Source organism: Ammodytes marinus (genome assembly GCF_949987685.1).
Source record: "Ammodytes marinus genome assembly, chromosome: 8".
NCBI lineage: Eukaryota > Metazoa > Chordata > Actinopteri > Uranoscopiformes > Ammodytidae > Ammodytes > Ammodytes marinus.
The window spans coordinates 23761865-23833953 of NC_137212.1; the positions used below are offsets into that span (position 1 = coordinate 23761865).

General features: G+C 41.8%; 2 protein-coding genes across 2 annotated transcripts; both read right to left on the reverse strand.

Moving 5' to 3' along the window:
• Positions 1 to 681: 681 nt before the first annotated feature.
• pdgfra (platelet-derived growth factor receptor, alpha polypeptide) lies at positions 682 to 21783 on the reverse strand. Its single transcript, XM_080032950.1, has 29 exons — positions 21632 to 21783; positions 19345 to 19420; positions 18853 to 19143; positions 18102 to 18362; positions 17429 to 17571; positions 16370 to 16532; positions 15599 to 15791; positions 15015 to 15130; positions 13837 to 14133; positions 13478 to 13744; positions 13215 to 13345; positions 12894 to 13062; positions 12593 to 12782; positions 12324 to 12439; positions 12061 to 12187; positions 11489 to 11685; positions 10795 to 10889; positions 10281 to 10413; positions 10055 to 10159; positions 9337 to 9447; positions 8753 to 8906; positions 6867 to 7027; positions 6449 to 6564; positions 5488 to 5610; positions 5258 to 5369; positions 5063 to 5162; positions 4709 to 4814; positions 3454 to 3689; positions 682 to 2607 (listed from the first exon to the last, which is right to left on the reverse strand). The coding sequence occupies exons 2-29, from the start codon at positions 19400 to 19402 to the stop codon at positions 2460 to 2462; spliced, it is 4419 nt and encodes a 1472-aa protein (XP_079889076.1). The 5' UTR covers positions 19403 to 19420; positions 21632 to 21783; the 3' UTR covers positions 682 to 2459.
• Positions 21784 to 28038: 6255 nt separating this feature from the next.
• Positions 28039 to 29007, reverse strand: gsx2 (GS homeobox 2; the record flags this gene model as incomplete). The annotated part of the gene is made up of 2 exons (XM_080032801.1): positions 28039 to 28379; positions 28632 to 29007. 2 exons carry the CDS (start codon positions 29005 to 29007, stop codon positions 28039 to 28041), a joined length of 717 nt encoding a protein of 238 aa, XP_079888927.1.
• Positions 29008 to 72089: the final 43082 nt, after the last annotated feature.

The following is a 72089-nucleotide window of genomic DNA, read 5'->3' on the forward strand; positions in this document are numbered from 1 at the left end:
AGGCCGAAGAGGTCAAACCTATTTTTCCACTTAAAACATCAGAGAAAAACTCTTACAAATAAAACCTTTTACTGCACAACCATTCATTTTACTGCTATGCTTTAAAGGTGCACTAACTTTGGGTGTGTCGCCGGATAAGTGAATATTTTAATATAGTATATTCTAATGACTGAATACACAAACTTTCCTCATAGGGAAATTGGATTCCTGGAACAATGTTTGAAGTTAAAAAGCTACCTCAAAAGTTACTGTTAATGTTGTTATTTACAACAGCAGGGCTCACATTTTTCATTACAAATATATTCCACTTTTACGCTTGGTTCCAGGTGCCTCAAAATCATTTTGTTTTGATTTATGATATTATAACTATTCAATTCTAAGAATTACATGAAGAGTACATGTGTAAACTAACATCAGGATCTGCAGATGCAAAATAAATCCCCCTTCCCTGAAACTGCGTAGCGCACCTTTTACTACATGAAGCTGAGAGCACTGTTATAATCATGCATTCTCATTATTATTTGTCTATCATGTGTTTTTTGTATTTCTTTTTTGTTCAACTCTGTTCCATATAGAAATGCAACTCATAAAACTTCTTCTATTAAACATATTGAATTTGTCTGCTGGTGTATGACTTATGCTGCATCATAGTGAGTGAGAGGACAAAAACATTGTTTTACATTATAAATCATTTATTGTAATAGAAATCATCTGAATGTACACAATGTAAAATAATGAAACATGGTACTAAATCATCATATTGGGTGTGATTACAGATACTGTACCGTCGACAACACACACACACACACACACACACACACACACACACACACAACAGCCGCATTAAGCATTCACATTCACACAGCTTTACACATCCAAAGCCCAAGCAAGTCATTCTTTTTTTCTCTACTCTTCTACATCCAAAAAAACATCCAAAACAACATGTAAAAAAGTGCAACAACTGATTGCAGATTATATCACAGTCAACAGAGAGAGGCAGAGGCAGTGGCACAGCTGGTACAGTAGCTGGAGGATACGGAGGATTACAAAGAGTCTACACATACCTGATGTATAACATCAGATCAAGACGAATATCTAGTCCATCGAGTGTCTTAGTATAACTAGAACCTGCTAATAGACTTCAGGACAATAGATAAAATATGAGACTTGAGGACACAACCTGCCTGTAAAGCATTGCTATTGGATATAGTTCTCTTTTTTTTCTTTTTTCCATACTGATGTTTGCTGATATGATAACTGGGTTTCTCTTTTATCCTTTTTTTTTTTTTAACATTTCCCATTTTTGCAGTGGCTAAAATGATTAATATTACCCATGTTATACAATAAAAAATGACAGAATATGAATGTTTCTCATGCATCTTTCATACCCAAACATATAGTCTACAGGACTATATGCTGTTCACTATGATGGCAAATGTTTTTATTTTATTCCTGTTTAGCAGAATTTGCTATATTTTGAGCATTGGCCTCACTGGGGCGAATGAGGATGCAGAAGCTTAACATGTGCTTACATAAAATACTGTTAACTCTCTCTTATAAAACAACTCTGGAGCTATTTACAATACAATCACGCTTCGTTTTTCATGTGACAGATATGACTAAAGTCTCTGGGACATGTGAGAACATTATATTGTATTTGGGCAAAAGGGGAGACGCTGCAAAGATGCATGCAACTCAAAGGCTCTATTCTCATAACTAGTCAACTAACAGCTATATGGTCAACATCTACTCGGTATTCACAAAATAATACATGTTTACATGAGAATGAAGTAAAAAAATAAATTTGAATCACTACACTACATTGAAAACAATAAATGGTCCTTTACAAAGAATATGCACAAAGTCCAGATTTTGTGCTTTTTAAATCCAAATATTGCTACTGATTGTGCCAGCATCAGGTGATTTTCTTGCAGCAGGTGAGTGTGTAAGTGAGTAAACCTGCCAATGCTGTTGCTAGTATTGGACTCATTTAGTTTAGTGCATTTGTAGTGGTTAAATGTTTGTTGTCATATGCATGATGTCCTGCGGTGTTCATTTAGAGTTGCCTGTCCAACACGTTGAATTCGTCCCTTCTTGCTTGTGTTGCTGTGAAAAGAATGCCCGATACAATAAAGCTCTGCACATTTAAAAGACAGTCTTTTTTTTATCCGTCTGCTCTCGATAGGTCCGACACACACAGGCTCGGTGGTTCTCTGAGTCCTTGGTGTCAAGATTTCCACAATGCTCAATCACTCCCTCACTCACTAACTCCTCCAGGCCAACAGGGGGCAGTGTCCATGGAGTGTAGTGAAGGGGCGTACCGTATACTGTCAAGCACCGTCTCATCCAGACAGTGAAGTGGTTTGGTTCTGTCCTCAATGTGGGTATAAGGAATGGAGGGGCCAGAGGGTCTTTGGTTGATTCTACAAGTCTTTCTCTAGTTTCTCCCCCTACAGCGGTCACAGGAAGCTGTCCTCCACCAGGTCACTACAGTCCAGACACATCTCGTCCAGCAGCGTGATGTCCTCCAGAGTCTCTCCCTCGCGCTTGTTAAATGTGGAGGTGCTGGAGCCAGTCTCGATGGCGCTCTCCTCGGACGTCTCAGAGCTGCAAGGGGGGGGGGGCACAGAATAACAAGGGTTAGGCCAGGCACACACTACTACACAACATTCAATGGTGTAGGAGGTAGGATCGCTGTACAATTCACACTACCCAACTTTTGTACTTTGGAATTGGGTGTCTTGTGGTTTCCACACTACATGCATCTCCCAATAGTCTGCCTAGTCTCCAAACTATATTTTGTCACGAAAACTCACTGTGATATTTGTTTATTCTTGACATGGATGAAACAAGTGCTTAGCAGTGATTTGCAGTGAACAAAAAAGGGGTTTTGATAAAATAATGGATTTGGAGACACAGGCAGCAATAATTCTCATTATTTAATGACCTCCAACTCTCTCTGCAGAACAGACAAGTTCTGCAGAGAGAGTTGGAGGTCATTAAATAATGAGAATGTTTTTGCTTTGTTACAAAAACTGAGAAATGTGCGTGCATGCCAATGCATTATTAGGCTATAGAAATCATAGTGTATCACTGTGTCCCCCAGCTATTCCCTCATCCCGTGTCCTGTGCTCTCATAGGCTGCGGTGCATTGCTGCTCTTATTGCCACACACAATCCTTTTCATACGACATGATGATTTGGACAGTTCCACATATTGATCAAGCTAGATATCTGTTGGGCGTATGCAACACGTCTATAAGTGTCTGGGTTGTGCTTGGATTTTGTCTCTGAACAGTTCACACTTAGCGATCAAAATTCACAGGAGCGTGCAACAGTTTATATATGAAAAACTGGCAGTGAGTGGAAACGTCTTGTAGTCTGAACTAGGCTTTGGTGCCAATTTTTGCAGTGAGACAAAGAGATTGTAGAGATAGCGCTTGCTGTAATTTACCCGTGTCTGTTCCTCTTTCCATATTCGTCGTCCGACACGGGGTCCAGGTCTGGCAGGGGGATGATGTAACCGCTGTCGGAGCTCAGCCGCTGCTCGTCGAAGCCGCTCTCCCTGTCCTTCAGCTTGCCCTGGTTCTTGTGGGTGATGCCGATGTAGGCGTCGTCGTTTTCCACGCAAACGCGAGTCACGGCCGGGTGGTCGCTCTTCAGGAAATCGTGGTTAACCTTCTCGTAATGCTGCACAAGAGACATGGGTACATTCCAATTGTTAGACCCAAGCAGATAGTATGAAAAAAAAAGAAACAACATGTGGGCAGGTGTGCTGTAATGGCGTCACAGTGCAGTGTACAGGTGTAAGTGCAGGATGAATAAGGCTTTTTTTTTGGAGCGGCAGGAAGTGTGTGATTACTAGTTGTGTTGCCAGCTGAGAGGGTGTGATCCAAACTGAATGTCACACAAACAAGCCCCATGTGCTAAAAACAAGAGTGGGTTCCTCCTCTGCCTCCCCCCGGCCATTAAAGCTCTGTGAAGGAGCCAGAGGTAGAGGCGTTTTGATGTGCCATGTGTGTGGAGTTTTAATGGGGTAATTAAGGTAGGATTGGTGGAGGCGAGAACTGGGACTGCGTCATTAGCCAGGCTGAGCCCAGTCGCTCTGACAGCCAGCTGCTGCTGCTGTATTTGCACTCTAATCACTTGGTAGGTTGGTGTTTTTACAGAAACACACACATAGCCCACAGAAACTCTGCTAAAGCACTCTCAGGTGGAAGCAGAAGTTTTTTTTCTTAAATGCACAGCCTGCTACTTTAGAGGTGGAATAAGTGATTCCTGAGAAAACTTGTTGTCGAAATCCACATGATCCACTACCTCTCCATACTGTGTTCCAAATCCAGTGTTAATATACAACCCCTAGCTAGCTAGCCACATCCCTTTTCACAGAACCTAACATGTGTATGAACACTGGATAAGTACAGGTAGTTGATCATGAGGAGATACGTATTCACTGAACAAGTGTTCTCCATAATCGATGCACCTTTAAGAGTGAACTCAAACAATTTTCAACCTGTGTTTTCTCTTGGCAAAAACAGTAGAGGTTGAGGAGCAAGGCAAGTCAATCATCAGAACAGAAAATGCAACAAGAAAGAGAAGAACAGAAGGTGCAGGTCCGACCATTGGGTCAGGAATGAGAGGCGGTAAAGTAGAAAGCAGGTGTTAAGAAGAGGTCCAGGTACGTGAGAGGTCACACAGAGCAGACTCACCCTCCTGTAGCTGGAGGGCAGCAACGACGCCACGGTGTCACTCAGACCCAGGAAAGTAGGCCTCTTCTCGGGCTCGCTGTTCCAGCACTTCATCATCATCTCATACCTGAAAGAGCAACAAAAACAAACAGCCATTGTTATCACACAGAACAGTACGACCCGTCCCTTGTAACTACGCAATTTGAGCTGTGACGCTTCAGCCGCTGTATATCACAGGTCAGAAAACAAACTGTTCCCAGTTCACAGCGCATTCCTCGTCTGACGGGGAAAGCTCTATGTGACGCACGGCAACAGTGTGGTTTTATCACTGGCCAGACATTTGAGCATTAAGCTGTCTTGTGAACGATTACGTACACGTCAGGAGGTGCGTTCTCCGGTTTGGACATCCTGTATCCGCTCTTAATCTTGTTGTAGAAGCTGGAATCCACCACCATGCCTGGGTATGGGGTGCCACCTTCAGAACACAAAACAAATTCACATGAGTTTAGCAACAAACTCTGGTCTCTAGTATCTATTTGATCCAAAAGGTGTTCGTTGCAAAGGCCTTACCTAAGGAGAATATCTCCCAGAGCAGAATGCCATAGGACCAAACATCACTAAGAGAGGTGTACATGTTGTCAAAGATGCTCTCCGGTGCCATCCACTTCACTGGCAGGAAAGTCTGTGAGATAGACAGACAGAGGAAATATTCAATCATACTTGCAAAAACCACAATGGAAAATATTTATTAAGCCATGTTTTAGGCACAAGGTGGTAGTCATGTGTGAGCGAAGACTTACACTCCCTTTGGAGACATAGTTGTTGTCATGCATGATGTCCCGGGCCAGTCCGAAGTCGCAGATCTTCACTATCTTGCCCTGAGAGAGGAGGACGTTCCTGGCTGCAAGGTCACGATGCACGCACTGCAATGAGAGAGAGAGCGAGAGAGAGAGAGAGAGAGAGAGAGTAAGCTGAGATGAATAGAAGCCCATTGCAACACTGAATCCATAACCCAGTTCAAATCCAAACTCAAAACCCACCTTTTTAAATCTGCATACCCCACCTGAACCTACCTTCCTCATCACCTCACCGCCCATTGTGTACTTATTTTAAACAGTTTTTAATTATATTTGTGTACCTGCCTTGCTTTTAAACTGTATGTGTTTTTGAATTGTACGGCGACCTTGAGAGCTTTGAAAGGTGCCTCCAAATAAAATGCATTATTATTATTATTATTATTATTAATAATGTACTCAGTAATTTTAAATGTTCGGTTCCGTCCATTCCAAAACCAACACATTTTCGCTCCCACTGCTACCGGCTGCATCTATTTCTGTAAGTTCTGTATTTCATTTATGCCAAGGTCATTTTTAATGCCGTTTCATATTGCCTTATAAAGCGCAGTCTTTGTGTAAACATGCCAGTTGGAGGGATGGCTAGCCCGTGACCACTGGATATTTAGGGATAATAACTATGAAGCTGAATGAACAGCCTCTGGTTTGCATCGTGTCCCTGCCCGGTAATTCTAGCCCTTTGCTGTGCTGCTACTATATTCAGCCCCTGGCCTCTTTTCCTGAGTGGGCTCAGCAGGAGCCTTTATGGGACTGCTTATCATACAACCACGGATTTCCTTACCCTCCCCCCTTTTGGCCAGAAACCTTAACATCATACAGGACAAAGGGCAAAACCCTAAATCGTTGGGAAGCGAGGCTGCAGGAGATATGTTTTATATTCTTTGCCGGTCTCTGGGCTAAAACTTACATTTTTGGAAGCCAGAAACTCCATGCCTTTGGCCACCTGGTATGTAAAGCTGAGCAGATCAGTGGTGCTGAGGCCCTCGTTCATGTCTTCTGACAGCAGGTCATCCATCTCTCCATCTGTTTGAGAAAAACACCATGAGTAATATGTATGTAGATCACAAATCGTAAATATAGAACTGGCTGCTCCAACCTGGCTTCTATTTTTTTTTAAACTAATGGCAGGGGAGAAAGTGGGCATCATTACGCGTGTGCTACAATTACATACTCTCCATATAATTACAGGGCTGCACCAGTCCTAAATTCTGACAAGGGTGGACCCCGCTACCAACACCGACGCAAAAAATGTACACTCAAAGACTCAGGGTAAAAAGGAGAGTGAAAAGAGGACAGGGAGATGTGGTGGAATATTGTTTGCGTACCACTGGATCCTTTCTGAGAGGGCGGGTGGTCATACTCAGACCGCTGGATGTCTGAGTACTTGGAGCCGTTGCTCATCTCCAGCATGGGCACATACTGAGTGTTGTCCACCTGCTTCATATCCATGTAGTCCTGTTTGCCCTCGAAGGACAGGATCACGTAACTGTGTGCAAAGACGAGAGAGACACAAAGAGGGAATGCTGTTAGTGATGAAGCGAGGACATGTTGGGGCTTCCAGGATCACAATGGGCCACTTAACCCTCTGAGCGTGCGTGCGTATCTTTATTAATATCTCCCTGAAGATATGGCTGAAAAATAAAATGAAAACATCATCTCAAACTAGAGGTCCTCCTGTTTCCGGGGAATGTTCTCGTGATACTGTCAGTCCCTTACAGGCTTAGAAAACACCGTGAGAAGCAAGACCCAGAAGCTCCCCAGCTACCACTTAGCTTGTAAATAGTGCATAGAGTGTATACATTGTGTGAAAGTAGTTTGTTATTATTGTTTTTATATTTACTTAATGGTTTGTTTGAAAAATGTTTTGTGATGCTTCCTCTTTTATTAGTATACAGTACATCCCATGAATCATTGTATGTGGTTCAAAGTCTTCATTCAGTCTAATTTTCTAATGTTTTTTGAAAGTAGAGACAACATTTCTACCAAAAAGCGTCTGGACCAAATTTCATATTAGTCATGTTTTGTGCACTTCCCTACTGTGTTTTGGAGAATTTCTGAACATTTTTGAAGCTAAGGCTTAGGAGAAGCAATTTCAAGAGCCAAAACAATTCAACAGGATGACTAAAGGTTCTTCTTTCACACACATTTCCAGGTTTTTAAAAAATCGCAATTAATTTTTCAGCATTTAAGCCAATTATTTATATACACAATGGTATACGACATAAGTAGACCTCAAAAAACAAAGGCCTAATGTGTTCTGAACATTTCCATATAAAACACTTTGGTATAATTTATCTTCTTGCACATTTAAAATAGGTATTTATAGAAGTATGTAAAATCAGAGAAAATACCCCTAGACCTCAGAGGGTTAATACTGTTGTTCCTGATTGGCAACATCTTTATTTTCAATTTAAAGAAATTAGACATAAACAAACGTGCAAACGTGATAACAAAGATAGGATACTGAGTTGTGACTTTTTGAAGCTGTTTTTTTTCTTATACTGACTATTTCTTATGTTTTTTTAAATATTTTGTACATTTAAGTATGTATGTTTGTATGCATGACCTATAATATAACACTCATGTACTACTATAATACAACAAAATCTAAAATTGTACAACTGTTATTCAGGCCCCTATCCTGTTTCCTTAAATGCTCTCCCTCCCTCTAGCCGGGGTTAGAGGAAGATGTGGTTGTAGCCTGGCATGGTAGCCAGGATTAAATCATGTTATGGTCATTTCGAGGTGTGGTCGCTGTGAGTCATCCATCAACACAGACAAGCCGCAGAGGGAGAGAGAGAGAGAGACAGACAGACAGAGAGAGAGCGAGAGAGAGGGCTACCGTCTCACCACAAATGTCTGGGCGGACAGAATTAACAGGTACCTCCAATAAAATGAAATTAGGCTGAAAGCTGAGACCACTTCAGATTGCAATTTGATTAAGGCCAAAGACGCCAGACGATCTCCTTGGCCGTGGAGAAAATGTGGATAGATAGAGTTACCGATTAGGGGGTATGGAGGAGAATGTGAGCGTGTGTGAGACGATTGTGCAAATTGATGGGAGTGTAGTGAAGAGAGGTAAAAGGTGCATTTAAATGTATGTGTGTGTGTGTGTGTGTCTTTGTCCTTTCATTTCCCAAACAATGCATTTAAAGGAAGTATAAAAGGATAAAAAGCTGAAGACATACAGTATAATGCATGCTTAGTGTACCTCCTGCTGCTCTCATCCGCAGGGTTGATTCCGAAGATGTCCTTCTCTTTTTTGCTTTTCTCTGGGGTCAGGCTGAGGAAGTTCTCCCTGTTCTTGTGCAGGTAGTTGACCAGGTCCCCGTAGAAGCAGTACTCAGTGATAATGTAAATGGGGCCTGGGAAACGACACACGGCAACAGCAAATGAAGTCGTGCATCGGCGTCTGTCTGCAAGGCTAATCTTATCAGAGGCTCGTAAAGGGGCTAAAAGCACAGTCAAGAGGGCAAGCCTCCACGCTCCCATTAAAAAAGCCTGTTAAAATACCACACCCACCCAAGAGCGGAGACAGGCCTGTCAATCTTTTTTTTTCGACTGTGAAGAGTGGAAATGTGTACAAATGCCAGATCTGAGTGAGTGTGTGTATTGTGTGTGCATATGTTTGGCAGCATGGTCGTGGGGCGGTGTTGTGTGTCTTTGTAAAGAGGTGACTGAATTGCAAAGGGAGAGGCTAACAACAATTGCCTATGAATGAGTGTGTCTCCATATCTCCAATCTGTGTGTGTGTGTGTGTGTGTGTGTGTGTGTGTGTGTGTGTGTTCTATTCACCTGACTTGGTGCAGGCTCCCAGGAGGTTAACAATGTTGAGATGTGGTCCAAGATGAGTCATGATCTTCAGTTCAGACATCAGGGCCTGTTTCTCACTGGAGCGTGCTGTGGCTGAATGGAGGAAAGGTAAACCGTGACTTTCATTACATACTTAAATCAAACCACAAGCCTTTCTGTCAATACCCTGTCCATCTAGAATATGCAGTCACTCATCTCATCATGTTGTGAAACAGTGTCTTTATTGTTCCAAAGAAATTTTTTTTTTTAAACTTCCATACTTTGCCCTGACATTGCCCTGACACGTACTGAGTTCAGCACCAATAGATAAAAATCAGCTGTCAGTAACGTTCTAGTATTAAATAGTTTGGCAACTTTAAATTGTTGTGCAACTTGATTTACTTTTGCAGTCTTTTATAGGCTAGTAAATTTATAGTCAGGAGTTTTCACAGCCCACTTACCCCCCCCAACCCCCACCTTTCCCAGCCCCCCATTTGAAAATTAAGCACCAGTAAAGCATCCTGAATTAGCTTTAAACAAATGTACAACAAATAACTCCCCGTTGTTTTTTAAACACTTACATGAGCCTGCCTGTTGTAGCAATTCTTGTTATTCCCTAACCAGTCCCTATAACCAGTGAGCTTCACAGGTACAAATAAACACATCAGATGATGCCTAGCTATAATGGCTTAAAAGTCCAACTGTGATCTGTTCAACTCACGTTTGAGCATCTTCACGGCCACTTTCATGACAGGTTGGGAGCGGCTGAGTCCATAGGCGGTGCCCTCCACCACCTTCCCAAAGGCTCCAGATCCCAGGATACGACCTGAGAAAAACACACCATAGAATTCATAGGATTAATCATCAACAAAAGAACCTGCACCCATACATCCATACAGCTATGCACTGTGGAGGCCACTGCTTTCTCATCTGTGTTTTTAGCTTACCGAGCACAAGTCTGTCGCGTGGGAACTCCCATCTGGAGTCGTAGGGAAGTTGCATGGGATCCACATAGATGTACTCATGACCATCGGGGCTCACAGACTCGATGACCCTCCAACGGATCTCGTAGCGTGGTTTCTGGGAGACAAAACACACAAAAGAGCTGATTAATTTACCCTGTCAAGTGAAGGATTGGGGATTGTTGGACTTGCTACTGGGTATTTTAGGACTTTTAGGAAGTTTAAAATGATAACGTCTGCCCACAGTTTTTTTTTTTTTTTCATTTAATATCTCAGCAGGATTATACCAGAAATAGCATTGTAAGAGACAAGACCCACCTTTAACTGGTCGGAGCCTAAATACATTTCTGCTTTTATTAATCACTACTATTGTCAACCTTAAAACCATATTACTAATCTGAACACATTTCACAAGGTTTTACCAACAAGTGAGAAAGTAAAGGAAAAAAAGATGAGACAGCAAGTGTGTGAGTGAGTGAATGAATGATGATTCATGTACCTGTTTCCAGACAACAACCAAGACAATGAGTGAGATGATGACAATGACCAGGAGCACCAGCACAGCAGCAGCTACAGTCAGCTCTGGGTGAGGGCCTGTTCAGGAGAAGAGCCAGTGGTTCACACACGTTAGATGGAGAGCACACACACCGATCACACGTGTCGCAGTGACAAATGAAAAGCTTGCAATGAAATACGTTCTACGTGTTAAGTATGAAATGTCTACTGTCTGGCCTTAGAGAAATCCATAGGAGTGTAGAGATTACTAGGACTCAAATGTAACCTAGGAAGATAACATGGAAGTGGGGATTGGGGGAGTAATAGTCCAGACACCAGCTCAGGAAGGGTGGGCATAGAGGTGGGGGGGTGTAAAGCTCAAAGTGAAGTGACCAAATGTCCTAACAATCTCTTTGCTTGGCTAAGATATCTGCCAGTACAAGGGCCCCCCTCCTAATGGCTAAAGCCCAGCCCCCCTATCAGCTGTCTCACTCAAAACCCATCATTGGACAGCTGTTGTAACACTGACAGCACTTTCCAACGGACTCAACAAAGCCCTATCTCACCCGTAGTGTCCCAAATGGAAGGAACTTAAGAGGAAACAAGGCGTTAAACAACAACATTGAATGTCAAATTTAAGGCTGGGTAAAGAGGACAGTTACCTCTTTACAAGGCTGAAATGTGGGTGTTGTTCTTACCGTTGGACACCAGCTTGACCTCCCTGCTGACGGCGGCCATTTCGTTCCTTGCCAGGCAACGCACCGCCAGTGTGTTCTCCAGATGACCGAACATGACCTGGGTCTCCAGGTTGTTGTACTCGTCCATGTGCGAGTCCACTGAGATCTCAGAGGAGTTGGTGAGGAGGGGCACCCAGGAGGAAGAGTCATTGGCACAACTAAATGGGCACAAAGGAAAATAAATATACAATTAAAGTGTTTAGCTGCTGAGAAGTTCAAGGGCATTCACTGTGAGCTGTTAAACATTACATACATTTGATCTATAAAGGTGGAGTCAGTGATTCTGGAGAACGCTTGTTGTCAAAATCACTTTTAGTCAAAATCAGTTAATATCTCCTCAAGCAAAGAGGCCCACCATAGCTAGCAACATGACCGTTAACAGAGCCTAGGCTGTGTATTAACACAGGATGTGTTTTAAGCTCACACACGGATAGCTGATCGTGAGGAGAAACTCGCTGATTTTGCAAAAGTTATTTTGACAACAAGCAGTCTCCAGAATCACTGACTCCACCCTTTATGTGGACACAACTTACTGTTTGATGTCCTTGCAGACGAACCACTCCACCACAGGAGTTGGCTGCCCTCTGGTGATACAGACCACAGACTGGCCCTGGGCCGAGCCATGGTGGATGTCCATCATGTCCACAATAGCTGCAGGCACTGTAAGGTATTGCAGCAGACAAAGAAGTGGTTTAGCAATGCAAAGACTGTGTATATACAGTATGTGAGAAGTAAAAAAAAAAAAACAGACTAACTGGCGGAAGATTGAATGTCTTGGTGCATTCCTCTCACTGACCTTTGACCTCCAGGATTAATCCGACGGTGCGACTTTGACCTCCGTTCTCCACGCGCATGGTGTAGTTCCCGCTGTCCTCCTCTTTGGCCCGGATCAGTGTGAGAACGCTCATGTAGCTACACACAGACACAGCGACAAAAACAGAAACTAAAATAAACCCACACAGCCACTCACAGAAGTTAACAATCACACTATAACTTAAATGACAGGCCGCTGATGTGGGGGAATGTTGGCTCTCGGAGCTCGGCTGTCATTAGTGAGAGTCTCACCTGGTCTCGCTGAGCTGCCTGAGGCTAGTGGAGATCTCTGCTGTCACGTCACTGAGTGGGACGCCGTCTTTGAGCCAAGTCACACCAGCGCTGGGGAAGGAGCTGATCTCAGCCCTGAACTCTCGCACCTCGTCCAGCTCTGCCGATTCAAACTCTCCGAACTCCGGCGAGATGGACAAAAACTCGCTTCCTGTCAGGAGAGAGTAGAAGCAGACAGTCAGCGATTATTCCACATCACAGGAATAATAAGACTTTGTAAAATAATGGTACATGCTATGTTAACATAAAACAGCTTCCTTACCAAACACACGGATAGCTAGTTGCTTTGTCTGGCTCTTATTGGTAATGATATCAGTGATGGAGCAAGAGTAGATGCCGCTGTCTTTGGTTGAGGCCTGCTGGATCGTCAGGGTGTACAGGATCTCCTGATCCCTCTTGTTCTCATGCACAGTTTTAATGGCTCGGTTAGCCTGTCAAATAAAATAGGAACATTGGGTATTTTGAGTTTCGAAGCGCCCTTGCAATAGGACTTAGTGAACAACAGTTCATTTTGGTGAGACTGACGTCAAATCACATAACTTGAACTGTTTTCTATACCACGTAAGACGCTTTATGCCCTCACCACTTTGCCAGGGTATTTCCAGTGGTCTTCCAGAATCTCAGATCCACGAGCCAGACATGTGACTGTGAGGGTGTCTCCCACCAGCAAGGCAGTGTGTTTGGCCGTCAGCTCAACATGCAGCGCAGCACCGCCTTAGACACAACAATTGACAAGGTTGAAATAAATAACCTGTGTGAGACCGGAGATCCACCCAAGAAAAACATGGATCTTGACGGATCTGATTTGAAACCTTGAAATGTTTTTAAGACTATGTGGACACACACCTGTCCAGCCGTGGACGATGTACTCCTCGCTGTAGTGTACCTCTCCGTTTATGAGGGCCTTGCACTGGTACGTTCCAGCGGTGAATACCCCCAGAGCGCCTCTCGTGCTGTCATAGTTGCTAGGCACAGGCTGCTGGGTGTCAACGTTCACCAGGGTCACGTTGGCACTGGGATCGGACACGCGACACTGGATCTCCATCTCCTCGTGGTCAGAAAGGTAGTGGTTGCCAAAGGGCACCGGTGATGGAACAAAGGGGACATCTGGATCTGTGGTCAAGTAAAAATAAGTCTCTCAGACCGGATAATACAATCATATAAGTAAAATTCCACATATCTGAAAACTGCTTTGTACCCCGTACCTGGCACATAGATGTAGATGCTGCTCTCTTCTGTATCCTCAGTGCTGTTTCCACTGTAGAAGCACCTGTAGTAGCCGGTGTGCATTGCAGTGGCTTTGTCCACGGTGATGGTGGTGACAAACAGGCCACTGTTGTCCTCTTGTGTTTTCTCTGGCACGTCCAGAGGTGTCTCCCAGGCTAGCGTAGCCTCCCCCCGACACGTCAACGTGAAAGGAGTGTGGAGGGGCACCACCATCTCATCCTTCTGGGGCAGCAGCACAGGGGCTGAGGAAGGTGGGAACATCATGGAGGTGGGCGCTGAAAGAGACATGAATGTGTTGTTTTTGTAAGTAAAGTTGTTTTTCCCCATGTATGTGAAATACTACTGCAACATCTATCTATCTATCTATCTATCTATCTATCTATCTATCTATCTATCTATCTATCTATCTATCTATCTATCTATCTATCTATCTATCTATCTATCTATCTATCTATCTATCTATCTATCTATCTATCTATCTATCTATCTATCTATCTATCTATCTATCTATCTATCTATCTATCTATCTATCTATCTATCTATCTATCTATCCATCCATCCATCCATCCATCCATCCATCCATCCATCCATCCATCCATCCATCCATCCATCCATCCATCCATCCATCCATCCATCCATCCATCCATCCATCCATCCATCCATCCATCCATCCATCCATCTATCTATCTATCTATCTATCTATCTATCTATCTATCTATCTATCTATCTATCTATCTATCTATCTATCTATCTATCTATCTATCTATCTATCTATCTATCTATCTATCTATCTATCCATCCATCCATCCATCCATCCATCCATCCATCCATCCATCCATCCATCCATCCATCTATCCATCTATCCATCTATCCATCTATCCATCTATCCATCTATCCATCTATCCATCTATCCATCTATCCATCTATCCATCTATCCATCTATCTATCTATCTATCTATCTATCTATCTATCTATCTATCTATCTATCTATCTATCTATCTATCTATCTATCTATCTATCTATCTATCTATCTATCTATCTATCTATCTATCTATCTATCTATCTATCTATCTATCTATCTATCTATCTATCTATCTATCCATCCATCTATCCATCTATCCATTTATCTATTTATCTATCTATCTATCCATCTTACCTTTCACTTTGAGGTTAAAGGAGAAGTGAACAGTGCGAGAGCCACTGAGGGCTGTGATGGTGTAATTCCCACTGTCTTTTACCAGAGGCTGCCGTAGTGTCAGGATGCTTTGATACCTGTGGAAACAAGTAGAAAATAAAGGAATACCTGAAGATTTGGGGAACACACTGTTCTGCTTTCCTGCCAAGTCTTAGGGGAGAGGATATGTGCAGTAAATAAGGTCACAAAATACACATCTTACTAAGCACACTGGTGCCGTTAAATTGGTTGGGAAGTTTTATAGCAACACATTGTGGTTATGTGGTGGACTATTCCTCCAGGAAGTAAGTACTCCCACACAAGAAATTGCCGGGCACATAATTGTTGTTTTACAATCTAAGCTAACCTAAACATCTCCTTGCCTAAACTTCATATAAACCACACATACGTTAGAGTGGTAACAACCTTCTCGTCTGACTCTTGGAAAGAATGCAATTGAGCTTGTTTCCCAAAATATCAAACTACTGCTTTAAACATATTAACTGCTGTCAAACTAAAATACTTTGTGTATTCATGTATTAATGGGTCATAATCTGTGTTCTCACCGATTCCCTTCAAGGTGGCTAGTTTTGGTGTGCAGGTAGTAGTTCTCTGGTATGGCTTTGCCGTCTTTCAGCCACAGCACTTTGGGGGCAGGGTAGCCATCAATGAGGATGGTGAACTCTGTCTCCTCTAAAAGGCTGACAAACTCCGTAGCTTGAATCCCGCTGTGGTCGATTGCCACGAAGGAATCCTCCTCTGGATTGAGAAACACAAAAGAAGAAACGATAAGGCGGGGGATTGAGGATTAATAATGGGTTAAAGTTGCACTATGTCAATTTGGGTGTGTCCTTCAAACTTTCCTCGCAGGACAATTGGATCCCTGGAACACTGTTTGAAGATAGAAAGCTCCCTGAAAGGTGCCTCACAGTAAATGTGTTTGGATTTATGATGATAGAATTATTCAATGCTAAGAATAACATGTAGAAAAATATATGTTTATGTAAACTAACTGCAGGCTCCGCAAATGTAAACAAATCCCCCTCCCCTGAAACTGCATAGTGGGTGCACCTTAAAACGCATGTAGGTTGAGGTTAAAGAAAGGCCCGACAAACATCTGCTGGAGCCATCCCATAAAACACAGTGGCTGATGTTGAAAGCAGAGGTGAAGCTCTACAGTCGGATGGCAAACAAACTGATAACAGCAGCTATAATTCAAATACTGCAATTAAGATACTGAATGCACCTTAATGACAAAAGTATTACATATGCGCAATTGTTCACAGTTGCGCTGAAAACTCCTTAAAGGATAAATTTACGACCAAGCAAAGACTTACCAAAGACGGTCACGGTCACGCTGTTGACTCTGACCTCTCTGCTGGTTTGGTGGGTGATGGAGCACTCGTAGGTGCCGCTGTCGTCAGAGGTGGATTGTGGGAAACTGAGGGTGTAGATGACCTGGTCAGGAAAAGTCTCTTTCATCTGAACTGCTCCCACAGCCTAAAAAAGAAGAAGAAGGAGAACAATATGGGGTTGAGATCCTTCTATTGGTAATAAGATATTTATATAATCTTTAACTCTCAGTATTCCCACTTTAACAGGTACACGGCATTATAATTGGTGTTTCGCGCTGCTGAACGCTAATGGTTAAAACACTTGCTAGGCCACCGGAGATAAATCAGGATCACAGAGCTTTTTTAAAAGCCTGTAATTGCAACTGAGCCCAAAAGCAGGAGTTAAGACTCCTGCGTTCCTACCCTCACCGTCTCTGGAAAAGGGCTCAGAAGAAGGAATCCCAGGCAGAAAAAAAACAGACAACGTGCTGTATAGATTAAGTATCTGAAAATACATACAAACAAACATAAATTGCACATGATGAAACTCTTCCTGGTCCTTGCAGCTAAACGCTTCATAAAGCCAAGAAATGTTTAGCTGGCTGTCATGTGCAGAAAGCATCTGTCCTACATGTCTCAAAGTCACTGGGGTCAAAAGATTTACTATCCTGCTTTTGAACTGCCTGCTCCCCTCAAGCCATTTGTCCTTCAACTTCTCCGTCAGTCTCTTTTTCACATTGGGGTTAACTGCGGCAAGAGCTGTTTGGCTTTGGTGCTCATAAAGAAGACACAGCTTCCAGTCGTTGCTCTCCAAACACATACTTTGTAACCACTAAGGGCCGTCCTCGGAGCTATATTCCGCTGCTAGGTCGAGGTCCAAAAACCATTACTCGCTTATTTAAGGCTCATTGCCGCTGGGTAAGAAACGACATGGAAATATGACAAGGGCTCAAAGGAAAAATGGCAAGAGGACTGAGAAGCTGAATATGGATGAGGCCATAGAGAGTGGAAATGAATTGAATTTTAAGGAAGACACAGACAAGGTAAAGGATTGCATCTTGCCTGTTTTTTAGGATGGAGCCACTGCTGCTGAAAGCCCGGTCCGGTGGGAGAGACGCACGTGACGTTGAAGGACTGCCCCGCTTTCACCGTCTCCTCGCTGGCTTTTACTTCCACGTCAAAGTCATCAAAGTCATCCGCTGCATCTAGAAGAGGGGCCACCGGAGAGCAGACATCAGCACTGTCATCTCACACAGCTCCCAAGATAGTGACAACTTCATTACCATGAGCTCATTTATCATCAAGTGGTGGTGGCTCAGTAGGTCACCATTACTCACTCAGACGTGCGAACACACACACACACACACACACACACACACACACACACACACACACACACACACACACACACACACACACACACACACACACATCGACAGACGTGTTAAGTCATCTCCCCCTGTGATAATGACATAATGTCATAGCCCTCATGCAGTGACATCATCCTGCAGCCCTCTCATGGTAAACAGACTCAGAGAGTGCTTCCAGCTGGGCCTTATCCTTACACTAATAACTTCCATTCTAACTCCTTGGTGTAAGTAGTTAATTTCATAAATTGAAACACATACAAATCACATGAGGAAGTGAAGATCCAGAAGAAAACACCACAATCTATGGCATGTCCCTTTTTCCTCAAAACTAGACGATCTACAGATGTATATTGGCTGTGACTTACCGTCTGTCTGCACAGTATAAATGGCACTTCTGAAGGTCTGGCCGTTCACAATGGTTTCACACTGGTACTGCCCAGGCAAGAGGCTTCCAAAGAAGCCCATCTTGTTGTCATAGAAGCCAGTCATCTCCTCTCCACTGGGGACACTCATTAGTGTGACGTAAGAGTAAGGGTTGGACACACGGCAGGAGATAGGGACTCCAATTGTGTCCATGGGGACCAGCAAGTTATCAGGAATCTCAGGGACAAACGGAGCCTGGGGATCTGGGTGGGCAAGGAAAACGAGCGAGGTCACACTATGTAATGGGATTTAGCCTGATTTCAAAGTATCACTGTGATTACTTCTCATACTTTGTTGAAGGACTATGCAGTATATGTTTTAACTTTGACTCTTCCTTTGAAGAAATACACTTTTTAAAAAGAAAAAATAACACATTTGTTTTCATTCAAATGAAAAGTTTAAGTTACAAGCAATAGAAAGCACCCTTGCTCAGATGAATACGCTCGGGTGATTTGCTGCCAAAGCCTTATGTTTGTCTGGTATGATCAGCATATCATATGGTGGCTCATGTTAGCATCTGTAATTTATGCTTTGTAATGGATATTACTGATATAGTCCTATGATACCTGACTTACTATTTTCCCATAATAGTTGTGTAAATGGTTGTGTAAAGGTGCCATCAGTTTGAAAGTTACCAGTCTGTCTCTAATTGTCCATTTAAACAATAGGAACAATCTTAAAAAACATATTCACCTGGGACAAAGACATATATTCCGGCCTCGTTGTCCTCTTCCATGTCACCCACCACCTCACCCTCCTGGCTCTCATAGGTGCACATGTAATAGCCGGTGTTGTCTACAGTGGCGTTGTAAATGAAGAGCGTGGCCGTGTAGTAGCCCGGGTAAACAAAGGTGTTTTTGGGCAGTGGTTCAGCCCACACCACCTTCCTTTTACCCGTGCAGCTGATGTTGAACACAGAGTTGGGCTGCAGGGTGAATTCTTCTTCATTGGACACAATGGTTGGCGGTGACAGTCCGGCGGTTACTGAAAGATTGGTTTTGGAAATATATGAGAAACTGTCACACACACACACACACACACACACACAAACACGCACGCACACACGCGCACACACACACACACACGCACACACACACACGCGCGCACACACACACACACACACACACACACACACACATGTACACACGCACAGGTAAATGTTTATGCAACTAATGTTATACTTACTTGAAACCAGCACCACCAAGATCCCCCCAAAGACGACACACGCCTTTACCCCATCCATGGCTCTGGATGCTCCAGTCTGTAGCAACAGAGAAGAGAGTTATTTAGTCAGCAAGTATGGCAAACACTTGCTGATAAGATATTATACCACTGTCGCTGCATTTTATCCGATTGGTTAAAGTATCTTAACTATTTGATCAATGATTCAATTTCTTATTGAGTGCTTGTCCAATGTGCAGTTACTGACTCTGTTAACAAAGACTTATTGAAGGAAACGGAGAAACTTGACTTGTGCTCTCCCACATCACTTAACAATCAACAATCTAAAATGAATCACGGGATTACACCAAGTATTTTATGAAGAAGATCAAGATAACAGTTCATTTCAATGTGGGGGACGGGAGGCGCTCCACGTAAACATGAAGGTGGCCGGTAGAGGGCGACACAGTCCACCTTTTGAAGGCACTCAACCGCTTGGATCTCATTATCCCCAGTTTGCACAATGGTCTTTTTTTTTTCTTTTTTTTTAATCTTGTTGTCTGATTACAGAAAATGTCCACTTATCACTTCCCTGTCATACAACGTTTTCCATATGCTCATGATATATGCATTTTTCTTCTTTTAATCAACCCATATGTTTAAAGAAATGTGTCAAGGACGCCTAAGTAAGACATTCTCAAGTTTATACCGGACTCTTCACAACTCATCAAACAGATGCTGCCCTCCCTCTCTCTCTCTCTCTCTCTCTCTCTCTCTCTCTCTCTCTCTCTCTCTCTCTCTCTCTCTCTCTCTCTCTGCGTCTGTCTGCCTTATGTTGGACCAGGGTTTTTCATCAGGGGCCACACAGTTTGAGAGGCGCACCAAGAAACATAGGAAACGCGTCTTAACATTTTAACTTCTAGAAACCAGAGTATGTCTACTCCAGGAGCTGTTTAACTTTAAGTCGTTTTTAACTAGACCTGTTCTTTTTTTTGTGTGCTTTTCAAGCGTTCACTGTGGATATTCTGTCTTCCATAGACAGTGTCCCAACACAATAAAACCTCTGGGCCTTGTATAGCTTCCTGTGGCTGTCCGCTCCGGCGCATCCGAAAAGGGCCAAATTATCCACGGGGCAACCTAGGTTTGTTTAACTCTATCATTACATGACCCACTCCGCACAAAAGCACATAGGCTATTCGTGTGTGAATCTTCAGACAAAAAAGCCTAATCCATGTTGACGTATTGGTGAACACGCCTTGTCTCAAACTATTTCAATAAGAGATGTTTTGCCTTGGCCCCGGACACTGCGCGTAAATCTAGCTGAGCCTGGAGTGGCAGTCACAATGCCTGTCCCGGCTGAGGCTCTCACCAAGGGATCCAACAAATGTGGCAGATAACAAATGCTCGCTCTGCTGGGCTGGATGCATTTGAGCAGCAGCTGACCACACATTTTTGTTTCAGTTCAATTGAAAAGGGTTGAATTCCATGGAAATGGTTTAAAAAAAGAAAATGTTCTAAGTCTAAAAACAACAATTGTGCAATAAACATTGCTGCACTTTAAAAAAAGAAAACTTAGGATATTTTTTGTTTAGAACATTTGAGAACTTTTCACTAGAAGCAGCATTCCTATGCAAAAGTCCTCGGTGTCACAGCAGACTAGGTGGTAAAAAGAAGAATGCGCAGTGGCTCCAGGACGGCTCAGTCCCATTCAGCTGCAGCTCTGGAACCTCCAGTGCCGATTTTCCATATTAATCCCTCGCATTCCACGACCAGACGAGAAAAAAATGTGATGTACAATTTCCAGTGTGTTTCCCATTAAAATGCCTGACAGTCTCCCACAATGGTGCCTTCAGTCTTCGAGGTGACACCTCCAGCTGTGAGGCCGAAACCGAGCGCTTTTATCCAGCAGAGTCAGCGGCATCTCCCCACACGGCGTCCAGGCGTCCAGGGGTGAGACCATATAGTGCACGGGAAACAGAAATCCCATTTAGAAAAAAATTATAAATGAAAATAATGCATTGCCCAATGCAAAAGTTGCATGCAACTTGCAGTGTGGCAAAGCTTTCCCGCATTGGTGATTAAAACTTTTCAAAAAGTTTTCTAGAACGGACGCTAATCTAATAATTGGATAAACAAATTAAGTCGACAATTAAACTCCCATTAAAACCCATAGAATGGGATTCCCTCTGAGATTCCCAAACGCTTTTCTCGATTGAAAAACAACCCAAAATTGTTGTTTTTTGTTTTTAACTAACTATTTTTTTTTGCTTTGTTTCAATCATCTTTCGGACTTCACAAACCTTTCAATTACCTTTTAGTTATCCCCTCTTTATATTCCTTTCGTGTAAGTATATCCACAGTGAATTGGTCGCTCCAAAGGGCGCAGTAAGGGTCCTTAGTCGCGGTTGTAATCCTCAGAGATCCTGCGCTGTGAGAGCATATGTGCGACCCTCTGTTCGCATACGCGCCCGTCCTCACAACTGCGCTCCAGCTAAGCGACCTGTAACTGATTCAATGTTACAGTCCACCCTCCCCTCCCCTGCCAACCCCCCCGAAAAATCATCTGGCTCAAAGTAAATAACTCTCAGGAAATGACACCCCCCTCTCCTCCCTTCCAGCGCTGAACCCCTTTTCAAAGTAAGAGTCTTTCTTTTTCTTTTTTAGGGGATTGCAGACGAATATCCTCTTTGACATGTGGGTAGATATGGCATTTTCAAGGGGTTTTATTTGGATACGAGGACTTTTGGTGAACACAAGCAGTCTGATGTGTTTTTGCGTAAAGCATGTCTCATCTGATGAGAACGTTCACTGTGTTAAATGCACACAAATGTTCTTGTTCAGTTGTTGCAGCTCCGTTTACAAAGTGCTATCACCAGATGACAGTACGTCTTCTTTTCTGCTTCTTTTGCAGACGCAGTTCTTGTGCATCTGTCACAAACCGGGAACAGTGGAGCTCGTAGAGTTACTCATAGAGGGCGCTCCAACACCGTCATATCACAAGCCATACAGCTCCCCCTCTCCTTCTCATTCTGTGACACACACACACACACACACACACACACACACACACACACACACACACACACACACACACACACACACACACACACACACACACACACACACACACACACACATAAATAAATGAAACAGCAAGTGCAGCTCTTCTTCCCCTGTTTACTGGCACACATGCGTCAGCTGTTTACCGAGTCCTTGTGAACCCAGCCGTTAGTGCTTTTACCCCGGGGCTGTCCTGACGGGCAACAGGAATATAATGGGTCCACAATGAATCACCTATCTGTTGGCACACAGGAGAGGGGCATCAGACCAGTGTCTCTGCATGGAGCCGCGCCCCGGGCCGCTGATCCCCCCGCGACCCCCCTCCCCCAGCTCCAAGTTGCAGCCGCTTGGCGCAATTACTTCCACATGTTGCAGAAAAGAACAGTGTCCTTGTTCTCCAACAAAGGATCTCAACTTCGGAAGGCCGAGATTACCTCAAACCGGGTTGAGGTTCTCCCTTTCTGAGGGATTTTGTTCTCTCTTGAAAATTGAGAGATTACAGGTTGGCTAATTTGTTCTCCAGAGACGGGTTTATGGTTGTAATTCTTAATTGTTTTGAATAAATGAAATGCAACGAAAGGCAAACCTGCCTTCTCTCGAACTTTAAAAGGAGTTACTTTTGAACATCACGAAGTCACAGAAAAGTCCCCAATCAGAGTCGCCTTCTCCAAATGAATACAATTGAAAAACAATAGTGTTTTTGTCAATACAGAAGATGAAGAGGCACAGACGAGTTCAAACAAAGGGTGAGGGTTAGAACCTTCGTCAGGATATCCACAGCACATCATTGCTCTGACACAGGGACACTTTACCAGCATCTCTCCTCTTGTTGACTGTATTGTGGCCTGCCCGGTCCTGCCTCCAACTGTCCACCAGGGGGCTTCGGAAAAGTAGCAATCTTTATCAAATGTAAAGTAGTTTATGACATAAACTACGATACAGTGATAAAACAAAACAAAACACATTTCCCTTTTAAACGAACGCAATATTACAATGTGCGTATTACAAATCACTTCGACACATGGTCCTTTTTGTGTCCAAATTAGGCCTTAATTAAAAGAGGCACGTCCCCACCCTGACATATTCATCGTTTAAAAGCGCCCCATGTACTCCCTAAGCTTTTACATACATTAACATTTGGAGTTCAGCCTGTTCTCGGTTAATCCTATGAAGTCTATTATTTACAGTTTGGCCTTCATAACAGTATAGTAGCATATCAAACTTTAGTACGCGGCCAAATAGGTTACAACACAGTGTGCCCTGCAGACAGACAGACAGACAGACAGACGTGAAGATGACTCGAGTGGCCTTTGGGCGGCGGTCCCTGGGGGAGCTGTCCAGCGTGCTGAACTGTATCTTTTTACCAGCCTATCTCCCAAACTTGGACTCATATCTATCCATCTATCTATCTATCTATCTATCTATCTATCTATCTATCTATCTATCTATCTATCTATCTATCTATCTATCTATCTATCTATCTATCTATCTATCTATCTATCTATCTATCTATCTATCTATCTATCTATCTATCTATCTATCTATCTATCTATCTATCTATCTATCTATCTATCTATCTATCTATCTATCTATCTATCTATCTATCTATCTATCTATCTATCTATCTATCTATCTATCTATCTATCTATCTATCTATCTATCTATCTATCTATCTATCTATCTATCTATCTATCTATCGAAATACAGTTTTTCTCAGTCGCTTTGGTGCTTTTCTCACATCACTATTAACATTTGCACAGCAGTTAGTGCATTTCTCAAAACAATTAGTGCAAACTGCAAAACCTAGTGGATAACCTGCAAAAGTACGTCACTTGCTCAAAATGGATAGTCTATTCCTCAAAAGCAAGTATTCATGTCAATGAAACTGCCAGTGTCATCAAAATGAGAAGTCTTGACACCATCGTTTATGAACAAGATAGTCAAATGGCTTTGTCATGTTTTCCAATGCAAAAAAAAGGTCAGAACTCGGTGACACTACCTGAAAATGCACAAGACAGCACTATACACTACTTGTATAGCCATTTGAAAACTACAGTAAAGTAACACATTGCTGTAGTTAGGGAGTAAGTGAGTACAAGACACTAAATACGTATGTTTCAAATTTTTACTGTATATGCTCTTTGCAATTCTACAGCATTGTGCAAAAGAAAAATACACTTCAGTCACTTATTTAGAACAAACATAAAAAACACCCTTTTGGTAGAGCTGTGCACAAATGTGAACAATATAACAGGACATATTGTAACTGAACATATATAGGTAAATCATTCTGGCACATCCAGACGTTCCTGTCTGTCTGGCCACATATTTTCATCAACGGATATTATCCCTTGCAATGCAGCGAGGAAAGTATCTATGATAAAGAAAAGGTATAAAATTTGCTTGACAGAATTTGATAACTAGTTCAACAATTTTGTATGTAATGACTCAAGCAATGAAATGAAGACTATTAGTTTTATTGGGAACGACTATTCAGCATCCATAAGTATAGTTCATTTTGTCTGACATGAAATAAGCAAAGGACAATGTTATAAAACAGCAGAGAATTGTATTAAAGCAACTGATACATGTCCAAAAGCATTTGCAATTTGTTCAGAGGAAGGAGAAATTGCTACTATGATGTGCTCAAATGACTAAATGTTGCGGAGGTTGAACTAATAGTTATGAGAATTTTCATTCTGATCTGAGATAAGCGCCAAAGCAACTGAGAAAAACTGTAACATAACGAGGAGTTGATCTAATGTCCTATGCATTTGTGTAATGGAACTTGTTAATGCCTTTATGAGTTAGACTTTTTTTAACTTTTAAAATATGAGCAAACAGCCCTCCTCATACAGATTTACTCTGTACACAAGTCTTTATGTATACATATGGGTGCCGAAGGATTCAAAACGATCCTGGCACAAATTACCCTCCCTGAACATTTAACCAAGCAAAGCGTGTTGTGTCGTTTTGTGTAGATGAGCCGGGCTTTATGGGAAGTAAAGGCCACATTAGTGTTGGATTAACATTGCACTACTGCATTAATAAAAGTAGACGTCTCTTCAAGGCAAAGACAACGCTGCTCCCTCTTCTCCACACCGGCACTTCATCTTCTTCTCGCCTCTGTCTCTCCGCATGAGACAGCAGCTGCAACCGGCTGAAAAGCGCTCTTATTAATTGTCTTTTGTCATGCGTAATTGGCCACACTTTCAATGGTGGCCGAGGCCTAACGTCTTTGGAGTGCTCTCGTTTGCCTGTGCATTGGTAGGTATAGGCAAGTCCCCTTTCATCAGTACATGCCTGAATTACTTAATATCAGAAGTTCGGGGGAATGGGACACTTTGGGTAGAGATATCCATTTGACCTGGACAAATAGGTCAACTCTTGCTGGGGCCCATTATATTTGCCTTACAATCTGAGGTGGTGTGTACGTGTACGTGTGTGTGTGTGTGTGTGTGTGTGTGTGTGTGTGTGTGTGTGTGTGTGTGTGTGTGTGTGTGTGTGTGTGTGTGTGTGTGTGTGTGTGTGTGTGTGTTTGTCAGAGGGGGGGGGTTCTTTAAATTGCAGTTTATTCTATTGTTAGTCGCTCTAAAGGCTGCACTGGTCGTTCACACCTGCAAGTCAGCTCTAATTCGATTAATAGGAACTTCAATATATATTCATTAGGTGGCTTTCCCCCAATAATATATGATCATCAGCGGGACGTGAAAGGGGACCATTTATTTACGCCCTGAATGGGTCTGCGTGGGACCAAAACTTCACCTGCTTCCCCTCTCAATTAGGAATGTATCCCGAACTCTGACAGAAGCGAGTTAAATTAGGCGTCAGCTAATTTCCAGTGGCCCCTCCCACGTAATCCCCCCTCTTCTTTCCAGTATTTCCATTTGAGCGTGCCCCCTTTAATTCACCATAGGTTGAAAGGTTCAAATAGTGCCTAATGAAACAGTGACTAAATCGTTCTCTGTCGCTCGGAGGAACCCTGTCGCTGTCTCTCAAAGCTCTGTGAGCACACAGCCGTCGGGGGTCTGCGGCTAAATGCGAGTCCCAAGGCAGGACAATCTAACCTGTCAAAGCCTTTGCCCACTTCTAAATATCCTTGTTCTGTGGTTTCGAGCAATGGCAGCATAATCAACCAACGTGGGACCGAAAACGCAATTAAACTAGCTTTGGACAACCAAAAATCTTTAGAAAAGCGAACATTAATGGACTATTGGCTGCTCCCCAGGGGCATTATCGGGTACCCTTTTGTGGTCCCATCTAAGGAGAAATTACAGCTACACTTTCATATAGCCCATTTCACCCATTCTGAAGGAAATAGCTTATATGTAAATGATGGAGCTTCATAATGTTTCTATGAATAAAAAAGGCACAGTGAACATTTGGCTCTGTCTATAAAACATATAGCGTGGTAATGGCATCGTAATAATAATGAATTTGAGCAATTGCTAGAAGAGTGTTGGAGAGGTTATGTAGTCAAAAATATCTGCACTAATCGTGGAAGTGAACAAAACGTAGCTGGTTTTCACAGATTTAAAAAAATAAAAATAAAAATATGTTCTTATTAAACTCCAACAGAATGTTTTTCGTATTATTTAAACTGAAAGTAATATTGTTGCTTTTTGCATTATATTAAAAGGGTGTTCAAAATATTTTGTCCACTCACAATTTATATTTATGTAATGTATGTAAATGGCTCTGCACTATACTTTATACAGGGGATAGTAGGCTATTTCTTCACTTCACCATGGCTTCCAGGTCATTAATACGGCATGTCAAATACTTATTACTAAAATAATGCATCACTTCATGCATTTTATAGCCTAAAATATGCAAAATATTTTTGATTACTTTGAAATATAATGATCAAGTAGCCTAAATGTATTCACGTGGCCCACTTTGATTTAGGTATAGGCTGATTTTGAACTGATCAACCTACCAAAGGGACTAGAGATGGTAATTTTCTACTGGCTAAAATCTCGCGAAATTATATATAAATGTTCATCAATAGCCTATGCAATGTCCCGGTTTTTAAGAATAAAACATCTGAAATAAAAAAATAATCTGAACAAATTGATGCAAAAGTACATATTTCTTTCAAATTATGTTTGATGGTTCAACAATAAATATTATATTTGCAGTATTGGGTCCTTCATTTTTTTTATTACTGAACACATCATTGATCATAAATCAATACATTGACAACGTATTAAGTCAGCTCGTCATGTTTATTACAATAAATACAGATATACATAGTTTACAAATTCTTGCGTACAGGTTCCACACAGGTTAGGCCTTTACTGTTTCTGAGGGCTTCCCTAAGCACACAACCTCACTGACAGTAATGGGATATCGGGCAATAATGGAAAACATTTAGTGGGGATAATTAACCACATCTGGGTATTTAGGCTAAAACCCTGAAGGGATCAAACTACATTAGTCTATCATCACCGCACACAGGAGGGTCAAGTTTGCCAATATTTCACGACAGTGTCAAAACATGTGGGCTACATTTTTCCTTTAATTCAGAAGTGGGATAAACATGAAGTGAAGAACAATAGTTCATGCAGGAGGTTTGGGCCCATAGGTCTCACGATGCAGTAACCCATAACTGTACTAGGGTAGAGTAAGTGCCAGCAGCGGGAATTAAGTTGTCACTCAGATGGGTGACACATCTTTCTCTTCCGAAGTAGACGCCGGAGATAGAGACTCCTCGTCCTCTGACCTTGAATAGTCTGTGTGACCAGTTGTGCACTTGCAACCGCTCTGTGCGCTCCTCTGGGTGACTTTACCCTCCTTCTTGTGCTTCACCCTGCGGTTCTGAAACCAGATTTTAACCTGTTTCTCCGACAGATTCAAATACGTGGCGATTTCGATTCTCCTGAGTCTGGAGAGATACATGTTCGTGGAAAACTCCCGTTCAAGTTCCAGGAGTTGCGTGCTGGTGAAAGCCGTGCGCATCCTCTTGCCATTCTGTATGTGGCTGCTCTCAGAGGCGCCTGTTGGAGAAAAAATAAACATTTTTATTTCAGAAGTTTGGTTTTGTTCAGCATTAATACAAGTCTAAACTCAATAAAAAAAAAATACAAACGGCACGAAACATTGCGCGTAAACACTATGCGTAAAAGCCGTGTGTTGACATTCATCTAATTGCCCCAAAGTGCATCATGACATGTAGCAAGACGTTCAAACGGGTGCCGAACAGTGCTTTTATAGCCGTGAGCTGTAACTGTAGCAAACAGGTGGCTTACCAATAGAGAGACAGTGGTATCTCCTGGGATCTGTGACGCTGAACGTGGGCGTGCAGACAGGTGTATGTCCCGGGTGTGCGAGTGAAGCAGAGTGCTGATGCGCTATCCTCTGACAGTACTGTGCCTCTGCTCCCGGATAGTGGCTCTTCAGCATGGGAATGCCGCTGCGAGAAGAGTGGATGTGCGACGTGACGCACATTGGGCAAACACAGAAATTCCCATTTTTCCTGGATGGGCACATGGATGGGGTGACCGTCATTACGCTCGGAGAGTGCATGCTGATTGGAATAAGGAAGTCTTGTCCATGATGATCAACTGGTCCTGGTCGCACCGTATCCTTAAATATCAAAGAATCAACGTAAAAAGACCTCGACATGGCTGCGCTGCTGATAAGTGATCTCTCTATATGTGCACAAGATGATAGCTGTTTCTCATCTGAACCCCCTCGGGATCTCCAAAGGTGCTTATGTTTGATGGTTTAACAAAAGGGACCCCGAAGAGGGTTGGCCCTGCAGCGTCACCCACGTGCGCACCCGGCTCTAAGGGTTTATACTGTCAGCGACCCGAACCACGTGACGTCTCCGTGGGACTCCAATCACAACTTGCAGATTTACTCGTTTTAGCCCTGAATTTAGAAAAGTCTAAATTCTAGGACGCCAGAATCCCATAACCAGCCACATAACAAAATATCTATTTTTAAATAAACTATATACCAAGTCCTGCACCCTTTCCTCGGCAGACTCAAACTATTTTTAACTGAATCCTCATTTTACAAACCATGATTTTAGAGCAATAACCACGTGAGAGAGCTTTAACCATCTTTCATTTATTTATTTACATTTTTTCCTTTATTTTTATTTACTATTTTTTTCTTTTACAACATTCCTTTTCATAGGATTACAAAGACATTGTCAGATATAAATCTGCAATTGTAATTTGGAAATAACTGATCTGAAGTAAAACTTCAAAAATATGAACCATACACATCATGTGAACAAAAAACATCTGTAAAAATAACCTGTTGTACTAGAGACCTGTAGCCTGCAGCCTATACAACCGAATCACTAAGTTTCTTGATGACATAAAACTTGATTATAATTTATTTTCCAAAAAAAAATAAAAAAATAAATTGACTTCTCCTTTATAATGGCTGCAAATCACAGCTTGGCTATATGAGGAACGTTGTCCAGACCTACTTTACTTCTTACATCTATTTATTAGTACTGAATGCGCTTTGGGGAATTGTGCACGCGACTAATACGCACCAATTGCTTCGCAGCCTAATCATACTTTGAATCCGGTTGGTCCAGGTTTCACTGGCAGCAATCAAAGAACTATGAACTGATGGCGAGTCTGGGCTGCGGTTATTCGATGGCGATTAGGATTCAATTAGAAAGTGTTTATAATGGTGGGTCTGTGCGGGGGTAAACAGGCAGCTATTTCAGAAATGCGTTAATCCCTCATCTTGTGACGATAATTAGCGAGTTTGATCCCCAGGCAGGCGGGTCAACGGTAGGTTTAGCTTCAGCTTTCATCTGCCAAGTAACGCCTCGGACCTTCAGACGGAGGCGAGCCGGTCAGTACGTCCAGGACCTAACATGGACCTGGACAACATGCGCTCGTGTCTCTACGCAGTACCACGACTGGAACAGGCCTGTTGTGACTTTTCTTCTGTTTATATTGCACCTGGTCTTAAAAACAATTCCATCAACCTCCGAGCAAATACATGATTAGAGCAACAGGCAACTGAATCAATTATTGATGTGTGAGTAAAAAACGCACTATTTACAAGCATTAGAAAGTCTTTAAACCATGATAATGACACACACAAACATGTCTGTCACACTGACAGTAATTGCTGTAATAAAGCGAATCCATCGCTTGACAAAGAAGACGCTAGTTGTTATTGTACAGATAACAGTCAGGACAGAGAGAGAGAGAGGGAGAGACAAATAGAGAGAGGGAGAGAGAGAGAGAGGGAGAGGGCGCAAACCAAGCGGAATGATGCGTGGCGCGCGCCCTCATCACACCACGCGAGCTCTAATATTATTTTTCTATAATTCTGCACGATAAAATTTCATTGTCTATTAAGTAATCCCAAAAATGAGATCCTTTATGAGGCTATAATGAGGCCTAATTGCCAGGACTAGTGGAGCCACGTGGAAGGATTTAGGAAGCATTAAGCCGTCGGGTACTGAGCACAGGCTGTTACCTAGCCATTACTTTCATAATTCAAGGAGAAAATTAGTCCATTTAAGGGAAAAATCCTTTGATTCCCTTTATTCTGCTCGGGGTGACAGGGCTGCAGTTTTTTGTCCGCTTGGGTTAAGACGTCAGTGCAACAAATGGGGCCCGCTGCAATATCACATCACTCACTGTTTAAACGTTGGATAGAACATTTTTCTGCAGAAATGTGTAAAGCTCTCAGTGCCCCATCCACACTTGCCTCTTCTCTCCATCAATGCTGTGGCCTTTTACTTTATAGTGCAGCGGTTGCTCTCCACCATTCAGCCCGTTTTCAAATCATGTTGATGGGCAATTAATCACTGGCCTATGCTATTCAGTCACTTGGAAATTACATTTAAAGAGTCTATTTTTAAAAACAAAGGTCTTGCGCCTTACGTCTTCAAAGTAGGGTAAGTATACGTTGATTCTCCTCAGTGTTTTTTCTAGTATTAAAGAGTCTGTGCAAGTGCATCAAAGAGGGGGAAAATTGGTGTGTGTGTGTGTGTGTGTGTGTGTGTGTGTGTGTGTGTGTGTGTGTGTGTGTGCGTGCGTGCGTGTGTGTGTGTGTGTGTGTGTGTGTGTGTGTGTGCATATCCAGCTCCTCCCAGTAGTAAAAACACACAAAGTTGTTAAAGTGCAGTGCTAAAGTTCCCCCCTCTCATTCACATCGCATCCCATGCCATATTATACCGTGAAGAAGTCCATTAATGTTTTGTTGAACAAGCGTCATTAACTTGTATCAACGCCTTTTTACAAACCTTGCATTGTTGCACAGGGCCAGTCTGCGGCCCATCTTGGCCAATACAGTGGATGATTTGCCCCTTTATTAGTTACCAGGCAACAGATCCTGAATACCAAAACTCAAAGGGAAACACTCTGGTCCTCCATATAGATCTCAATGGCCGATGGGGGGAAAATGAACAATGATCCTGTGGACAACATAATGCCACGCAATGACTTTTCATTAACAATTATCTGGTTGATGTGAATAGCAGCTGCAGTGGCTACTCTCCATCTCAGGGTGTGCACAGAGAAAAGGGTGAGCGCGGGGAGAGAGAGAGAGAGAAAGAGAAGCTGGCCAGTGAATGGCATCCTGCAGGAGTTTAGGGGGTTCACGCTCTCCCCTGAATGTGGAATCTAATTTATATCTCAGTGAATAATTAGGTTTCTATGCAAAAATGAGTCGGAAATAATTACATTTTAAACTGCCGTGACAACTGAGCGGGATAGACAAAGAGAAGCAGTCCCTTTTAATGTCTCACACCAGGAGTTTATGGGAGTTTTTCAAATTGCCAGTGGAGATCAATAAGCCAACGTCTTGCATCTGGGTGCAGAAATGAACCAGGAAACCACGCTGCCCTTGTTCTGTTGCAGCTCTATCCATCCAACCCCTTACACAGACACAGTTTGTGGACACATTAGATTCTAACGTGTCCACAAACTGTGTCTGTCTCAGGATGATAGGGAATAGACAACACTGTTTAAGGAGCACGGACCCTCAGCCCTATAGAAAAGTAAAGTGACAGGCTCAGTGTAAGAAGAGGCTGCTGAACAAAGCCAGCGAGGGCCCTGTTGATGGCCTATAGAGATGTCCTGCACCGGGCTCCCTCTAATTAGGTAGAGACGCTTCTCGGTTTTCACTGAACAGCTCAAACCAGACACTCCAGACTTGAAGTGTGCCCCTGCGCCAAACGAGTGTGTCTGGATGTGCACACTCAAACGCAGGCAGCATGTGTACGCGTCTGCGCTTCATTGCAGCACACAATGAAACGAGCCTTCGAAAATGAGATAAACGCCGACTGATAGTGACGCCGATCACGCTCAAGTTCCCCGAGAGATGTCTTTATTAAAGCTTATTGTTGGAGCCCTGATTGGTCCCTCTGCCTCCTCTGTTGTTTCCAAAAGACTAAGCAAATGCCATTACAGAGACAGCAGCACAGAACAGCCCTTACTTCAATCTGTTCTTGCTTGAGTTGTCAAATAGTCCCGAAATCACATCCTTGTTGCAATAGGAATCCATTCCGTTGTTGGTCACTTAATGGACTAAGGGGTTTTCGGCTGTGAGGACTCATTAGGCCTACTGTGCTCCTCACTGGTTTTCCAAGAAGATCAAGATGCTGTTTTATCTCCCTTAATGATTGGCTCTTTACCAACAGTAATTGGGTTCAGGATGGTGCTTTTAGACTTAGTCCGAAAACATGTTAACACAACATTTCCACCATGGACCAAATGTCTGACTTTGGTCATGTGGGTATTTTCGTGGCCGTAGTCTTTTATGTGTGATGTGGCCTTTATTCCACATTCAAACTTAGCAACCACACACAAAAACCGGAGCGTTTTGAAACCTCTGCTCAAAGTGGAGATTTTGTCAAACTTAATTTTGCCTGTATTCGTGGGGACAGTTAAACTGGAGGATTTGGGAAAAGCTGGTGTCATGACCTCAATTTGCACATAGCAAATGGAACAAGGTGGTTTGAATTTGAATAAAAAAACAAAACAATGAAAAAAAAGCTGACAACACCACTTAGGCTAAGAGCCCAGGAAGCTATACAAAACTAGGGTTCTTAAAATCCTGTGTGAGCAGAGTTAAAAACCCACAAGACTGAATAAAAAGTGACAAAGATGTATAACAATAAGTGTAACTATAAAAAACCCAGCCCAAAGTAATCTCCTTCTGGACTTTGCCGCCCCGTAGACCCATTGACACGCCAGCACAGCACCTTGGCCAGACATCTAGCGACACAGGAGGGAAACACCAGTACCAGCACATAAGATCCAGGACAACTTTCCCTACTTCCGCACTGTGACATCACATTTAAATGGTGGTCGTCCCTGCACCTCAGTCTCCTTCTTGCATTTAGGCCCCCAGAGTACACCAGGAAAAAGCAGGACTATTTTTTTAAATATATATCGGCTAACACAAGGTCAAAAATGTAAGTAAGATAAGCACCAAAACAAATACAACTATTAACAATGTAAAGGCACCTGATCCTGCCAACAACGCCAAATGTAACAAGGTGGGATTTTGAATAAAAAAAAAGAAAATTACAATTTAAAAGGTAAAAAAATCGAATAAAGTAAAACTTCTGACAACACCAGCTAGGTTAAAAGAGCCTATCCGTTTTATAATTAAATATCCATGTAGCTACATGTGCACATGGCCTTACTTAGATTCCCAGCTGAGAGTTGTAGATTGGGAGCAAATCACCTTCTCCCTGAAAACCTGAAAGGGTCTCGCCCCTCCTCTGGGAGACGCTGACTTCCAATGAAACCGAAATCAGGAAATGTTTGGAAGAGTGAATGACAGGAGTCCCTCCACCCAAGTTACCCCGAGCAGTCTTTGCCTCACTCTAAAGGAGGTGATATTGTAGCCCTTTTCCCCTCCCTTTCAAAGGGGAAATCCCTGGGATTGAGTTTGTGTGCTGGAGCGGAAGCAGACTGGAATGTGTGTCCGGGACGTGTCTTTTGTCGCCGGCCGGGTCCATGAATAGACATGGGCTATCAGACTGTGAAGAAGCAAACAAACCCAAATGTTTCATCCCCGCGTTATGCGCACCTTATACCTGTCAATCACTTTCTCCTTGTCTGATTGGATGTTTGAACTTTACCATGAATAACTTCCACTGAATGACGTCTTCAATCCCGTCGCCACAGCAGCAAACAAAACCAAGAACCTGCAGCTTCTTTGTGTGAAGAAGTAGCATCTTCTCTGCTACTGCATAACACGGTTTAAAGCTTTCATGTCCAAAATGCCTCAAGAGCATATAAGCGTAGATTTTGAGGGGATGCAGTGCAGGGGATATGTTACACCTCCATGTTTAGGTAAATATGTCCATCAAAAACATTTCAAAGAAGGGGTAAAAATAACATTTCAGTGGGTCGAAACATATATATATATATCCTTCTTACCTGTAACTTTAAAATTTCCATCAATTTCAAACACCTGTAAAGTGGACTGTGCCATCTTATATTAGATTGTGTCAAGGGTCTTATGGGGACTTGTAAGAGTAGCCTGATCCTTTGTGTTAAAGATTAAGATGGGATTTCTTGTGCTTTTGACTGTCATGGCTTTTATGTAGATTTAAACTTTGGAGCCTAGGCCTTTAAGACAGTGCCCTTCTCTTATAGATTTGTTGACAGCCTTACTGCATACTATTCCATTATAATTCTGTCACAGCGTACCTGGATGTTGTCTTTTACATAAATATAGAAATAATAACCATAACAACAACAAAAACAAAAACAACAACAACAACAACAACAACAACAACAACAACAACAAACTGGTACAGAAAAATTGACTGAGGAAAAAACGTTTTGGACACTCAACATTTTCCTGGACCCTCCCCCAATTTAATGTATCCCCTCCAATATACGCCCATGCTTAAAGGTTCAGTAAGCGGAATGGTCAGTTTAGATAACTTCCTGTCAGTGACTGCAGTTAGCGGTCCCCTCCCTCGTCCCCACGTCACCACATTAATGCACTGCGGTCTATAAGCAGCGAGTTCTCTAGCATCATCACAGATCACATCAAAACAGACATTGGGAAGGATTTTTACCGCATTTGTATGTGCATACACATTCACCCATCCGTCGCTCTGCACGTGCACCGTCAGTGAGACGGGTGCCGGTTTGCAGCGGTCTCTCTTCTGATTGGTTATCAGTGTTGGGATCCCGGAAAAGTTTATTTGCCGATTACATGCAGAGCGAGTGACTGAGACATTGGCTTTATGAAACGCACACACTATGTAAGTGATAACTGTATGAATAAAGAGCGATTTGACACGTATATTAACATAAATAAATTGCTTACTTCACCTTTAAAAGAGACTTCATTTTGAAATAAATAATATTTCTGTGTGTACCCTCAAATGTAACGTTGATTTGGAGAAGTGTCATGTTGGGTATAGTTTGTCATTATGTTGATTCTCATCGTGGCCTGTTAGTGTTGCAGCTTGTCACCCTGACCCCCTCCCCAAGCTTTCAAACAAACTGGAAAGCTCACACATTTCTTAATTGAGATGATTCCCTACACATTCTCCCACCAATTATCATGAATACAGTGTTCCTCTAAAGGGACTTATTGGGAGATATGCAGCAGTTCAAAGGGAGGCGGAGAGAGTGAGAGCCGTCTCACTGCTGCTCATTTGGACAATGAAGAAGGCTCTGTCTGATTTCTCCTCTCTTTTTGTCCTTATCATCGTTAGGGCTGTTGGCGTTCCAGCGTTTCGTTTATATTCATTCCACTGTTCTGCAACAAAAAGACAAGCCAGTGTAATTGAAATCCCCCATGAATGCGTTCCTCCCCGCCAGTATGTGTGTGTGTGTGTGTGCGCGCGATTCTTTTTATGAGAGGATTATCAGATTTATATATGTTAATTGGCAGTAGACAGCCACAAGGAAGGAATTCACTGACTTTTCTTGCAGAGGAAAGCTCCAGTGTTTGTGTAGAGCTAAGGAAAAAAGGCTGGAAGAAGACATTTTCACCAAAAGACTTTTCAGCTACCTCATCAGTTTTGCCTCATACACTTCTGTTGGAGTCAAGACTATATTAGAAATAATCACTTCCAAATGAATGTAACTGAATGTTCGGATTCTAATAAACTAAAAGGCTAAACATGTGAAACTGCCTGCTACAATGTTGCAAGCAATGCCCGTCCTATTGGCAACATCACACAAACAATCAATCTTTATACATCTCCTTTAAAATGATCCGTTGTGAACTTGGACTGGCAGATTTTATTGCTTATTGTCTCTTTTCATCTATACCCAACAGGAGGCATCCAGGGGAGGGCATCACAAGCTTTAATAGCAGAGAAAAGCCATAAAGTGTTGTAAGCCCAGCGGAGCCTATTATACAACGAAATCACATGAACCGGCTGGAGTTGGATGTAGGAGTGGCAGCTGCATCCAAACCAACAGCTTAGAGAGTCATGGAGCGTATAGCTGCAGTAGCACAGAGTAGCCCTCCACAGTAGCAAGGCCCAGAGGTCCAACCGGGGTCTTCTTTATGTGGGATAGTTTTGAAGGTTTAGGATAATTCATGTGACTGACTTTTGTAATGAGAAATATTTCAGTATAGGTGTGTATGTCTGCTGCATAATACTATACTGAAATAGTTCTCATTACACTTTAAATGTGCAAAAAAACAAACACTTTATTATTATTATTATTATTATTATTATTATTATTATTATTATTATTATTATTATTATTATTATTATTATTATTATTATTATTATTATTATTATTATTATTATTATTATTATTATTATTATTATTATTTTCTTCTCCATACCTTTTAACGTGCTTATTGAAACTTACAAATTGTAAATTTCAATATGATCAGTGGGATTCAAGGAAAACAATACAATCTATTCTAAACTAAATAAATGTATAGATAAAGCTTAATGAAGGTGTTTGAGTTAAGTCAGACTGCAGATTCCAAAAGTGAATATTATAAATATATTTTTTCTAGAAATATTTTTTTATCTATTAATAAATTAATAAATTAATTAACTATTTATTTTGATTAACTGGCACTAACAAATAAATAGCAGATACAATTTTCATTAAATCTTACTCCCAAAATATCTTCATGAATAAAAAAAAAGGAATGATGACAGATTTCCATGTTGGTGCTTCAGCTTGAACAGAATAGAGACGTCTTAATATTTTTAGTAACACCCGTGATCTTCTTGCATACTGTTCAAACTATTGTTTAGGCAAACAGAAGCCCTTCAAAATATATTCTCTACAGAATAATTGGTTTTCTAATTGGTGTACATTTCTGTAGAAGTAACCTTATATTAAAGTAATGTTAAAAGCGAATGGATTCTGACAATTTTCACTACACTTTGCGTTACACATTTTGGGACACATGGCTTACGTGCCTTAAATTCTGTTTTTTCTTTTGTATTTATTTTTCCTTTTTCTACATTTAAGTATTCTTGAGTGGTTCACTTCAACTTTCCTATACTTTTACTCCACTGAATTTATCCGGACACTTTTCAGGTTAAAAAGTTGAATGTAAAATTAGACAATCATAATTATATTGAAATACATTATACATTCATTCAAGATTATATATATATTTTTTCATTATGATGCTTTGCTGCTGGTACACCTTCCAAACAAAGTTCTGAGTAGTGATTCTGTAATAATATTTCAGGACCAAATCATACATATTACACTATGTAAAGGTAGAGCACCATGATCTGTACCACCTGCCTCTTCTTAGGTTCCTACCTTATGGGATAATAAGCAACTGTGTGGCAGTGTTTGTATTCACTTGGAGAGTCCACAATAACATAACTCATGTCGGTTTGCTTCTATAATATGCACGTCATAAAACAAGCTTTTGCATGCAAATACTGTTGCTCCTGAAGGACTTTATATGTATATCTAGATTTGTGGGAATAAAAATGTCCTTGTCCTTATCAGCTATTCATTGCAGGATAATGGTCTTTTTTTTCTTTGACAGTGAGTTCATTCATAGGAAAAGTATCAAGTGTTTTGCTTGGCGCTGTTTGCATTTCCAAGTGCACGTATCTAGGAGGTGGAGGTCAGGACCGGGGAGCTACATGTCTGCGATCGTCCCTGCTCTGTGCCAAGCCAGATAAATGGAGGGTGTTTGTTAGCTGTCTGAGCTTTGTGTTTGCACAGAGTCACAACGTTGTATGGGGGCGTCAGGCTGAGGGGGAGTTTTTTTTGGGGGGGGGCAGTGGCCTGGGGATTTGTATGCAGACTACATCGCTCAGGCCACCCCCGTGGTCCACTCCTATGTCCTCTCACCTGCCCTGTTGCAGTAAATCATAGAGCCATCAAGTGAAGCGTGTTGATGGGGCCCGCACGTGCAAGAGCTTTGCTGCACCTGTCGCGTCTGCGCGTGTGAGTGTGCGTGTGTGTGTGTGTGTGTGTGTGTGTGTGTGTACGGTGCAGTGCGTACATGTGTGTGTTCTGAAAGAGTAAAGAAAGGTCTTTGCAAATGTTTTAGCTGTTTCTATGGATGTTTACTTCATCTTTTTTTTGGTGCAGGTGATTATTCTTGCAGGCCTAGGGGTCGGTGATAGGAGAGTTTTGGAGACTTGCCTTATGGTTTGGCTGAATGTGTCTGTTTTTCTATTTGTGTGTGTGTGTGTGTGTGTGTGTGTGTGTGTGTGTGTGTGTGTGTGTGTGTGTGTGTGTGTGTGTGTGTGTGCGTGCGTGCATGCCCGCCTGTGTGTGTGTGATAGCAGTATGGGGATGGAAATAGAAGTAGCTGGTCTGCAGATGCCCGTCCGGCTGAGAGCTGCAATGTCCCTCCCTTTGACAGAGTATCCATTCAGAGTCAATGAGCTGGGTCAAAGCCTGCACGTCAGGCCGCAGCTCGGGCCTAGCGCTGGGGCGGTCCAAGAGGTCAGCCTTATTCACATGGCGCTGTCATGCAAATGAACCCACCCACGCTTAAACAACTCTTGGAATTTTTATGTCTGCTCTCTGGCCTTTTTTTTCTTCTTTCCTCCATTTCCCCCTTTTCCATGCTTTCCTCGTTCCCTCTCTCCTCTCCAAATCTCTCTCCCCTTGCATTCACAAAGTCATTGACGAGACATTCAAAGCTTTTTAAATTGGCCAGCTTCATTGTGCCCCCCACTAAAGTAGGGGGGGGGGGATAGAGAGAGGGAGAGTGTATAAAGAGGAGTGGGCCTAAATATACTCCAGTCTGAAAGTAGTTAGATCATGTTCTTTTCATGGTCCGATTAGAATCAAATCGATCCCCCCGCCCCTCCTGACACTCCAAGGTTTGAAGAGGAGCGACCAAACAAAGATATCTTGGCTGAGAACGGGCGGAATGAATGACCAAAACCTGAATGCTAAACACACTCTTAAAAGTCTCATTCTCGAGCATGACAATGACCCAGAGAGTAAATTTGTTTTAAGTGCGAGCGAGGGATGTTCCGTGTGGATGGAGAAAAAGATTTCTCCACAGACAGGATACTGTAGGAGGATATTTGGATGAGGGCTGATCTACATATGAATCAGAAAGACACACAGACCTTCTCCTAAAAGAGCTTTAAACTTCATGATAACTCAGGAGAGGATTTCAGACAAAGGTACTTTATTACGAAGAAGTGTGGATTTATTTGATAAAAGGGTATTTTGTGTTTAATCCGTACAAAGTTTTCTTCAGGAGCAAGGTTACATATACAAAGTAGGAAGTTGTGGGCTGGAAGTTCCGGTGACAGAGAGGAAGGCCGCTGAGGGGAGGGAGGGATGGACGGGTTTGAACTTGGTGACACCCTTTCAGCACCTGCAGCTGTGCTTATCATCAGCTTAATCTTCAATCTTCAAAGCAAGCAGCTAATGCATAACTTTAAATTGCAGTTTGCTAAAGAAACAAGGCCTGCGATTTTTGTTTAGTTCACTAAAAATATATGTTACATATGTAGATGCTATATGTTATGGATATACTGTATATCATTATATGTTAGTTTCAGTATACTATTCAAATATCAAGCTCCTTATTAACTGTTAAAAACAGGGAAAAACTAACCCTAGCCTCATTTCGAATATGTTTTTAATTATTTTCTTTTGATCTGATTGTACAACAAAAATCACTTAATCCTTCAGTTTTTCAGAAATTTTTAAATCATCAAATTTGAAGACATGGTTGTCATTTGACAGCAAAGATAAATTTAGTCATTTCAATTAGTTTAATAATTTAATAAATGAAAATGTACCAAACAAATATTTGAATGATGTGGTCTATTGGCATGTCAGTGCATGTTCAGTCCCATAATAATGACCAACACAAATATAATAATATAAAATAATGTCAGTTAATATCATTATACCCATAGCTTCCAGTTCATTTTGGAGGCTGCAGGGCTGCATTATATTCACAGGTGTTTCTATTATTTTGTTCACCAAATGTATGTGAGCGAGGATGGGCTAAGTGTGGCCCACTTATCATTACTTATTGACTATACAGTCTGAAACAGTTCTAACAAAAGGTGAACATTAAAACCTTCATGAAAATAATATTTCAGTGATTCTTGAGAAGCGGGACAAAAGGCTGTCTTCCAATATAAACTTCTGTTATGTTTAAAAGTAAACATATTTTAAATTGTAGCTGTTATTACGGATTAAGGATAGAATGTCTGGACTTATAAACACTTATAATGTTTGTCATTATTATGTCAAATATATGACACTTGTTATCTTCTCATGACGTCAAAAACAGTGTGTCCACAGAGAAGGGTTCAATCATTCATATGCAATAAAACCTATTAAAAATGTACTTTATTTATTAAAAGTAGTTTTTCTCATCAAAAGCAACACTAAATAATCTCTCATATCAATAAAAACTGTTTTTCTACAACATATTCATGTTTCATAAGGTTTCTAAGTGGTGGGACACTTTTTGTCACCACTGTCAGACAATCCATTAAAATTTAAGAAAATCAGCCAAAATAAGGGGCAGCTACTATGAAGGACATCTTGTCACATTCTACCTCTGCAGAGTACATTAGAGTCAGACAGACTCTGATAAGTGTTGTAGTTTTAAAACATTTTACATTACAAATCTTGAAAGTCCTGCGTCACAACCATGATACTTCAATACTGACTTACAATTTCTGAAGAAGTTTTTTGAAATGTTTCGATCATTTTATTTAACTGTAGTAGTTCATACTACAGTAGAAAAATTCCCTTTGTTCTGTTTCATAAACGTTGTCAACACCGTCAGATGTCAAAATAAATTATATTCATATACACATACATTCATATACATATATATTTACAGTCTTGGTGAATATTTGTGAACACTATACATCTCATGGGTCTAGCATAAATTGAGGGAACATTAATTTGTGTTTTTGGTGTCTGATGGTGTTGACACAAAATAAGGAATGGCAAGGTAAAAAGACCATTTTGATAAAAATGACAAAAGCTGGGAGGTTGTGTCAAAGCTTAGCTCAGAAGCTTAGCATATGTTGGATACATACATGTCATTTAATTTGCCTAAACATAGGGTTTGCATTTTTCAACATTGCACCCTGTTTTGTCCCATTTCTCAAGAATCACTGATTTATTAGACGGGATAAGTCAGCTGAGTGGAGTTTCCATAGACGTATTGTACAAAGGGAGCAATATTACAGTTTTTCACAATTGTTTAAACACATGTTTTGGAACATCAGACACAATGTGCACAATCTGAAACTAATTTACCAACTGCTTAACCAATTTTGCTGAACTCCAAACACATTTCCTGCCTTAGACTCATATTTTCATTCGAAAACACACATTTTTCACAACACTACACACAATTCTCTATATATTGCACACTCTTCCTGAATTCTCTCTCATGGTATTCACACAGAACACACTGCCAATCAAATTTCTAAACTCAAAAGGCTTTTGTGCAGTTAGCTATAGAAGGGTCAGAGATGAGCTCCTGTTTGCTGTGATTTACAGTAGACTGCACATTTTGGTGCAAATACAGTTTTTGCCGAATACTGTAAACACTAAAAGTGACTGCTATGACCACAACCTCTAACTTTTGTAACTATGCCCTAAACCAAAGCACCAACCCTACAAACAAGATATATGCTTTGCACTCTGTTTGAAATTCTCCAACACATTTCTTGAAAAAAAATTAAACTAATTGAATACCAATCAGTCTAAACCTTAGCACTAAAAATAGACCCCAGGTGAGCTCAGCAACAGACAGAGACACATACAATAGGAACACTATAGTGGACTATGTTATAGATCATGGCCTATCAATGAGGGAGCCTGGACAGAGAATGCAGCCCAACCTGAGTCGCTCCATAATTAGGAGATTTAGATTGGATATCAGGTGACCATTTCCCTGTTGCTTCTCAAAAGATGACATTGAGTGTGATGTTGATGAGGCGATGTGGCCAGACGCAACCAGGAGGCAGTATCCATAAAAGGATTCATAATCCAACCACCCAGCGCTGTTTTTTTTTACCATTGTTCCCTAATTTTACTGTAATTGTTTCTTAGTTCATCCTGACACACTGAATTGCTTGAACTGCAGTCCTACCTATTCATTGTGTTTGTTTGAAATGGCAAAATAAATTCTGCAACATGTGTGTTAGCATTTGGCAAAAACCGTAAAGTATTTGTTGTTACTGTAGGTGAAAGTGTATGAACATGCAAAGGCATAATTCTACTGATAAAGCATACATATAGTGGTTTGCATTTATACTATAGTGTTTTCCATTTTGCACACCAGTGTTCAATGAGTGCTAGAAATGTCTAGTCATATCATGTATGTGTTTGTCATTTGAAAAGAAAACACCATTTAGTGAAGAGTTAACATTGTTTTGAGGGTAAAGTGTGCTTTTGCAAGAGAAGTGAAGGATTTTGCATTTTGTGTTTGAGTTTTGAAATTTGTGTTTAGGGTTTTGAAAAAGTGAGGTAGTCTATCAGGAAATGTGTTTAAGCAATTGTGAAAAACTGTAAAGAACCACAGTCCTTATTCCTTTAATTAAGGTTGTACTGCTTACAGTTTTTCACAATTGTTTAAACACATTTTTTGGAACATCAGACACAATGTGCACAATCTGAAACTAATTTACCAACTGCTTAACCAATTCTGCTGAACTCCAAACACATTTCCTGCCTTAGACTCATATTCTCATTCCAAAACACACATTTTTCACAACACTACACACAATTCTCTATATCTTGCACACTCTTCCTGAATTCTCTCTCATGGTATTCACACAGAACACACTGCCGATCAAATTTCTAAACTCAAAAGGCTTTTGTGCAGTTAGCTATAGAAGGGTCAGAGATGAGCTCTTGTTTTGCTGTGATTTACAGTAGACTGCACATTTTGGTACAAATACAGTTTTTGCCGAATACTGTAAACACTAAAAGTGACTGCTATGACCACAGCATCACAACCTCTAACTTTTGTAACCATGCCCTAAACCAAAGCACCAACCCTACAACCCTTTTGCACTGTGTTTGAAATTCTCCAACACACTTCTTGAAAAAATAAATAAATAATTGAATACCAATCAGTCTAAACCTTAGCACTACAAATAGACCCCAGGTGAGCTCAGCTCCTTTCTGAGACAGTAAGAGTCAAGGAAAGAGGAGGAGAGAGAGCGACAGGAGGACGAGGACAAAGAAGGCAACAGACAGAGACACATACAACAGGGACACTATAGTGGACCATGTTATAGATCATGGCCTATCAATGAGGGAGCCTGGACAGAGAGTGCAGCCCAACCTGAGTCGCTCCATAATTAGGAGATTTAGACTGGATATCAGATGATCCTTTCCCTGTTGCTTCTCAAAAGATGACATTGAGTGTGATGTTGATGAGGCGATGTGGCCAGACGCAAACAGGAGGCGGTATCCATAAAAGGATTCATAATCCAACCACCCAATTCCTTACAACGCTGTTTTTTTTACCATTGTTCCCTAATTTTACTGTAATTGTTTTTTACTGTACAGTACAGTAGTTTATACTGACACACTAAATTGCTTGAACTGCAGTCCTACCTATTCATTGTGTTTGTTTGAAATGGCAAAATAAACTATTCTGCAACATGTGTGTTAGTATTTGGCAAAAACTGTAAAGTATTTGTGGTTACTGTAGGTGAAAGTGTATGCACATGCAAAGGCATAATTCTACTGATAAAGCATTCATATAGTGGTTTGAATTTATACTATAGTGTTTTCCATTCTGCACACCAGTGTTCAATGAGTGCTAGAAATGTCTAGTCATATGATGTGTGTGTTTGTCATTTGAAATGAAAACACCATTTAGTGAAGAGTTAACATTGTTTTGAGGGTAAAGTGTGCTTTTGCAAGAGAAGTGAAGGATTTAGCATTTTGTGTTTGAGTTTTGAAATTTGTGTTTAGGGTTTTGAAAAAGTGAGGTAGTCTATCAGGAAATGTGTTCAAGCAATTGTGAAAAACTGTAATAATACATAGTATTTGCTGCTCGTGTGGCTCGAAAAATTCCTTGAAAATGCAAAGGAAACAATGAAATTAATAAAGTTGTAGTTCAACTTTTCAGTTTTCTCTTTGCCTCACTGTTCGGCTCAAGAAAAGGCATCAGAAACCGTTCCTATAACTGTGCCTGCATTTTTGATGTATAATTGGGCAAATTGCTCATCCAGGTTAGCTTAACTCAAACACTGGTGGTCGTCAAGGGGAGCAAGTCAAAAGATAAACTTTACAACATCATTAAATGCTCCTGTGTGCTTGTTGGGTCTTGTTAATTTACCACGGTATGTTGCGCTCTATATGTTATTGTTTACACGTTAAGCCATTAAAAAACTAAATACATACTGAAAGGAAACCAGGAAGTGACTGTGACGTCCACGTGATACTAAAATGACATAACATGTAAAAATATAGAATGCAACATAGGTGGATAAATCCCAACAAACACACATGAGTGTTTAGTGATGTTGTAAAGTTTATAAAGTTATGTATGTATTGTGTATGTGTTGACTTGCTCCCCTTGACAACCAGTGTTTGAGCTAAACTAATCTGGGTGATTGACCTTATATCAAAAAATGCACGCAGTTACAGGAACAGTTTCTGCCGACTTTTCTTGAGCTGGAGAATGAGCAAAACATTTGAAAAAAAGTGAACTATTTCTTTAAAAACAACTTTCAAATTTTTAATCCATGTTCAAACACTCTGGACTTGACTTGAAATGGTAGTGAATTCCCTAAATGTACAAAGATACCAAATAACATGCTGAATATGGGCTACATGAACACAGATGGATGTGCAAAATATCTAGAATAGTTCCCCCTGATGCAAATAGCAATGCACAGTCTCTAGTTTGAAGTTTTCACTCAGTGTAAACATCTTCTATCTCTGAAAAGCAGAGATACAGAACATATAGAATTCTGTCAGACAAACAAGCTGATTTTGTTACTTTTCTAGGGGAAATATGGGGGAACTGGGTGTTAAGGGGTTTGGATAACTGACCGTGAAACATCAGTTAAACATAGGCACTGTCAGCTGTCCCTCTGTGCACACTCTTTTACCATTGTCGGCTAGTTCAGAGGTGTAACAGAATCATCAAATCAAATCAGCGTTTATTTATAAAGCCCAATATCATTCATCAGCTTCACAGTCTGTTTACAATATGACACCTAAGCTCCACTGTTGAGAAAAAGCAAACAGCAAAAAAACACTTTCAACGGGTAAAAAATATAACCAGTCTACTCTTGTAGCATTTGCTTGTTTGCGTTGTGAACCCTCAGAGAAGCCAAACAACACTGTAGAGGTGGAGGGACGGAGGGGTGGGACCACCCTGCAGCTGCCCCCTTCTCTCTCTCTCACTCCCACCTCATCCCTTCATTCTCTCTCCTATTCATCCTGCAGCTGCAGTCCTGTGCCCCACTCTCTCTCACTCTGTCATACAAAGTTTCTCTCTTTCGCTCTCTCTCTCTCCCTCTCTGTTTGTCTCAGAGACACAAAGATGGATGGAGAAGCTCCTGGAATGGGGCGCACAATAGGGTGTGCCACAAGGTGAGCAGCCTCAGCTGCATACGGCCCAGTGCTGCCTTTTTTTTTAGCTCCTGCGAGGCTCCTCACCCGGCTTGAGTATGCAAGTGTGTGTTAAGGGGGGTCTGAGCGGCACAGTATGGCAACAGATGCTTTTGTTCGGCCAAAAGTCTGAAAGGGGCCATGGGTTGGGGGGCTTAGCCATGTCAGAGCACAGAGTCATTTTTCTCTCCTTTTTCTCTCACTCTGCCTCTCTTTCTCTGTGTCCCCCTCTCCCCAGCTGTGCCTGCCGTGGCGGCTGCGCAAGAGGAAATGTGAGGGCAACGGCATGATGGAATACGTAAGTGGGGCGCGCGGTTTTGGCCTGTTTTGTGGGCGACTTCATTAAAGGGTCGTTTATCTGGCCTGTGATCCCATTGTGCAGGGCCTTCTTTATCAGCCCCGGTGTGTCAGGGGGGCTTAATTGGCCGATTGGCCATGGTCTGCGCATGCTGAGGTGATTTATAAAGCTGTGAATGGAGCTGACTCCTCTCCGGGCAGCGCTCTCACTCTCCCATATAGGAGACACCGCGCTGCAGAATAACACTGACTAAATGCAGAAGAAATGTGAAAAGGATGAAACGTCCCCAAAGCTCTTTGTGCGAGTGTGAAATCAGACGCTTGAATAAAAGGGCTCTGGAATCACTCTCTCTTGTCAGCTATTTTTTCTCACCTTTATACTCGATCTGACTTTGTTGATCACCTCTTTAGACATTTTTCTCTCTGGTGCTCACACAGCTTTCATATTAAAATGTTCATTTCCTCTATTTATTATTATATTAAGCATGGCCAGAAGGTAACCATCTCTTTACCTTTCAGCCAATCACATACATTGTTGTTGAGATGACATAGTAAAAAAAAAAGTGATGAAAAGGAAAACTGTATATTTTTGTCTTTGGTTTTCTATCTTTTTATTTACATTGCATTTGTATTATTACACCTAGAAGAAATACTTCTACTATACTATTGCCAAACCTGGTTCATGAATGGAGCACAATATAAACAGCCGATGAACCCATGAATGTACGAAACAAATAGAACAAGACGTGTGCAGTTGTGTGGAGGAGGCCGCGTTCTCGTGTTTGAATGAAAGCTATGGTGCAGATTTTGTGTGATTGCAGGTGGGAGTGCAGTGCTGGCTTTATGTGGTCCCATGGTGGGTTGAGGTTGGCTCTTAATGACCTCCTAATTAAAGCAGGCCCTGCTCTCAATGGGCCGATCATGCAGTGGAGGTCAGAGGTCATTTACAGGGCTGCTGCTGGTGACCAGAGTTCCTGCTCCATGCTAATTGCCCTCCAATGTACCCAAATGAGCACAACATGATCATTCTGGCGGGTTTACGTTGACCGTTTATATGTGCCCCCTCGAAAGAATTAGCAGTACTGGGTTGTTTTTTCATAGTATTACTATAACTTTTTAGATTTTTCTTTTTTTTCTTGTCGTTATTGTTTGAGTTTAGAATGACATCACCATCCAGTCTGTCTCCTGTCAGTGCTGAGAGACAGGCCGTCTCTCTCCAGGACGTTTGCATTGTCCTGAGTTCATTAAGCCTGACTGAGTGTTTGTCTAAAGGCTCTACCAGACAACTTAAATCCCCAACAAGTGTTTGTGCAGATAAGGTCTGCAAACACACACACACACCATGTGCAGGACACTCATTCACTGCAGAAGAGAAATTACATAAATATGTTTTAAGGTAAGTGCAGAAATCATTTAAAGTTGTAACCCGTAATATTTGTATCCAGTTCATTTCCTGTTAAGTTACTATCCATCAAATAGTGAGGTTCAAATGATTTAATAAGTAATAAGATCTGGGTGAGTGGCAAAATTCCAGCTCTAAAATCGATAGCGGTGCCCACTGTGAACTGACACCTTTCACATTAGACAGCAAGGGTCCATTTCATTGTACTCGGAATACGGGAACTTCAGACCTGGTAGTAATGAGTGCCTGCCTGTATGTGTTCCAGTGCATCTGTAAGTTTTTTTATTTAGTTTTTTAAGACATGGTCTTAAGTCCCACATTAACGAAATCGAAAAAAGTTAACTCTTTGTTATTGATTACTTTGTGTGCGTCCATGTTGGAAGTTCAACTACGGGGCGATAGAGTACGGTGTGGAGGCATTGCATAGGTGAGAACTGAGATCTACTTACTTCATGCAGTCAACACTTGGATTTCGAAAGAAACTCTGGGAGATGAGGTCCAGAGGCACATCTTACCACCAAGATTGACACTAAAGACAAAGTAAATAAAATCTTACATACTTTTACTTTAAGATGTTTTAAGTGGCCTTAACAAATTTTTATAAAAAAAAAGTTAAATGCAAACTCTCCCCTTTTGAAGATGTTTAATTGGAAGAAATTTGAGCACCATTTTGTTACCATTTATGTTTCAAACGTTTGCCCGGGGCTCCTGCCTCTCAGTTCTCTGAACAGGGAGTCCCAAAGGAGGAGGGCCCTGGCTCTGGGTTTAATGTAGCTGATTGTGCTCCCATGAAAAAAGGAACAGTTTCTTCTGTGTTAATTTTCAATTTTGTTGCTCTCTGTGTGCCCAGCCTTTGTGTCCAATTCTTCTCCCCTCCCTAAACGACACCACCGCCCCTCTCCTTTTCTTTTCTTTTCACTTCTCCTCTCGTCAGGCCGTCTAGATTATGTTGCTAAGGAGATTTTCCTTTTTTTGCTTTTTTCACTGTTTCCCATTGATTTGGTGTTAATGCGTTTTGAATGCCCCTTGGTGTGTGCCGAGCGCTGGGGGAGGAGGGGGTCTTGCCGAGTGTAGGAATTTCAATCTGAAGCGGTTAGGTGGGGGTCCGTGTGGGTTAAGGCCCAAAGAGAGGCACTCAAGTGAGAACTGAAGTGGTTTGCAGAGCGGAGGAACCTCCCCCCTCTTCTTTCCCCTCTCTTTTTTCAGGGTCACTCCTTCATTGGCAGCCCACAGGTGCACTGTCAATCTTTCCTTTTCAAATCCAAAAACGAACCCATGAGTAAAACAAACATATTTTGGCCCCACAGTGAGAATATGAGAAGAAATGTGCCCAGTAGCCCGCATAGCATATCAGGTGCATAACAGTTAGCAAATTCAAGGTTCCATAAAAATTGTGGCTTGGGCTTTTAGGTTCAGTAGATCCTTGGCAGAGCAAGAAAACGTAAAGTTAGATTTTCTTAAAAAAAAAAAAAAAAAAAAAACACTGTTCTGAATCTTCATCTTCCTTTGACACCACGGCTCGCCTTTTAGATTTTTTAATAATCAAGTTGTTTCCTTGTTTTAACCGTAAGTCATTTTGTGCCGAACAAGGCTTATCTCATAAAAGCTGTACAATTATTCCGTAATAAATCCTCACAGATTTAAAACTCTGTAACGTGGTCGAAGCGGCAACTGTTTTTATCTGTGGTCACGTTGGTCACGAGTTAAACAGAACGCATAAGTCATTACAAAGTTACAAAGTAATAACCAGGAATCAACAAGCGTCTCCCATCCGTCCTTCTTCTGCCCAATAAACATTGGTTGTTATTTCCTGATCCACATCGGGACATAACAGTGTGCCTGCGTGTATTTGATTGGCCAATGCTTTGCCTTCGCCGGATGATGTCGACGGCCTCATACCTTTAGACTCCATACTATAATTAACTGTATAATTGGTTTACTCAGCCTGGTTTCTCCCTCTCAGTAACCGCCTCTCACTTTCACCCGCAGAAGCCCAAACACATCTGTCCCTGCCCTGCAGCTGTGTGAGAAGTGTCCCCGCGTAATGACCTGGCAGACCACTCCATCTACGTCCGCGCACACTTAATTAGACAATCAGAGATTGGCCTCCAGCAGGGGCTGCTGTTCCTTGGAAAGCGCTGACTTCTAGCAGCTGTGTGTATCATTTGGGTCACCTTTTAATGCAAACACAGTTACCAGAGGGAACACTTAGCCCTAATCCATCCTCTTGGGCTTTCTCAGCTACGACAAATAGTAGAAGTGCTGCGGAAAGTCTGTTGTGTCTTTATCCATTTCAGGAAGAAGGTGACATATACATGCATATAATGACTGTAGTTTGTTGAGATAGTTTATGTACATATTACTGTTGTAAAAGGACACTTTTGAACGTAGTGTTTTAAAGGGGCACAGTGTGCTTTAGAAAATTCCTTCTCAATAGCGGCGCCAGTGGCGGTAAAGTGCACTACAACGTCAGCGTGAGCAATTTGTACCAAATGTCTGTTGAAAATAAAATAAACCATCCAACTGTGCATTACCTGCCCAGCACTGATTGGTACAAAGACTAAATGATCTACCAGCTAGTAAAGTCTATTTTCTTTAGCAGCTAAAACAAATTTGGTGAAAACACAAACAAAACTCCTAATCCAAGCCAATGTTGCTGGATGAAGTTCTGCATTTTTAGAAAAAAAACATGTAGCTACCCAGTGGTTTCAAGTACTTTACACCATATACAACGCAGATTTCTGAACAGATGGCCGAAGCTGGTAGCTAATTCTGCTTCTGCTAACTCCGAGGTTTCTTTCTTCAAATAATGAAACATTTCCACCCATTAATTGAGTGATTCCAACAGCTCTCACTTGGTTTTCTCCCACCCTGGAGCCCTTGTGTCTCACTCATGATGCTACTGAGAGACTCATCCACAGGCAACTGTTTTGCGAAAACATTTTTTTTTTTACCAAATCCAAAGCTAGGCATGTGTTCTCGGCTTCTTCCCCGGGCACCAAAATGGCCAAATAATCAGCTAGTTTGAAAAGAAGAAAATCTGTAAATGACTAAGAACAAACACCTGTAAGCCTGTAGCTCAGTTCACTTTGGATCAATTTAATGTTTAAATTGTCTTTAAACAGGCAACTGGCTCTGTGTCAATTAACCCTATTCTACACCAGGGTCAGGGTTGACCTCTGACCTGTGACCCTAATTTAACTACCCCTCGCCAATGTACTACAAGGAGACAAACACTCCCAGATGCCGAGGCTCTCAATAGCCTTTGACCAAACGGGAGGAGAGTCCCATTCTGTAGCGGCAGTCCAAGTAGGCTCAAGGTTCTTGTAGTACACTTGTAGGAAGTCACTTGAGACTGTTGTGTCAGCAGATAACACTTATTCAAATGTCCACGGACAATGCACCCTTTTACAAATTAAAACAAACCAACTGGGAAGGGTATTTTCATTTAATCTGTTATTCCAGACTAATTCCATTAAGGATTCATTTCAATAGTTTCAGAGTAAGTGCCAAATATCAAATGTATTCAATTTTCCCAAACATAACAATATTCATGTTGACATTCCTCTGAAATATTCAGTCCGCTGTTAGCTCTTCCTCCTGTGTTTATTTTCAGTCTCTGATGGGAACCTCTCTGTGTAAACCAGTTTATTTATGCCCGGCTTGTTGTGCCGCTATAAATCACAAAATGTGTGTGTAGAGAGAGAGAGAGAGAGAGAGAGAGAGAGAGAGAGAGAGAGAGAGAGAGAGAGAGAGAGGGACAGAGAGAGAGAGAAAAGAACATATCACCTGACACATCAACATGACGAAATTACAGATTGCTCTGCAGCTTCATTGTCAATTATGGTCTGGCCTGTTTGTTCAGTCAGTCTCCTCTTTGATTGGATAATGATACACTGAGCCGCAGTGAGAGATACAGAACAACAAAGAAACATTTCACTCTCTATGTACACACCAGCAATTATCTCCCCATGCTCTGTGCCCGCTGATGAACTCTAAACTCTCATCTAAACCAATATGGGTTTACAAAAAATTTATACAAATCGCTCTGATCACAGCTACACATCAAAATGTGATGTTACGGGTTCGACATGGGTTTAATGTGATGTGAGCCCTTCACCATTGCACATTCGAGTATTTGTCTAGAATATCTTAGTTTGAATAAGCTGCTGCTCTTCACCAACAAAAATCCTTATTTATACATCTCAAATGACAGCCTTTATGGAAACACAGAAAAGTGTCTCAATTGAGAAAACACCTTTACATGTAGGGGAAGGTGGGGTGATTTGTGCATTTTGGAAGTTGCAAAACCCCTTGTTTCTAGAAAACCGTGGAAGAAATTGGAAATGTGACCACATATTTAAGAAGAGCCGTCCATTTGACTCATCCTGTAAAGAAGGGAGACACAAGGAATAAGATATAAGCACGTTTAAGCTCAAAAAACTGTGTTTTGCCTTTCAAAGTAAAATTTCCATGATCAAGGTTTTTTGATTATTGTGTCTGAACAATTATAGACACGTTTGAAAACATTTGACACATGTTTTAGTGCTTTGGTATGCTACACTTTGAGTCTATATAGTTAGCACAATGTCAACCCTAAATTGCTGCATCATGCCTATTATCCAAAATTCTGGGGATGGGGTGATTTGTGCGCAAGGGCCTGGGTGAGTTATAAGTAAGTAAGTAAGTAAAATGTATTTATAAAAGCACATTTATGACAGTTTGCACTGTCCAAAGTGCTGTACATAGTGCATTCAGTAGGTAAACAATGAAGGTACAATAACAATAACCAAAATAAAAGACGTAAAGCCCATACATCCACATAAACACAGATAGTAGTGCAGAGGTAAGATAGTTAATGGGGAGGAAACACCAGGGTGTACATATGGGTTTTGAGCCTTGATTTAAAGGCAGAAATGTAGGGGGAATCACATTTGTCAGGTGGCAGTTGGTTCCACAAGCACGGAGCAACTAGTGCAAAGTACATTTCTGAGAGTTGTGCCAGTGGCATGGCTGTATACGCTGGTCACCAAAAGAAAGTGATTGTCTACAGTAGCTCAGAAGAGAGTGACATCTCAATTCCACTTAACGACACCACTGATGAGAGTTCAGATGGCCAGAAAGATGATGATGGGGTGATTTGTGCGACAAGACAACTTTTTTTCCGAAAGCTATATTTCTTAAACAGTTTATTCCAGATCCAAAGTTTTTATTGCCAGGGATGCACAACATCCTGAAATATATGTACATATTTGAGTTGGAGACATAACTGTCAAGGCCTCACTTTAAAATCACTTTGAGTAAAAAGTTGCACAAATCACCCCACCTTCCCCTACTGTTGTAACTTTACTGAGTAAGTTGCACCGGTTGGTGTTGTTTAAAAGCGGAATACTTTTTCCTCATGAGTATATTTTGTGTTGAAAACGCTTGAACACTTTAGTATACTTTACTTTTTATCATCCTGATTGCATTCAGTCTTTGCGTGCTACATACTGTCCTACTCAAACTCCAAAGAGCTCTTTACATTTACTATTTTGACATGACATTACATTTCCAAGTTTATTTATTTTTGCGTAATGAGTGACTGATCACTCTTAAGAGATGAAGACTGAACAGAATATTGTTCTGGACCAGGGCAAAAGTACAGTAAACAGTATATCACTATTTTTAAATTAAGAGTTGAGACTTTATCACCCTCACCTGAGGATACACATGTAAAAGCAGGTGGAACAAGAAAGCAGGCTGCAGTTTTACCCACTGGGAGTTACCCACTAGTGAATAAGTTTGTTCAGTGCATACATTGGTACTCTTACTCAAGTCATTATTAAAATAAATAACTACTTTTGATTCTTATATTTTTTAATATAAAATAACAGGTTCAACAGAATTTAAGTTTTCAGCGATAGATAGTGCTGTTGGCCATCGTGAAGGTTCAAGTCAATGTTGAAGTTTTAATAAATTCCCGTGGGAAAACATTACAAAAATTCCCCGCATGCGGACGCCACTTGTTCAGAGGTACTTAGTGACAGGGGCTACAATGTTTACAGTGATACATTCACAACATATGCACACACAGGCTGCTGAAGCCACCTGTGGCCTTTTCCTTTTCCCTGCACGAGAAAATGCGCGCACACACACACACACACACACACACACACACACACACACACACACACACACACACACACACACACATGCACACGCACACGCACACACACACACACACACAGATCGGACACACACACACACATCCAGCGCAACGGTAGCTGTAGCAGCTGCAGTGGGGTGCCATCACTGGTCATGTCTTCATACGTTTGATCCTTTTGGCCGGGAGCTTTACTGCTGGAGGAGAAAAAACCCAGCAAAACTGAGCTAATGTGTGTCTTTGTCCTCCATGGGAGGGGTGAGCCTTTCTTCTCCCCAAGTACAAATCGCAAGACTTTGGCTGCATTCTCCCAGGACACAGGGAGCCAATGGCAGAGAGAAAGATCCCAATCAGACATTGATCTGAACCAAACTAATCCCCCATTGGTGCCAATGTGACCTTAAAAAATCGGCTTAGAGCAGCTCGGTTAAACTGGACACGGTTTTTCTATTTAAGCGGCCCCAGCGCGGCCCACCCTCATTTTGCCACCCACAGACATTAGTAGAAGAGAATTAAGACACATACATTCATAACAGTTTTCATTACAGCGAGGGTGGGGCTGTGGGTGGTGTATCTGCCGCCCCCACACAGCGTTAACTGCTCCACAAGCGGGATAAGCCTGCGGCTCTGATCAGAGGGGATGAGATGGTATCTCTGGTGATATATCTTGTGCACCACTGCTACCATTTTTCATTGTTCAAGTTCTCGGATAGGGACTTTTTTTTCTTCCTATTTCACAAAGGGAATGTTGTGTGATGGACTGCAAATAATGGCCCTGGAAGTTTTTCTAAATACGTATATATGGATAGGAATAGGAATACAGACTTTAGCCTATTTTTATCGAGTACACTCACACAGTGTATTAGTCTTATTTTGACAATGACAAATAGGAAGCAAAGCATTTACAGTTTAATTTTTCTTAGAGGTCCTAGTGTGGGCAGCTCGGCTGGTTCTCCACAAGTGCACCTGTTTCAGAGAGTGTTAAATTGGACATTGATGGACAAGCTATTTATTTATGACCTCCAACACTTTTTAGCCATGCTGGCAGGATATTTCTATGATAAAGACTGAAATATCTATTAACTATGGGATGGACTGCCATTCAATTTGTTAAACACGTGCAAAACCCCTTCAGAATATAGTTATTGTAAGAATGGAAAGCATTTCAGCTTCATTTTTGATCATGCTATTCGCAAGACTGCTGTCTGCACAGGCACATAATGGCCTGTGTTTCAAGTGTATTTGTTTATCAGGGCTGCAGGTACAGTAAGACCTTTTTTTAACTTGCACAAAACATATTTGTCTGCATTTAATCAAATCATGATGTAAAGAAAGTGTAGAAGAAGTCAGCGTATGGAAACCAATTTTATCCTGGTCACAGTGTAAACAAATCACTACAGTAGTGAAAACCACACTCCCAACACAAAATTGGATCAACAAATCACCTCTGACCCTGTCACCTTAGATGTTGTATCTCAGAGATTCTTCTTGACAAAATGCATCATGGTGACACCATTTCTAATTGACCTCAAACCCTAAAAAATAATAATATGTCAGTCCAGCTGCAGCAGAAACAACTTTGAATGTAAAATAAACAAGTGACCAGCCAGTGTCACATAAGCTTTCCTTGGCTGCCACTAACATCTTCACTTCTGCTTGTGATTAGAGAGCATGAGCCCCTGGCAGCTATAATCACAGCTACTCTGTGCCCGCCTGTCTGTCTGTGACTGTGTGTAGGAGGTTCGTACTTGAATGGATAAGAGGGAGACTGGAGACCACTCTGTTTAAGGGGGGTACTGTTACATGCTCGACTGAAACAAACGAACATTAGAGAGGCGAAAGAAACATTAAAGATGCTGATGTGTGTTGTGGCCTGCCGGCTCTCAGGCCTATCTGAAGACAGATGAATATTTGAAGCATGGATAAAATAGCATCTCGGCTTTGTTAGAAAGCCCAATCCTATTGTAGAGATGTAAAAAAAAATAATAAAAAAAAAAAATCAACCACATAAAAAACCAACCATATCCTGTGATTTATATGAGCACCAATATGGCCACGATGTTCCACTACCACTTCCAGGGATCAACGGCTAAACCAACAGCCAGTAAAAGGCATTTGGGGTTGCTGGCATCGGGCCAGGGCCTATGGAGAGGGAGACCCATTATAAAGGCAGATCCTCCAGCCCGCACCACAAAGCCTCCACTGACAGACATCACACATAAGAATTACACAGAATCACCCAACACAATTACACATGGCATACACTTAAGAGCTTGTAGATTGTGTCAGATTTGATTTCATTACAAAAACGCTTGTATGACACATTTCTCTGTAATTACCCAGACCAAACACTATATCAATAACAATGGAAAATGCATTTGAAAATCTTTCCCCTTCTTTTTCAATATGAAAGATAATGAGCATGTCTAATGTGGAAAAAAAATCTGACATTTTGTTTGCTCTGTTCTGGTTCTCAGGCAATTCACACAGGCAATTAAACTTTGAGACAGCCCAGTGAGGTGTCTGTTTACTGTTCTCTACCATCCGACGACACAGGCCTGTCTACTACTGTGCCTCTCTGCAGGGAAGCACAGTAGTAGTGTGTGTGTGTGTGTGTGTTATCCATCACCTTCATTAATCACTCAGTGAAGTTCCTCCTGGCTGACGCATCAAAAGACTAGCTACTCTATCCAATCAAGACATGAGCAGTAATCTTACCCACCTACAGCAGGAAAATGCTCTCTCTCTCTCACACACACACACACACACACACACACACACACACACACACACACACACACACACACACACACACACACACACACACACAACCTGACTTCATATGCTTGGACCGCAGAGGCACACAGAACCCTATTATGTCACAGGCTGTCATGGTCACACATTTGTCTTGTCTGAGAAAGAGGCAAGGTGGCACACACAAAGGGGGATTTCATTGCTAATCTGTTGGCATGGATGCAGTAAGGGGATTTAGGTTGTCAGTTTAGGTCATTTGTAGGTGAAAGCCATCGTATGTCACTAGACCCAACACTCCCCTGAGCTACCTACACTCTGCCGAACCTGGAAGCTGGATTTAATGCTTAAAAAAACAGCGTTTGCAGCTCATCTGTGCTCCCAAATAAAACTGTATGTCACTCCTGAGTGTTAAGTGTGTGTAGAAGGTCGGACATGAATAAGAAAACAGCACTTTCACAGAAACAACGCCACATCTGATCAGGCTCCGGGGCAGAAAATGTTGGACAGTGACAGTCTCACCAACATTTTGAAGTGGAAGCGGCCTCTCTCTTCTCTCTCTCTCTCTCTCTCTCTCTCTCTCTCTCTCTCTCTCTCTCTCTCTCTCTCTCTCTGTCTCTCTCTCTCGGACAGACCTGTGCTTTTTCTAAGTTAGTTCGAACATCAAAGTCCAGAGTTGGGGGGCATTGTTCTCGATTGGGGTTGAGCACACACAAGCAAGAGAGCTTTCTGGAGATACACACACACACACACACACACACACACACACACACACACACACACACACACACACACACACACACACACACACACACACACTCTGCAGGGTAAATGAGGCAGCTTACAAAAAACACAGCACTCTTAACTCCTCAAGAGAGACAGATGCACTCGAGACTTTTCTCAAGGCGCTCTCAGTCTCTTCAAAGGAGACAAAAAAGTATAAGGGCGCTAATTACTGTAAGTAATCATTCTTAGGGTCGACAAAGTGCTGCAGAGATGCAAAGCACCCTAAGAAAGAGGTCAGGTGCTCCACCCAGCACTGTGCAGTATACACAAAGGAAATACTTGATATTAACTGTCCTCTTATAGGGCTTACTGTAATAAAGTGTTGCATGGTAAAAGCTACATTATATAGAAGTAGAAGTGGTTGCTATTGCAGTCAATAAACCTGGATATATCTGGTGCCTTAAAAAAACTATTCATTGCCATGATGGCTTTATTATCTATAGGCAGCTCATCTCTGCTCTGTGCCTCCTGTGAGACCAACTCTATTTGAAAAGACAAACACTGCCCTCTATCTCTGCCATGTGGAAACACAGGAACAATGTAACCTTCAATTGTATTATCTGAAACAAATATGATGTGCCCTGTGGTCAAACCATCAACCTGCAATGACTATTTTTTTCATTTTCACAGAGTTGTGCATGGCATCTCCCTCACTTTTTATTTGATTTAGTTTATTTTTTATCGCTGAGAGCTGAAGTGCTTTTGTTGACTTGGTGAGGAGTGTGGTCAGTGAATCGATAAATTGTTTCTTGGGGCGGGGGGACAATAGAATTTCATTTACCAGGCCAATGACAATGTGTTGTCTTTTTTAACCTGGGGGTGTACTACTGGGAGCCATCATTCAGCTTCATTCAGCGAGTCCCACCAAGAAAACAACCATTGTGACGCTGTCAGCCTGATCTGCATGTGAGCGTGGTATTGCTTTCTCACACACATCCATTTTATCAGGGAGGTTTTTGTTAGCAAAACAAACATTTTCAATAAGTTCTTCTGGAAACAAAACATTTGACATGTCCACAAGGCAAATGGGAGGGAGGGGTATTAGATCCAGGATATAACGGAGGATGTGATAATGTTGCTTTAAGTTTAAAAAATAAAAATAAAAATAGAAAAGAACGATAACGCCTAAAAAAGTATAGAGTAAGTTATTTTCCCCCGTTCATGCTGCTTTAGAAGTTTGTGACTGAACTGCAACTAGAGGCAGTGTTAAGCAAAAAGATACTACCAAACAATGCTACTGCTTATGTATATGCACAGTTAAATCAATTTCACATCACATTACGTTTTACCCTTTTTGTTTGACAAGATGCTCCAGTTTGAAATTAATTTTGTTCCAGTCAGGTATTTGTGCTCAAATGAGTCCGTCTTAAAGCTCCCATATTATGCACTTTGCTGTCAATTTTATATGGTCTAAGTAGTCCCTAATACTTATTTTTTTAAATGTTTGCTGAAAAACCCGTTCAGGTCATTTATTGTAGCAAGCCTCTATACCCTGATGTTCCTCTGATCTCCGGATGACCTATATTGGTGTCTGCAGCCTGCGATCTGGCTGGCCCCTCCCACCTCTCTGTCGGGCCCTCCCACCGTCTCTGCCGTGCTCTCGTGATACTAGAGAGACACTGCGTGACTGCGAACACAATGTTTACCCGGAGCGAAGCCATACTTTGACATAACAGTTTGACATGATCTGACATGATTAAAACAGTAGCGTCAAAGTTTGATTTCTACAGGAATAACTTCCCACCCTTTGTGGTGTTAAAAACGAGGCATTATTAAACTCCAATGGGAAAGCTAAGTTAGTGTAATAGAAGCAAACGTTGGGTGCTACATCCAAAGCTACATGTGCGCTAACGGCTAAAAGTAACACTCGGACGATTTAAAACCAGTGAAAACAGTAGCCTCACATTTGGTTTCTACAGGAATAACTTCCCACCTTTGTGGTGTTAAAAACGAGGCATTATTAAAGGCCTACTTCACCGGTTGGAATATGAAGGTGTATTGAACTCGGAGATCCTATGAAGTATAAATGTGCATTTCTCTTTCTGTGATGTCACAGAAAGAGAAATGTAGGGTTAGACAGTGAGACCATAAAACACTCTTTCTGCCTTTTCTCAGGCTAGGATGATCCGATTTAAAAAAAAATTGCACATTTATACTTCATAGGATCTCCGAGTTCAATACACCTTCATATTCCAATCGGTGAAGTAGGCCTTTAAACTGCAATGGGAAAGCTAAGTTAGTGTAATAGAAGCAAACGTTGGGTGCTACTCCCGAAGCTACATGCTACACTAGGTAAATAACAGGCAAAGAACCATTGAGAAGATTCCTTTTAGTTTCACCGATGGAATTACTACACAAGTAGTTCCCTAAGCTTTGTCTCGTTATAAACGCGGCATTATTAAGACTGCTGTGATTAAGATAAATTAGTGGATTATGAGCAGAATGCTTCTGTGTTGGTTTATGCAACACTCTGCATGGTTTGCTGTACTATGGGCATCTTAAGTCGCTTAGCGGGGAAAACAACATGGCTGTCGCTCGGAAAATTTTCCAGAGGATCTCGGGGCCGTGGACCAATAAGAAATGGGGGGGAGGGGAGTTATCATAGAACACTGCACGGTGGAAGTTTCTGGTTACTAATGTGGGGGGAAGCATTGACACATAAAGAAAATATGGGGATGTGGCTGTGCCGTCTATGACGTTATAGACGGCGAGAATTCTGACTGGAGTATATTGGGGGGGAGGGAGTATATTGGGGGGAGGGGTGGGGGTTTCAGAAAGGGGGAGAGTGAGAAAAGGAGAGATTGTTATTTTTTTGATATTTTGGCAGTCTCTAGGCACACCGTGGACCCATGGATATGTTAGAACACATTTAAAAAGTGCATTTACCATAATATGTGACCTTTAAAACAATAGTCAGGTGCCAATGTGAACACGATTTTTAATTAAAGATCCCTTCCTAATGCACCTTCAGTGTCAGAGATGGGAGTGGTGAAGAAAAGCTACAACATAAATCCAAATTAGTCAAATCAATTGGTGCCCTTCCAAAACGACAGCCTTTTCCATATTCAAAATTACTTCTTTTTGTAACCTTCCCCTGCAGCTCAGCAAATAAATAAACTTCTGCTGAAGCGCTGAAGCCTAACATTAACTGTAATCTCTTTGTGAGAACATGCAACTGGCACTGATGTAGTGATTAATGATTCCCACTGATGTTATATCAAGGCTGAGTTTGAACTCAACAGTTGGTGCCGCCTGCTCCTTGTTTCTAATGAGTCTGACTGCACATGCACTTGTTTGTTGTTTGCACAATTTATTAACATCTGATGATTCTTTGAAGAAAAAGCAATGTGACCCAAATGTCTTTATAAGACTTGAGTAATAGCTGTGTGAAAAAATCCATCAGCAATCCTTAATAACACTCATCAAACTGGAACAACGGGCGCAAATACACACACACACACACACACACACACACACACACACACACACACACACACACACACACACACACACACACACACACACACAGACACACCTAATGACACTGTGTGTCTTCTCACCTGGCCCCCTGACGACCATTTTTCCCATTCCACCGGCACTCCACTTTCACATAAGCATTGTATTCATTTCAGACGTGACAGCTCATCTTGTCTAATCCCCTCCCTGCAGGCCGTCTGGTTACCACAGTGACAGCACAGGGCTGAATGCCTGTGGTGGCTCCTGGGGAGGTGACCTATTACAGTGGATGGGGACCAAGCTACAAATGACAATGACCTCTTCGAGCACCCGGAATAATCTCTTGTCATTTCTTCGATTGGGCCTGACCTGTCCTTTGGCCTGCAGCCAGATTAAAACCATCACTCCCGCAGAAAAGCTCATATCCAGTCTGAGATGACTTCTCCACACCTTTTGGTGGGAGAGTTCAGATGACAGGCTCCGTCAAAGTAGATTAATAAATGATAAAACTTGAGTTCAAGTGTTTTGAGATCCAGGGATTTTACATGCAACAATATCTTACTGTACTACTCTCCTAACTCTGCTGCTTGCCGGTTCCATGTGGGAGGTCACTTTAGTAACCATACTCTACCTCCACCTCGTGTGGAGGAGGCGGGCAAAAGATAAGGGACTTTAATGGACACATGCTGGGGGAATTTGACATGGAGGGCTAACATTATCCACGGCCCTTAAATTGTCCGCCTCTGTCGAGCCTGTCTCTATTGTAACTTCCTGTATTCACTTTTTTTCATAGCCACATCCATCCCCGACTTCCATTTTATGTATACTGTTTGTGTTTACCTCACTTTTGACCTTTCTTGCCACCTAAACATCTACTTTCTTCTAAGTTGAATTAGGTGTTAAAGATGCTGGGACTTTCGGTTTGTTCTCCGCCTCCTAATATGGTAAAGTAACCCTTCCTTTAGCCTGTGTGGGTTAGGGGTTAAAGGTGAGGAGGACTGGTCTGTTGTTATGACCTCCAGTAAACACTGTCACTTACACCGATCTATGAATCATTCAGTATCCTGGCCCTATGCATTGAGCTGGATGCACAACATTCTGCATCCCAACGCAAAACGAACCATAAGGTTTTCTGGCAGCAATTTGTATGTTAAAATAGCTTTGAGCACCTCACTGTGTGTAAGTGTTTTTTCTGCTTTTGGGTTTGATCTCTGTGTTTGCTGTTCTAGTCCACAGGATCCATGTTCTGCATTCCAAACACGCAGTGTTTTATGGCTGCTGGTGTCGGCGGTGGGGGAAAGCCGAAATCAAGGCTCATGTCTGCAGAAGTCATTAGGTGTGTGACGGACAGCCTCCCAAATGTTTTACTGTTAAAGGCTTGGTGCCCAGGAACTCCCACCCTCTCCCATGTGGACCCCCATAGCCAAGCATCGGTATTGTACGGACACACACACACACACACACACACACACACATTTTCAACCAAGAGGCACTCGCACACCCGTCGTTTTCCTTGCATACATCTCAACTCGAGGCATAACACATCAGGCATTTCAGCACACACATGGCACACGTATGTCTCATATGAACTCAATAATACATTTTACACTTGTCAGCACCCCCCCAAACCCATAAGCTTCGACCCATTCTGTATCACCTCTTTACGCCACGCCCCTGATGTTTTTTTTAACAGCATTTCAGCTTTTTACGTAGCGGTTGACCAGGTCACAGAGTTCAGATCTCCAGACTTGGGTTTTTTTTCCCATGAGCCACAGAGGTCACCTCTCTGACAACACAAAATGAATGGTTTGCTCATCTGCTGACTGACCAGCGTGAAAATCCCTCATCGCTGCCCTGATGCCAAACACTTTCACAGAGGTGTTTGCTAACCTCTAATCCTTTGGCCACGGGCCGCGGGACTGTGACAGCTCCATGTAAACACTCAATACACACACACCCAAAAACACACACACACACACACACACACACACACACACACACACACACACACACACATACATACCAACAAATAGGCCGCGGCCCACGGCTTATGTAAAACCTTCCAATTAAAACGTGACTCATTTACCAAACCAGAGGGACAACATGCAGTTGTTGACCCTCAGTATCACTGCATCTGTAAACAGTGCGGTTTAATTGACCAGAGATCATCAAAACTGTACCTTACGGGAAGTGTTTGTCATCATAGAGCGATAGATGTTCTTGTCAGAGCATTTAGTCAAACATGATTTAGCAGTTTGAGGTTTGAGCTCATTTGTAATAAATGCAATGAGGACATGGAGACTTGTATAGCGGTCAAACCACAGAGGTTTAGATGCTGCACAGTCACAGTGTAAGAGAACACTCTTTGCAAATGGCCTCTCGCTGAACTTTTTTTTTACCCGCACAGAAAAAGTCCTGATCCGTGGCATTTTTAGGAGAGGTGTCATGGCGAGGGTTCTGGCGTTGACGATGCTAAACAGACTCCAGATGTTGAAGGAGAGCAGAGGACTAGAGTGCAAGAGGCCGGACGGAGAGAGAGCGAGAGAGAGACAGAGCCGGGAGGGAGGAAAGAAGCAAAGAGAGAGACACTGCTGCATCCCCCCCCCCATCTACACACACACACACACACACACACACAGACACACACAGGACCCCACAGGAGACGTGACTAACCGGCTGGTCACATCCGTCTCCTTCTTTCAACATAAAGTCATTCCCCTCTTCCCTCCTCTCCCTGTCCCAAAACTGCGATACGTGTCAATGCCTTTTCCTGGCAGCATTCCTCACACACAACCTCCTCTCCCCCTTATCAATACCGTATCTGCTAAATTTACTCTTTCCGTTCTAATCTGGTCCTTTATTTTGGGTTTCATCCCCTTCCCTTTTGCTGGTGGCCACTCTCGAGCCTACTTCATACTTTCTTCACAGAGATTTCTCTGTCTGTGGAATACAGTGGAATATATTTACCGGAAACATGAATGCAAATGAATGCAGCACACAGTTTATTCTTTCTCAAAGAGCTGGCTTGTTTTCCTGTGCAGCGGATGAGGAGGACTCTGCACTTTCCATCAATCGTAATAAACACACATGTGCAAGTGCTCCTGTATTTCTATGACATTTGTACCGAAGCTCTTAACCTAATAGACCAATTCAGTTTGCAAATGTTCAAATCAGGTTAAGTGATTTATTTGATTGACCGTTCTCTGCGTTTGTACTTTTAGGCATAATTGAGCTAATTATGGTCAGATTGAGCGCTGCTATTTCAGGAACAACTGGAATTTTTCCATTAAAAGGATTTATCTGTCTTATCAGAGGGCTTGAATATGGAGGGGCACTCACACACACACACACACACACACACACACACACACACATACACACACACGCACACACACACACACACACACACACACACACACACACACACACACACACATACACACACACACACACACACACACACACACACCCACATGCGCACACCCACGCACACACACACACACACACACACACACACACACACACACACACGCACACACGCACACAGCTGCAGGAAATCTGTGCTACACTGCCATCTACAGAAATATACAGCAATTTCCTGCAGCATCACAGAGAGCCACAGTATGTGTCTCTCTCACCCTGCATATTTCACTTTTCACTACCCACACTGTAAACCCGATTAAGCTGGTTCAATTTAGAAGCTTAAGTTCCCTTGCTGCCTAAAAATTTGACTAGATCTAACTTCAGTCGAATAATAAGTTCAAAGTCGTTTCATGAGCTGTAACAATATCAAACCAACTGCGTTACAGTAAGTAGTTCACTGAATAAATCAATAATCACACAGTCATTTCTGCTTTATATTTGCATTTTCTCACTGGCATAAAACTTCACGATACAATTGGCGAGATTATAAAAGATGTTAAATTACTTAACACTTATTCAATTATATTATTTTACTCGCAACTTGCAATGCATCATAAAAAACTTCATCTGATTTTAACATGGAGGAGGACCAGCTGCATGTCCCAATACATGCCTACAGATTCAATATTTAGCGAGACCTTGGGTATTTTTCAAGAGGGATGGACCACTTGACAAGGGCATGCTATTTGTGAGCGATGCTAGAAAGTAAACACACAGCATGATTAACTTACAATACTCACCTGAACTGCGGAGACGATGTTATCAAAAGATGCTTAGTGAGTTGCAGGGCTAAATAAACAAATATTTGAAGCAAATATGTTCCCTATTATAATTTGCTGTTTACTTACACCAAATAAACAAAATCAAACCCTCTGTGCAATAATGAATTGCATCGTTCCGTAATGAGTCTTTTTTGCATGTAACTTTAATGTATCGAATTGTTGCCATTGCATCGACATGTGTTTTGCATCTGCCTCAGTGATGGAGATGCACAACATTAATATACAGTATACTAAAGACACATAACAAGCTTTCATCAGATATTTCTTCTTCAAAATCCAGAAAAAAGACGGGTCTCAATGTAGGGTCGGAACTCTGCTAACATGCCGACCATGTGTCTTTGGTAAACCCAGTTTAAAGATTGAACTCACAGATGTGCATTCAGTCAACTCATCATTTCAAGTGAAACAATTTTAAACAACAAAACATTTGAATTAACTTGAAATTGTTAAAAAATATATATATATACATAATGACATATTTACAGGTTGTTATTATCAAATCAGAATCAGACATACTTTATTGATCCCTTGGGGGAAAAACATTTCAAAAGATTAGTTGATACCACTTATTTACTGTACGATGTTTTACACTATATTGTATATGCATGTGTGCATTCAATTATGTACAGTATACATGTGTGTCTGTGATTGACACCTCATTCATAAATTCCCAGTCTCATGACCTGCAATGTGCTTGATTGAACACTGGCTCCCTCCTGAATCCCACTCTGATCTGGCTTCTGCTAACCACTGCTTGAGACCAAATCACTCTGGTCCATTGTGACTAAAAAACTTCAATCAGAGTCGCGAAACCGGAGCTGTAATGACTTCCATCTCGCGGAGGAAATTGGACCTGAAATTGGTGACGTATAGAAACGCACACGGTGGAGCAGACAGGCTCCTCTTTATCACCACCTTAGCCCAAACAAGCAATTACAGCAAGAAAAAACCCTCCCACAATAGCAAATAAGACCTATTCAAGATATTCTGTAGATATATTGATTTATCTGATGACCCATGATTGCATGCTAACAAAGCTCTCATCTCTAAAACTATATATTTCACCAAGATTCTTCCCCACAGATTTCAGTCCAGTTTCAAATCGGAAAATTCATGTTATGATAAATTGTAAATTTGTCTGGATACATTACAGTACCAGACCTTGGCCGGATTGTTTCCCCTTTGTTTCAATCAGTGGCATCGCCACTGTAAATACAGGTCGCTCTGCTACAAGCACGACAGCAAAGAGTGCGGCTTCATCTCCCTCTGAAATATATTGTTATTGACAAAAAGCACCAGTCGGCTGAGTGGCCGTGTGCTGCTGATGGCCTCGGGAGAGAGAGGGAGAGGGGGAATGTTTATGGTCACGGTAAACTATCGATGGCTGTGTATGCACTGATCAAAAGATATACAAGAATCTCCCCCAAGGAAGGTTGTGTTCCTGCATAGCTCCAGTCCAGATGTTCGGAGAGAGGGAGGAGGCGGAAAGACAAATATTAGTCTAGTGGAAAGCTCAGAGGAGTGGGCTGTGGGTCGCAACACATCAACAATAAAAGACAGAACACAAAAATGTGGCAAGAAAAAAAAGGAACAGGAAACTTGATTGAAAAAGAAACCTTTGATTGAAGTGTCTCAGTCACTTGGTTGACATTCCTTGTTCAAATATACAAACTGTGAAAAACACATCTCAACATGGGTGTTTGGAGGGAAATGTGGTTCCTTAGCCAAACTGTTCCTCTACATAGTCATGCATTAAGGACTGAGAATGACAGAGCTCCTTCATGAAGTATCATTTGTGTTGGTCAAAAATCAAGGTCGGTAGCCGGTGTGAGGGCATCTTTATTTCAGTTAGCCACACACGGAAAAAAATATAAATGGAGGAGAGTCATCTGAGGTCACTTCCCTGAGGATATCTATGTCAAATGGATGAATCATAGTGGTGTAATTATAGGCCCTTCTTCGTGGTAGTGTCTTATGTAATCATATATTATTAAAATACCACTGAGAAAAGAACGGTGAGGCAGTGGAAGAGGATTTTACCTAAACATGCAGAGGTCACACTGGTCAGAGAGTGTTTGTAAAGTTCTTAATGTGGCCACCCTAAACTCACCCTGGCCATGTCCGCCCCAACCCACCAGTGCACCAGCCCAGGGAAGTCCTCCCACAGTACAGTAAAGCAGTCTCTCTGTGACTCTGGGGGGCTCTGGGTGTTAAGTGACACTGAATTGGATTAGCAAATAAAATGGACAGGCTGTAGCAGGGTAATTTACCATGTCAGGGCAAATCAAATTATCCCTGAGGTACAGATGGCAGTATATCCATTACTGCAGCTGAACTGGTAAAAAAAAAACGCAGCATCCCAATTTCCTTTTCTGTGCTCCGTGTAGGATGGAGCATGTTAAGTAGTGGTGATAAAATAATCTGCGGCTGATTAGACAAGATTAGTACGGAGGACGTGTTTAAGACACTGAAGGAAGGCAAGAAAGAGGTTTTATGTAACGTTTGAGACCAGGCATTGCAGCTTTACTAAGGGCTGTAGTAATTAAGCACGGCTCAGTATCACTCTGGATCAGGGAGAGAAAGATTCAGTAACACTGAAATAAGACTCAAGGTCTGTTTGCAAACTTCATTGTGCATGCTAACATTGTTAATAAGAGTAAAACTGATGGGAAAACCATTCGTTTTGCATGTATTTCGTCATGAACCAAAGATGAAAAGTCTGGGGATTTCCAGAGTCATTACAGTTGTCCTAAGGAAGACATGAATGTGTGTACCAAATGTCATGGCAAACCATCCAATACTTGATACACTTCACTCAAAGCCACACAGTTTAAGTGAGGCCGTCACCTCATGGAACCATGGACGTTTGCACAAAGTGTCATGGCAACCCCTTTGGAAAATTGCTGAGATATTTCAGTCTGGCAAAAGAAGCGGACAGACATTGCCTGTCATCCCTAGAGCCGCGCCATTAGCATGGCTAAAAAAATATTGTTATGACAAGTGTTTCAAATTGCATACGATATCAGTAAAGAAAGAGTCAAAATGTTGGTATAGTGAATTTCCATTTTTTGTGCCCTCTGCAGGCTTTCTTCCTAGAATGATACATCGGCCTGTCGCCCATCCCCTTGCGCAAATATTTAGGTTCCCCTGATACATCTAATAAAACTGTTTATAATGCCCCCCCCCCCCCCAGTGTTTCACCTCCGAGGAAGGACGTAAACTATTTCACAGCACAAGAAAAGAGAGGAAGCAAGGAGGAAAGAGAGATTGAATGTCCACGCACACCTTATGTAAATATTTGAGACATCTGCAGATTCTGCGTAACCTTTTCTGTCCCGAGAAAGATGAACGGTTTCCTGCGACGTGTACTCCGCCTCACCTTTCCCAATAAATGAGTGTCTCATTTGATATGGTTATCTCTATCCCACTGTGCATCTGATGGTCCCTGTTCCAACGCTATCATTTCATGTGTTTATATGTAACAAATCCCAACTTCTTTCTGCCCATTGAAGGAAACTGTCATTTTACCATCTCTCTCGGCCTGTCAAATACACATAATAACCACATCAGGGAAGAAGGGTGATTGGGAAGGATCTGGCACTCTGCTTTCTGTCTACTGATGGTTATGAGTCACACACATTTCAAAGCCGAAAGAGAAGAGAATATATCAAAGTGTCCTTCTCATCTCGTGCACACGTGCCTGCCTGCCTGCCTTCTTCCCACTGGTGCCGAGGCTTATGTAAGTGGCACCACTGAATTAATATTTAAAAATTGTTTTGGGGGATTGCGCCCCCTTGTTTTTGTTTTTATTATGCTGGGCTTTCTCCCTAGTGATGATATTTCAGTTGAGCTGTTACATCATCTGGATCAGGGCCACAGCTGAGATAAAAAGAGCCGTGTGGGCCATTAGTGCAGGAAGCATGCCGCAGTATGTATGGTCCATGTGAGATGCATTAGGCGCTAACTGGGCTGGCTGCTCATTAATATCAATGTTCCTTCAGATGTGTTTCCAATAACAGAGAGATGGACTAATCATTAATCCAGTGAGGTCATTCATCATCAGTGGATCTGTGCACTCATCCGACTAATACGCGGAGCCCAGCATGAATAATAAAACCTATGAGTCTGATATCTTTTACTTTACTTTTTCTTTTCTTTTCTTTTTGAGTTAAAACCTGTATTCCTGCTGTACTGCTTCTGAAGTTGTGAGGAGTTAACTAGACCGGAAACCTTGGGGGTCGGTTGGTCGCTGTTACAACACAACACTCTCAGCACATCACAAAATCTCACAGTCTGTTTTCCAGGCCACGGCCGACTGAGCGCGCTCCTCTCTGTCGTCTCCAAAGATGACACAGTCCGTGTTAGAGAGAATCTGCATGGCTTATAGTCTGCCTATCGGCCCATTGCACACAGACCTGGCCCGGGAACACGCCACCCCTTTGATAGGGCAGCGCTCAGGGATTCATCAGGGTGTGAGGCAAAATTGAAGATAAATATTTAGATGGATATTTCTGTTTTCTATGATAATGTGTGTTTTTATGCCATGTATGTGCACGACTGGATACTTTCTTCTAAAGAGTGTGGGAGAGCACTTTTCCTACATGTGTGGATTAAAGAATATGTGACGTGTGTGGGTGTTGTGGAGGTTTGGGAGTTGTTTAGAGGCCCTTGTGGCAAAGCTAACTGCCCTGAGGTAAGAAAGTAAAGGAACAATGAAAGTAATTACTTTTTCTTAATGGTAATTGGTTAGAATGGAGTCAGCGATACTGGAGACAATGGTTGCCGAAATCCTTTTTGGCCAAAATCAGTGAATATTTCCTCACGATCACAGAGCCTACACAGTATATCAACACTGGATTTCTTTCAGGGCACACACAGTACGGACAGGTAGCGGATCGTGAGGAGATATTCACTGATTTTGGCAACACTCGAAAAAAATCTAAGAACAAACATGCCCCAGAATCACTGATTTCACCTTGAAGTCATGTAGTTACTTTATAAATGAGTAATTCATGCCATTTTAATGCACACACCATTATCTCTGAAAGAAAAATGTTTGAAGGTTGTAGTATCAGTTTTGAATGACAAGCAATTAATTTGCAATTCGCTTGGGACATTAATTTACACCCAAGGCCAAATGTGCACCACTGGATACTTTTCCTGAAGTATTTGTCAGAGCTCTAGACTTGAGATTTGATGCTTTGACGTGAGTCAGGCTTTAGACACGAAAATAAAGTCTTGATAGCTGCCACCCCAAACACTTAAAGTCTCATGCCTTCAAAACTGCATCACTAGTAATGTGGTTATGTTTTTTAAGATAACAAGTAGTGGAAGGAATTGCTATGCAAATGTCAATTTCAGACACAAATTTAAGTGTACACTTTATTAAAAAAATACAAGGTACTAGCTCTCAAGGACCTGAAATGTATTCTCAAGGACTTGGACTTGGGACTTGCCTTAATAAACATGAGATTTCAATTGAACTTGCCAAAAAAAGACAAACAAACAGCTGTTGTTATTCCTGACAGTGTCCTGTGGTGTCTGTGAGCAGTGAGCAGAACTGGAGATATCAAGACTCATTATTCTTCCTGTCATTTTTTTCTACTCCTTCATGAAAATCAAATTCCACAGCCTTGAAAACGGGCCGAGCAAGATAATCTGTCAGAGTGACAATGCAGCTGTAATTTCGCCTGTGTCAAAATGTGTCTGTTTTATCATTATTTCGTTCTCCGAGTTGAGTTTTTTTTCCCAACCCTCTGCTCATTATATCATATTTGGTTATTGTGCGCTACCTGACGCCCTCGGGGAAAGAAATGGAAGTCCTGGCAGGAAATAATCCCTGCAAAAAAATACGTGGCCTTACAAACTTTATTATCACGCTCATGTTTTTTTTATTTAGAGGGGGCTTTGCAAGCAGAACAGCGGTTCATTTCAAGCTTGGTTTAGCACCATAAATTTTGCTCCTTAAAGAATGACAAAAAATAAGTTAATGTCCTCAAATCTAATTACTTTCCGAAGACATTGTAATACTATGTAGCAAACTGTGAAACTTTAACATGAAATGATGCTTTAGAGTCATTCGGGGTCTTTAACGATGGCATTCTCAGTTATTAACGTCTTTGCTGTGTCTATGAAACATGAGCGTTTGTTCACAGGCAGCTTAATCAAACACACACCATCAGTCGTTCGTACACGTGGACACTGTAGCAGGAACTTCTGGCGGGCCACCCAGAAGCCCATATTTCATGTCACCAGTCTTTTTCTTCTCTTTGTCTCATATCCTATTGTCCCACTATTCTGTCTGCTCTGGCGGGGACTGTGAGTAAGATGGCTGCCTGAGCTGGACTCTAGCACCCTGAGGCGCTCCTTCAAGTTTTTACATTTTTTAACACTAAGACTTTTTTTATACCTTCCAGCCTTTATATCTCCATGGCCTGTCTGAGCCTAAAGTCAGAGTGAAACAGGGGGTCGAATAGAGAATGAGTCAGAGAGAGAGAGAGAGAAACAGAGTGAGAGAGAGAGAAAAACATTTTTGTGACAAATTGTTAGCTCTCCAGAGCTATGTTCTATTTTTCCTCTCTTCATTGATTGAAGTGTTATCCCCCCCAAGTTACATTGTAATTGATCTGCATATTGAACAGTGTTCTCACATC

Coding starts and splice junctions, on each gene's coding strand:
- pdgfra (XM_080032950.1), bottom strand. CDS start 19,402: ATGGATGGGGTAAAGGCGTGTGTCGTCTTTGGGGGGATCTTGGTGGTG. Junction 15,792..16,369: donor CGTGACCGTGACCGTCTTTG/GTAAGTCTTTGC, acceptor TTCTCAATCCAG/AGGAGGATTCCTTCGTGGCA. Junction 3,690..4,708: donor TGCCCTCCAGCTACAGGAGG/GTGAGTCTGCTC, acceptor TCTCTTGTGCAG/CATTACGAGAAGGTTAACCA.